Source organism: Rattus norvegicus, chromosome 2 (genome assembly GCF_036323735.1).
Source record: "Rattus norvegicus strain BN/NHsdMcwi chromosome 2, GRCr8, whole genome shotgun sequence".
Lineage (NCBI taxonomy): Eukaryota > Metazoa > Chordata > Mammalia > Rodentia > Muridae > Rattus > Rattus norvegicus.
Window position 1 is genome coordinate 129,004,216 of NC_086020.1, and position 72,089 is coordinate 129,076,304.

A 72,089-nucleotide genomic window follows, 5' to 3' on the forward strand; every position below is an offset into this window, starting at 1 on the left:
TTATTTATTTATTAATATTTATATAAATATATTTCCCCATCTTTATTAAATTGGGTGTTTCTTATTTACATTTCAATTGTTATTTCCTTTCCAGGTTTCCAGGCCAACATCCCCCTAGCCCCTCACCCTCCCCTTCTACATGGGTGTTCCTCTCCCCATCCTTCCACCATTACCACCCTCCCCCTAACAATCCCGTTCACTGGGGGTTCAGTCTTGGCAGGACCAAGGGCTTCCCCTTCCACCGGTGGCCTTACTAGGCTATTCATTGCTACCTATGCAGTTGGAGCCCAGGGTCAGTCCATGTATAGTCTTTAGGTAGTGGCTTAGGCCCTGGAACCTCTTGTTGGTTAGCATTGTTGGTCATATGGGGTCTCTAGCCTCTTCAAGCTCTTTCAGTTCTTTCTCTGATTCCTTCCACGGGGGACCTATTCTCAGTTCAGTTTTTTTGCTGCTGGCATTCGCCTATGTATTTGCCATATTCCGGCTGTGTCTCTCAGGAGAGATCTACATTGGGTTCGTTTCAGCCTGCACTTCTTTGCTTCATCCGTATTATCTAGTTTGGTGGCTGTATATGTATGTGCCACATGTGGGGCAGGCTCTGTATGGGCATTCCTTTAGTCTCTGTTCTAAACTTTGCCTCCCTATTCCCTCCCAAGGATATTCTTGTTCCCCTTTTATAATAGCCAAGAGGTCAAATGAACACAGATACCCTTCAACAGAGGAATGGATACAGAAAATGTGCTCTATCTATACAATGTAGTACTACTCAGCTGTCAAAAACAATGACTTCATAAAATTCATAGGCAAATTGATGGAACGAGAAAACATTATCCTGAGTGAGGTAGCACAATCCTCCCCCCCCAAAAAAAACACATTTCATGCACTAACTGATAAGTGGATATTAGCCCAAAAGTTCAGATTACTCAAGATACTATCCATAGACCACATGAAGCTCAAGAAGAAGTACGGCCAAAGTGCAGAAGCATCACTACTTACAAGAGGGAACAAAAATATCTATAGGAAGAGATATGGAGATAAAGTTTGGAACAGAGACTGAAGGAATGGCCACAGAGACTGCCCCACCTGGGGATTCAGCCCCTATACATATAGCCACCAAACTCAGACAATATTGCTGATGCCAAGAAATGCATGCTGACAAGAGCCTGGTATAGCTTTTTCCTGAGAGGCTATGCCAGAGCATGACAAATACAAAGGCAGATACACACAGTCAACCATTGAACCTAGAATGGTGTCCCCATTATAGGAGTCAGAGAAAGGATTTAAGGAGCCGAAGGTGGTTGCAACCCCATAAGAACAACTGTACCAATCAACCAGAGCTTTCAGGGACTAAACCTCTACCCAAAGAATACACATGGAGAAACCCATGGCTCTAGCTGCATATGTAGCTGAGGATGGTCTTGTTGGTCACAAATGGGAGAAAAAGCCCTTCGTCCTGCCAAGGCTGGACACCCCACCCACAGTGTGGGGGAATGTCGGAAGAGGGAGCTCAGAAGAGTTGGGTGATTGGGGAGAGAGAATACCCTCATAGAAGAAGGGGTGGAGGAATGGATAAGGAGATTATGGATGGGAAATTTGGAAAGGGAAGTGAAACGTAAATAAAAAAATATCCAATAAAAAAAGAGGGTGGGATCACGCACAAAGAAAACCTTCCTTTTTTTTGGATCACCTGCAAGAATGGTAAAAGATTGTTTTGTTTTGTTGATTATATTGTGGCTTTTGTGGTTTGTTTGTTTGCCTGTTAGTTTGTTTCAAAGCACAGTTAAGTTGTCATTTTGAGTTACAACCTTGTGGGTATTAGGGCCAAATTTTGGAATCCTTTAAGACCAGGAGGAGTCCCAGTATTGGGCCTGGGAGTAGCAGGGAAGACATTCATTCCCTTTGAGTAAGAATGGAAGTAATAGGCAACCCAGTAAGGAGTCTGACAATATCCACTGGATAAGAGTAGAGGTTATTAATATTATCACTTTTGACATCTCAAGGATAAATCAATACCTAATAACAAGCAGCCACGCTAAATTTACCAGGTTTTCACATGGTTATCTAGAGGCTGGCCTAGTACCCAAGCTCTGGGGCCACAATCCAAGGGAGAATAGTCTAAGTTTAGGATTTTCCAGCAGCACACAAGAAAAACTGAGAGAAAGGCTGTCTCTGAAGAGAGTGTCAGAGAGAGAGAGGTGGATGGGGAGAAGGAGAGAGAGAAAGAGAGAGAGAGAGAGAGAGAGAGAGAGAGAGAGAGGAGGAGTGAGTGGGAAGAAGAGAGAGGAAGAAAGAAGAAAGGGGTCAGGGAATGTGAAGGGGTTCAGAAAGAGTAAGAGAATGTGAGAGATCTGTGTGGAATTTTCAAAATAGGAATTTTGATTATATGTAGCTTCAAGCATTAAAATACAAAGGCATAAATTATTAGGAATATTAGCAGGTAAAAAATAAACTACCATTTCAAAATCTCTTTAGATAAAAATGAGATGTGCCTGCCTCATGTTTGTAACTAACCCATTAATTATGTTATGGAAATTTCAAATGACATCCTGCTGTTTTGACAATCTAGACCTCAATAATGGCTGGTCTTCTGAGAGCTGCCAAGATATAATAAGTAATGATAGAAGGGAATATAAAAACATTTTTTCATGACTTTGGAATTGAAATGTATTAAATCTTGTTTCTTTTTTGTATTTCAGACATTGACATGATAGAGTTGATTTGTAAATGAAATTAGTTCACTTAAAATAAGTAAAGTGGAATGGATTTAATCGCTACTATTTTATTTAATAACTTAACCTGAAAATGTCATCTCCAAGTACAAACGATGTGAATAGAGTTTAGCATATATATACTTGTTTTTATTGTAATTTGGATGTGTGTTTTCCATGTGTAAGTTCAGGTATTCACAAGTCACAACATCAATTTGAAGGTCAGAGGGCAATCTAAATTGTTGATTCTCACCTGCCACTTTATATAAGACAGTATCTCTTTCTCATTCAAGTTATGAATGAGTCCCAAAATGTATCAATGTATATTGTATTCTTTTGTTTAATTCTGCTTTCCCTTCTGGGTTGTTCATTCCAGTAACAGTAATTAAAATATCTTAGTTGTTGAGGCATCTCTTGGGGACTGAGTTACACATCTCTGCTTTTTGATTGCTTGTACTTTACTGAAATGATCTTCAGCAAACACATCATTTTCATGATGAGAATTGAAGACTTCACTTATGTGTGGGTATGAGGTCAAGTGAATATAGATTACTTTTATGGCTTATTAATTGTTTACTCAGTCACTTTATAATCTCTTCCAATAACCATGAAATTACTACTACATGTTAGTTTTTAACTAACATGCATGGTCATCCAATCATTCAGCAGGTCCTAATCAGAAATCTTGATTATCACCAAACTATGTGTGTCACTCCTGCAGTCTTAGGATTATATTGCTGTGCTTGCTATTGGTCTGCTTCATAGACATCTTACTAGGTAGAGCAGTTGGTTGACTCCCTCCTTTGAAAGACTGTTCTTGTGTACTAAATTGTATTTCCTATGAATTTCTACATTGAAACGTCAACAACAAGTACCTCAAAATGTGACTAATTTAGCACAAAACCCTTTTGAAATATTTTAAAGAAAATATTCATTATGGTTGACCTGGCTATTCTTGAATTCATGACTACATTTTTATCATCACATTCTCAAATTCTACAATTACAAAATGAGTTACTATAGCCATCTATAAAGAGTGCATTTTCAGAAACTATAAAGATATTTTATTATAGTTTGTATTCTGACAATGCATGCTGGATAAAGAAATAAACACTTTTATAGTTAGGTGAAAGTGAAAAACCCTGATCAAGTCTCCACGGGTTCAGAATGGCCACTATAAATATATAGAAGCTCATTTTGGTGTGCAAATCTGGGAATTGGGCAAGTGCGTATATTTATGACTTTATATTAAGCCATAAAATTACCTTATATTCTAAGCTGATTGTAATACATTATTCAATTATTGCTCCCATTTTATTTTTTTTCCATTTTATTTTTTATTGGATATTTTACTTATTAGCATTTCAAATATTATCCCCTTTGCTGGTTTCCCCTCCCGAAATCCCCATCCCATCCCCCCTCTACTTACTTCAATGATCATGCTCCCCTATCCAGCAGCCCACTCCATATCCCCATCCTAGCATTCCCCTACACTAGGACATCAAGCCTTCACAGGACTAAGGGCCTCTCTTCTCATTGATGCCCCACAAGACCACCCTCTGCTATACATATGACTGGAGCCATGGGTCCCTCTATGTGTACTCTTTTCTTGGGTTGGTTGTTTAGTCCCTGGGAGCTCTGGGGTGTCTGGTTGGCTGATGACTGATTTTGTGTCAGTGTTGGAATCCCACAAGTTTGTTTTAACATGTGCATGTGTATTCCTCAGTGGATGGTATAAGAAACCAGACTGAACATGCCATGAGGAATGAGACAATGAATAGAATTTCTACATGCCCCCTGTATGTATGTATATATATATATATATATATATATATATATATATATATATATATATATATTAAGAAATTATGATAGGCTAGCATAATGGTAGAATTAGATTATTTTCTAAAGTTTATGACCTCACATTATTTTCTAAAGTAACTGGCTAGTTTTTCTGCATCAAATATAATTTCCTTCTGTATACTGGGACATAATTTGAATTAGACAGCTTTTGATTACTATCAAAATATGAATGACACTTATTACACATTTCCAAATATGATGCCCTTTTGATCATTTTTATTTATAGGTTTCTGAAGAGAAATTTTAATCCAGAAATTTGACCCTGGCAAGTGATCATCCAAAAACCTTCTAGGACTGTGTGGTACAGCTGGAATGAAACATCTTTTGTCCCTCTGGCTGGAATAGAGCATATTTTGGTATATATCTTTAATAGCAAACAAGTAATGTAAAGTTAATTTTTAGAAGGAAGCGTTCTTTCTTAAATGTTACATCTGACTGAGGGTTACAAAGAGTGATGAACCAAAGAACAATTTGACAGAATGAATCAGAGTTAGGAGACATCTAACCCTCAAAAGAAGAGTGAAATGTAAGTCAATTCAGCTCAATTCAACCAGTTGGCAGTCAGTGCAATGATTGCAGTATAGTGGTGCTGAGTTCATTTATAACTTAATTCACTTAAGTGTAGGTCAGCAGAGGTAGTTGATGCCAGAATATAAGAAGGAGCCAGAAAGTTTTAAAAAATGCCAGACTAAGTTTGGGTCTAAGAAGAGAAATTCAATAAGAGGCATAGAAAAGCCAGTTTGAATCAGTCAGTTTGGAAAGGATTTTGGGCCAGTACAGCATGTTTGAAACATCCAGGAAGGGTTCAGAAGGAGCTAGAAAGAGTAAGGTTATTCTGTAGCAACACTCTGAGACATTTGCATCAGTTAAACAAAACTGACTTTATAGGTTTCAATAGTTCATTATGACTATAAATTGTTTACCTTTTTGGCACTTTATTTAGTATTTTCTAGAACCATGATGGTGAACTAAAGAAAGATATCTAGGTGAGATACAGCTCAAATCAACAATGTGTTTCCTAAATATTTCAGCAAAAGTTCCTCAACTTCAACCTCTGAATGACAACCAGCTGTTACGTCATTAGCCTACATTGTTTTGAGAATCACTTAAATCATTGGAACTAACTATTCACACTGAGGTTTCTCATGAGTGGTAATTGAGTTTTTGTTAGGCTATGTCATTATTTTAAAACTTAAAATATAATAACCTTTAAAAATATTCAGTCTTTAGTCATCCAGAGATTTTTTTTTTAATATTTTTCTTCCAATAATTTATTTTTATTCACTTTACATCCAGATCATTGCCTCCTCCCTCCTCTCTGTCCACACATCACAAATCCCTACGTGCCATTGCCATGTTCTTTTCTGGGCACATGAGGGGAACCCCTCCACTTGGGTACCACCCTACCCCAAGAAATCAAGTCCCAGCAGGACAAAGCACATCCTCTCCCACTTTTCCCAACAAAGTAGTCCAAGTAAGGGCAATGGGATCCAATGGCAAGGAATAGAGACCAAGTCAACACCCCTTTTCAACTTCTAAGAGAGCACAAAGGAAGAACAAGTTACTCATTTGCTATACGTGCAATGGGTCTAGGCCCAGTGCCTGCAGTTTCCCTTGATGATGGCCTGCCTGGTTCTATGAGCTACATTGTCTCAGGTTAGTTGATTCTGTAGGTTTTCTTATGGTGTCCTTGAAGCCCTTGGCTTGCTCAATTCTATACCACATTCTTCCACAAGATTCCCAGTGTTCTGTTTGGTGATTGTCTGCTGTTAATACCAATTAGCCAGCACACAAGGCCACATTTTATTTACTCCTAACCCACGATCACTTCTTCCTGCTCATCTTCTATTTTCTACTGTAATGCTTCTCCTCTGATTCAAAGTCTTGGAAACCTACACCCCACCTATGACCCTTCTGTCCAGCTATTGACTGACTGAATCTTTATTCACCAATCAGAATTAACTTGGGGGCATGGTCACAGGGGCTATGTAAAGAGTTCAGGTCTTCAGGGCTGCACTTAACATTACAACATAAACAAAAGATGAAACCTTGACACCTACTCAGTTTCTTCTTTCCATCCGCCTCTTATAACTATATAGTTATATAGTTTTTCCAAATGAGTGAGATTGGCACATCAATCCTTGGTACATTCTTATTACCCACTTACTTTGGGTCTGTGGATTACAGCATGGTTATCTTGCACTTTATGGCTAATGTCCACTTAAGAGTGCTTACCGTATATCTTTGTGCCTCTGGGTTACCTCACTCAGAATGATACAATAAAGTTCAATCATTTTCCTGCAAAATTGAAAATATCTGTGTTTTTAATAGCTGAGCAGTATCCTACTGTGTTGTATACCAATTTTTTAAATCCATTCTTCAATTGTGGGACATCAACATTATTTCCAATATCTGGCTATTATGAATAAGGCTGCTATAAATATAGTTTAGCAAGTGTCCATGTGATATACTGGGGAACGTTTTTTATATTCACAGCAATGGTATAAGAGGTTGAACTATTCCTAGTTCCACCAAATTTATTTCCAAAGTAGTTGTATAATTTTGTAATCCCACCAACAATGGAGAAGTGTTCCCTTATTCCACATCCTCACCGGCATATGCTGTCACTGCATTCCTGATCTTAGCCATTCTAAAACATGTAAAATGGAATCTCAGATTCTTTTAATTTGCATTTCCCTGATGACTAAGGAGATTGAACTTTTCATTAAGTGTGTCTTAGCCATTGGATATTCTACTGTTGAGAATCCTGTTTAGTTCTGTACCTGACTTTTAAGTTGGGTTATTTAGTTTACTGTTGTCTAATTTCTTGAATTATATACATACATATATGTATGTATGTGTATATGTATGTATTGAATATAAGCCCTCGGTTGGCTGTAGAGTTGGTGAAGATCTATTCTTGGTCTATACACTGCTGTTTTGACCTATTAACTGTTTGCTTTGCCTTGCAGAAGCTACTCAGTTTCATGAGGTACTATTTATTGTTAAAATTAGAGCCCGAACCACTTGTTTTCTGTTCAGGAAGTTGTCTTCTGTACCAATATGTACAAAACTATTTCCCACTTTTGTCTAACAAAATTTAGACTCAGTGAGCTGAATTTTATGTTGATGTCTTTGATTCGCTTGTACTTGAGTCTTGTTCAGGGTGATGAATGTGGACCTATTTGCATTCTTACACTTTTAGACAGCAGGTTAGAGAAACACCATATTTTGAAAATGCTTTATTTTCATTGTATGGCTTTGCCTCTTTTGTAGAAACTAAGTGTTCTTAGTTGTATGAGTTTATACTAGGGTAATTAAATTGATTCTATTGATCAACATGTATGGTTCTGTAGCCATACCATGTAATTTTTGTTATTATTGCTCTGATTCAGGGATGGTGATATCTCAAGAAATTCTGTTATTGTTCGGGATTGAGTTAGTTATCCTAGGGATTTTTGTTTTTCCATATAAAGTTGAGAACTGCTTTTTCAATGTCTGTAAAGTATGATGTTGAAATGTTGATGAGAATTGAATCTGTAAATTACTTTTTGTAAGATTGCCATTTTTCTTATGTTATTCCTAACAATTCCTGAGCATGGAAGATCTTTCTGTCTTCTAACATCTTCTTCAATTTCTTTTTTCAGAAACTTGTAAATCTTGCTATACAGGTTTTCACTTACTTAATTGGAGTTACACCAATGTATTTTAAATTATTTGTGGCTATATTATTATATTCTTTGCTGTTTCTGTAATTGATTTCTCAGACATTTTATAAGATTTTATGTAGGAGGGCTAGTGATATTTGAGTTAATTTCATATTTTTAGCCACTTTGATGCAGTTGTTATCAGCTGTAGAACTTCTCTAGTAGAACTTTGGGTTTGCTTATCTGTACTATTTTATCATCTATAAATAGAAATATTTTGACTTCTTCTTTTCCACTTTGTATCCTGTCAACTTCCTTTTGTTGTGTTTTTTTCCCCTCTGGCTAGAACTAAGTACTACATTCCATAAATAGGAAGGGAATGTATAGCCCTGTCTTTTCCTTAATTTAGTGCAATTTTCTGTCCATTTAATTTTGTTTTGTCTATTCACTTGCTGTTTAGTGCTTTTATTATGTTTAGGTATTCATTTTGTATACTTGTTCATTTCAAAACTTTTAGCATAAAAGGGTGATGGAATTTTGCCAAAGATTGTTTTCACCATGTACTGCGATAATCATGTGATTCTTTTTTTTTCAGTATTTTTTATAGTGTGGATTATGTTGATGGATTTTTCATAGTTAGCCATCCTTGCATTCCTAGAATAAAGCCTAATTGATTATGATAGATGGTGTGTTTAATGTGTTGTTGGATTAAGTTTGAGAGATTTTTTTGTGTTTGTTTGTTTTTTTGTAGTTTTTAGTATTTTTGTGTCAATGATCATTAGAGAAATTGTTCTGAGGATCTCTTTCTTTCATGAGGCTTTATGTAGTTTAGGTGAATATGGCCTCATAGAATGAGTTTGGCAGTGTTCCTTCTGCTTCTATTTTGTGGAAGAATTTGAGGAATACTGGCATTAGATCTTTGAAAGGCTAGTAGAATTTTGCAATAAACCATCTGACCCTGGCCATATTTTTTTTTTTTGGGTTGGGGATCTTTTGATGACTGCTTATATTTCATTAGGGCTAATAGTATTGTGTAAATAGTTTATCTGATCTTGATTAAACTTTGGTAAATTACATCTGTCTAGAAAAGCATCCATTTTATTTAGATTTTCCACTTTGTAGAGTACAGGCTTTTGAAGTATGACCTTACAATACTTTAAATTTCCTCATTGTATATTGTTATGTTTCCATTTAATGTCTGATTTTATTTATTGGATAATGTTTCTCTATGTTTTAATTAGTTTAGATATGGATTTGTATTTCTTTTGGATTTTCTCAAAGAACCAGTTCTTGAATTTGTTGATTCTTTATATTGTCTTCTTTCTTTCTTTCTTTTTTTATTATTAACTTGAGTATTTCTTATTTACATTTCGAGTGTTATTCCCTTTCCTGGTTTCCAGGCAAACATCCCCCTAATCCCTCCCCCTCCCCTTCTTTTTGGGTGTTCCCCTTCCCATCCTCCCCCCGTTGCCGCCCTCCCCCAACAATCACGTTCACTGGGGGTTCAGTCTTAGCAGGACCAAGGGCTTCCCCTTCCACTGGTGCTCTTACTAGGATATTCATTGCTACCTATGAGGTCAGAGTCCAGGGTCAGTCCATGTATAGTCTTTAGGTAGTGGTTTAGTCCCTGGAAGTTCTGGTTGCTTGGCATTGTTGTTCATAAGGGGTCTCGAGCCCCTTCGAGCTCTTCCAGTTCTTTCTCTGATTCCTTCAATGGGTCCTATTCTCAGTTCAGTGGTTTGCTGCTGGCATTCGCCTCTGTATTTGCTGTATTCTGGCTGTGTCTCTCAGGAGAGATCTACATCCGGTTCCTGTCAGCCTGCCCTTCTTTGCTTCATCCGTCTTGTCTAATTGGATGGCTGTATATGTATGGGCCACATGTGGGGCAGGCTCTGAATGGGTGTTACTTCAGTCTCTGTTTTAATCTTTGCCTCTCTATTCCCTGCCAAGGGTATTCTTGTTCCCCTTTTAAAGAAGGATTGACTGATTTCACGGATTTTGATTATTCTATGCTCTTTACTCTTCTTGGGTATTTTTTATTCTTTTGTTCCTAAAGCTTTCATATGTAATATTAATTGCTATTATGGGAACTCTCTAATTTCCTTATGGAGACACTTAGTGCTATGATCTTTGCTCATAGCAGTGCTTCAACTGTCTCCTACATGTTTGGGTATTTCATACCTTCATTTTTAAATTTAGAAAGTCTTTAATTTCTTCCTATTTTTCCATCTGCCATGATCTAGAAATTATGGCGAAGAGAGTAGTTGTCCAGTTTCCATGGATTGTAGGCTTTCTGTTGCTTCTGTTCTTGAAGCCTAGCTTTAATTCATGGAAGTCTGATAAGATAGAGGGAAGTATTTCAATTTTCTTGTATCTGCTGAGGCTTCCTTTGTGATTTATTATATTCTTATTTTTGGAGTAGGTTGCATGAGGTGCTGAAAAGGTATAGTCTTTTGTATTTGGGTAAAATGTACTGTAGGTATCTGTTAGTTCCATTTCATTCAGAACCTCTGTTAGTTTCATTATTTCTCTGTATTTTTGATCTATGGCGATAGAGAATTTTTGCTGGCATTTATAGCCTCCCTTGGCATCTGTGGCTTTTAGAGCCTGCAAGGTATCTGTCCAGGATCTTCTAGCTTTTAGTGTTTCTTTTGAGAAATCATGCATAATTCTAATAGGTCTGCCTTTATATGTTACTTGATCATTTTTCCTTGCATCTTTTAATTTTCTTTCTTTGTAATATAGATTTAGTGTTTTGATTATTATGTGACTGGAGAATTTTATATTCAGGGTCAATCTAATTGATGTTCTATAAGCTTCTTCTATGTTTATAAGTATCCATTTATTTAGTTTAGGAAAGCTTTCTTCTATGTTTTGTCAAGTGTATATTCTGGGCCTTGGAACAGGGACTCTTCACCACCTTCTATTACCGTGATCCTTAGGTTAAGTTTTATCACAGTATTCCAGATTTCCTGAGTGATTTTTGTCAAGCATGTTTTAGATTTGACATTCAGATGCTGATTTTTTCGTCTGATGTATTAATTTCATTTATGGTATCTTCTGTGCCTGAGGTTCTGTTTTCTATCTCCCATACTCTGTTGGTGATGGCAACCTCTGCTATTCCTGTTCTCTTAGCTAAATTTTCTATCTCCAAGTTGTTTTAGGGTTTATCTTTGTTGGTTTGTTTTGTTTTTGTTTTTTATTTTCTTCTATTTCAGTTTTCAGGTCGTGAACAGTTTCATTTATTTCCTTCACCTATTTGAATTTATTTTCCTGTATTTCTTTAAAGGATGCATTTATTTTCTCTTTAAATGCTTCTGTCAGCTTTATCAGATTGGATTTAAGCCATTTTCCTGTGTTTCAGTTCTGTTAGGATATCCAGGGCTTGCTGAGGTAGGATACCTATGCTCAGAATGTGTCATGATTTCCTGGCTTTTATAAATTGTGTTCTTTAACCTGTATGTTCCAGTTTTGCAATTATCATTAAGATAGGTAGACAGGTGGCAGGATTATGAAGCTGTTTGTGTGGGAGAGCAGCACGCTGATCAGGGCAGCTGGGAGACCCAGAGGATTCAGTGGGTAGGGGAATAGGTGCAGGACGGAATCTCAGCTATGTTCTTCTGTGGAATATTGTCAATTCTAGTGGCATAACATACATGCATATATGTGTATGTATATTTTTAAGTATTTTATAATCATATCTTTTATTTTATAATTGTCTATATTTATAATTATAATTTTATAACTTCTGTAAAGTTAAATAATACATATCTTGCAAATTACACACAAAAAGCTTTACCTTATTGGTCCTTCTAGTGGGGGGGCTCCCCTTCATTTTTAAAGGAGAAAGGTTGAATTATATTTTGGTTGGAACACATGAGAACACATGTAGCAAAATCTCTTGGCGCAATTCTTGCACTCATTTTAGCTGGTGATGGTTAGGAAGGACTGTAAAATGACTGACAGCTGAAAAAGGAGAACAAATGAAGCTAAATCAACATGGTTGCTACTCAACAGCAAAACAGAAATCAAACCATAAACATAGGACATGGTTGACTGCTGATTTCTCTGATGAAGGCATTGGCTGCATTGCAAACTCTAATGGCAGATGTACCTGAACAAAGATTACATAGCAGGGAACAGTTTTCAAAAAGCCACAAGAACATAACTTACTTTTTCCTTTCAAGTATACTAAATCACAGAGTTTGTTTTCCTTCACCCATTCTAATCTAGTAGGGCTCCAGTCATTGGAAAATTATGCCTACATTGCACAGGAAAACAAGTGGCATATAAAACTTTATTATACCTACTCGGTACACACAAACAATCCACTAGAAAATAGAGTTGGAACAAGGGTTAAATATCAGCAATAAATGAAAAGTAAAATAAGAAACCATAGGCAAATATAGCCTGGAATGGACAGAGAAGTAAAATGACTTCATAAATAAAATACATATTCAGTCCCACAAAAACAAGCATGCACTTTATGTAAGTACCACTAAATGTAGAATATTCTGAAAAAAATGTGAGTTTATCAAACAGAAAATGAATGTCTGTGTCACAGGTAATTCTTGTTAAGGAAAACAGAAGGGAATAGAATTCTGTACGAGCATGTTTATGAGGTATACTCTGAATTACAAAAATGAGTAAGTTCACTAACATCACAAAAATTAATGAGTCGTTTATTAGATTTGCTGGTGGTGGTGGTGGTGGTAGTGGTGTGTGTGTGTGTGTGTGTGTGTGTGTGTGTGTGTGTGCAAAGTGGAATATGAGTATACTTATTATTGTGTATGCATTTAAGTAACAGTATTTCGGACTGCATATGTATGTATTTGTATGTGAGCATATGACTGAGTGTGACTGAGTATGATTGCATGTTTGCATGTACACATTTCTCCCTCTCTCTCTCTCTCTCTCTCTCTCTCTCTCTGTGTGTGTGTGTGTGTGTGTGTGTGTGTGTGTGTGAATGTGGTATTTAAAATAGAAAGTAGTAATATGAACACAAAGTCGGTACTATTCTTTTTTAATTCTAAGAGAAAGAAATGTTGCTAGAAAGACAATGAAAATTGTGAAAGGCAAAGGATCCATGAATATGCAGTAAGACTGTGTACTTGTAAGATTGCTAGAAAGTACACTTCTAATACTTTAACAATGTGACTACCTGAACATGGGTTGTACTAGCACGGCAGCTTTAGATATCATTTTAGTTAGGGTTTTCTTGCTGCAAAGAGACAGTAAAAGCATGGTAGTTCTCATAAAAGAATATATTTAACTGGGGCCAGCTTACACTTTCTGAGGTTCAGTTCATTGTCATCATGGTGGGAAGCATGATAGCATCTAGGGAACCATGTTGCCAGATGATCTGAGAGTTCTACATATTGATCCAAAGGCAACCAGGAGGAGACTGTCTTCTGCAGATCGCCAGGAGTAGCTAGAACCTAGGACCTCAAAGCTTACCGCCACAGTGACTTCCTCCAACATTGACATACTTCCTAATAGAGTCACTTCCCATGGGCCAAGCAAATCAAACCACCACAAAGCATGTTAGAGCATGTTAAAGTTAGGAATGGCCTGAAACACACACACACACACACACACACACACACACACACACACACACACACACACACCAATTCCAAAAATAAAAACCAGAAAAACATAAACCAACCAACCAACCGAATATCATCATCATCATCAACAACAATAACAACAGCAACAACAACAACAGATTTGTAATTCCCTTGGGAAGAATGTATCAATTGGTTATCCAATATTTATATTCTGAAGACAAATATATACCATTTAGAGACTGAGGAAGTCCTAGGAATATACTCATATGCATTTATGAACAATGAATTGAGAACAAGGCCACAAATCTGATAATGAGCAAAGAGGGATAAAGAAAGGGAATGGAGAAGGAAAGGTGAAAGTGGAAATGATTTAATTAAATTATAATCTCAAAAATAAATGACTTAATTTATAGAAAACATGTTGCATGTTGTTTCTGAAGGTAAAAATGTGAACAAATTAACAGCAAAACCAAATCCAAATAGTTAGGAATCCAGTCCCATTGAGTGTTGTATGGAAATCATTTCATAACATATTTAAAAAACCTTGAGCATGAATAAATGAAAATAAAAAATGATAAGTATTAATACATTCTTGAGAGGGAAATGTTCAGACGTCAAGTTCCACAGTTTGAACTATTCCTGCTAGTATGACAGCCAGTACTTAAAGGGTGATCTGGACAGAACAATCAGGCGATTACTGCCAGACTTTTAGTTACAGAAATAAATCTTAGGAGACTGATATGGAGAAAGCATTGTAATCTGATTCTATCTGAGTGAGCTCATGTGAAGAATGACTGCAGCAAGTCTCAGTTCCTTGTATGTTATAGTTATAAACTATAAGAAAATAAGGTTGTCAGGTCACAGACACTGAGTGACTGATACAGTAAGAAGTGAAACTGAAGGTAAACAGGAGAATTCCAAAGGACACAGAAACCAGACAACTCAAAAGGTATAATAGGTTTTACAATCTTGTTATCTCCAAACAAGGATGCACATAGAATATGAACTTGCATCTTACCTGGTCTGTTATGGTATAATAATTTGATTTGACACGGCCAGACTTCAACAAATATACATTATTGTAATCATCCTTAAATTATTTGCAGTAAGTTCTGCTGATATTTAATTAAAATCCAAATATATTAATTTTTTCAATAATTTAATGTTTACATAATTAAATTTTGCATTAACAAAAATAATCATGTGACATGCTTGAGATTGAACATTCTATTGATACAAATATTGATATTTCTTTAATGCAAAAAAGAAGATTCTTAAAAATTAACATTCCTTGAACCAGGTATGGGCATCCCAGGCCCCTCCTGCCCTTCTCCTCTCTCTCTGCCTCTCTCTTTCTTCCTGCGCTGCTCTTCCCTGGCTTCTTCCCTATACCCACCCCAACTCCAGGACTGACCTGGTACCTTGTCATCTGCTGAAGATGAGAGAAACTGAGAAAAAATGAAAACAAAATAAAAAAATTGTATGGCAGTTTTTACTTTTTATCACTGGTTTTAAACTTCACAATTAAATGGTAACAAACCAAAAAAATTAACATTTAAAATTAAAATAACCATCAAAAACTGGACAAAGTTGTGGCATCAACTTGTTTGGACCATTATCTTGAAGTTCTGTCCTATTATTTCTATTTACATATATAAACTATATCTTCTAAAAATGAATATTATATATTATCATGGAGTATACCTTGCAATGGTCAATCAGCAAATGTCAAAAGCTATACCCATAAGGTCTTACTAACATGACTGCTCAAATGTGAGCTATAAAATACTATGTAAATTGATAAAGAAAAATGCAAATTTGAGCACACAGTATAAAAATAGAGGTAATAAATGAAATCTTAATCATAGATATATCAAATATAAACTATCAAATGCTAAAGTAAGAAAGATTAATAAAAGAGAAATTAGAAGTACTATGATTGGTGGATTAATGTCTTCCAAATGCCCATGTGGTAAGGCTTCGTCATCAAGCAGAAATGCTGTCCAGAACTAGCACAATATTTATGATGAAGGGCATGGTGAATGGAAGGTTGGTAACTTGAAATTTGTTAATGAAGCAATGTTGGGGGCCCCAATAAATACTCCCTTCTCTCTTTCTGGCTCTCTACTTTCCTTCCTCTATTCTTTCTCTATATATAACTTTTGTTTTTGAGATTATAATGTAATTATATCATTTTCTCTTTTTCTTTTTTATCTCCACCCCAGACTCGTAATACACACACACACACACACACACACACACACACACACACTGAACACACACAAGCTTTTCTTCTTTTCCTTTTAAGTTAGAATCTTTTTATTTAGACTTTCTCAAAATCAAGCCACTGTGATATCATTCTGTTTTAGCCTCCTACATGCTAAGATTATAAGCTTCAGTCAATACAGCCTGCTTTAAGTTCTCTATGATTCAGATCCCTGCCAGTATTTGTTTAATAAATTTATTTTATTGAAAGGCCACATTAATTGCTTATAATTAATTTGTTAATATAATAGTGATTGATTATGGGATGAAATTTATATACATATCAGTCAGAAATTAATATTTTCTTATTTGACATTAATTTGACTTATTTGACTCTAAAACCAAAAATAGATATGTTTTGTGTGATTTTTTTTCATACTGGTACAGTGTACAAATCCTGTAACCTTCATATGAGGCACTAATACATATTTCCACATAAGTGAGCCTGGATAAACCAATGTGGCTTTTTGTTGTTTTTTATGTTTGATTTGTTTGTTTTTTGCTTTTTAATCTTGTTTATTTATTTTTTTGGTGCTACATAGAGGAACATGTATGGCAACTGTACCACCTGAGAAAATGTTCCATTATCTGCGACTACCGTCAAACCTTGAACAGAGGCATGACATGGTATATTGTTCCCAACAGCAAATGAAAACCGTAAGCTTCCTGTATATTTGTGGAATGTTTGGTTCCTATGAGACCTCCTAACAATTTTTTGAACACCTATAAACCTATGGGGAAGTCTCAGGACTTAAGAGAACCTCTCCTATAGCAACTGTTGTCTACATATCCTTGTAGAGGAACAGAGCCTTAGGAATTCCTCACCTCACTGATGGAGACTTAATGATATCAGTCTAGAGCAGGTCCACATGTAATGACAGATGCCTACAATTTAACAGCTACAGCAACACTATTCTGGTATAAAACTATAATGCAAAATAAAATAATTTTTTCATAGGTATTTAAGTACAAATATATTCAATTATTATCAAAATATACTTTAAACAAATAAGATTAACAATTAATGATATTAAAAGGTATTCATTACAGTAATTTAAGTTTAGTGTATTGCTTATATTTTTGGTTGTCCACAATATTTGAGAATTAAAAGAAAAATAACATACATACAGGAAGCATCAAGAATGCTTTGATGAAAATAAATTATGTATTTCAGATACAAACACTCAATAAAATGATGAATGTCAACTTTTTATTTTAAAAAATATCTCAATGATGCTACAAGGAAAAATATGCCCTAAGAAAAACCTAGCATTGTGTATAATGTGGTACATTCAATCACTTTCATAGTACTCAAGGATGATGGGATATTTTATATTTTGTCATTAAGAAGATTCTAGAAGCACCAACCAAAATCATTATTGCTTCATGGATGCCATTTTCATACAAAATTCTTTAGAAGTGAACTTAAATCTTTAGAATAATAAAATTTATATAGTGGATGATTAAAAATAGACAAAATAATAATATTGTATACATAAAGCTTATAGATAGTAAAAACATTTAATGAAATATAATAACCTCTTCACTATTATACCAAAAGCAAAATAACATTAATAAAATAAGTATTCTCATAGTACATTATGAAGAGTTTATTTATTGTAATTTAAATTCATGGTTTCATCCCGCAAATGTCATAAATATTACAAGTCTTGATTAAAAGTGAGATGAATGTATTGTTTATAGCAAACAAAAATGATGTTAATAGCTGAACAACAATGTCTTCTCAATTTCATCCTGGAAGATTTTGCCTGGCTATAAGACCAGGATAAAGAATTTCCATTGGGGTGCTGACTAAACTGCACATTTTATGTTTTGTATATTTAAGAAAAGAATGTCTCAGCCTACAGCAGAATCTGGAGCTTTCCTGTCTTCAGTAGAAAGGGGATCCCAACCATCACATGGAGTTTTAGTTAGGGTTTTACTGCTGCTAACAGATACCATGACCAATGCAAGTCTTATAAAGTACAACACTTAATTGGTGCTGGCTTACAAGTTCAGAGGTTCACTCTGATATCAACAAGGTGTTAGTATGGCAGCATCCAGGCAGCCATGAGCTGAGAGTTCCATATCTTTATCTGAAGGCTACTAGCAAAATGACTAACAAATGACTTCAAATCAGCTATGATGACAGTTTTAAAGTCCACACTCACAATGACACACGTATTCCAACTGTGGGGAGCGGGTGTATTGGCAGTCCCAAGATGGCACCCAGGACTGCAGCTAAGTCTCATGACCAGCACCTGACTTCCTCACACACCTGAAATTAGCCACGTTCATTGTGATAGCTACGCAGGCACACCATGACGCAAGATCAGGCCATGTGACGTGGACCTATGAACTGAGATTATGCGGTCTGGACTGAGGAGGCAGAGTTGAGGGTGGATATAAGGGAATGTGCTCAGGGGAGAGGAAGAGAGAAGAAAAGAAAAGAAAGATTCCTGGTGGCTTGCTGTAAGGTTCCTGAATAAACCGCTTTGAGAAGAACGCTGTGTCATCACTCTTTTCTGCAGGTCAGAGACAGAAGCGACATCCAACCAAAGCCAGACCTTCTAATAGTGTCACTTTCTGGCTGAGCATATACAAACCACAACACGGCTTCGCTACTGCTAGTTCAACAACCATTCTTACTCTCTATTTTCAGATCCATTGCTAACTACATACTTAAAACATATGCATCATAATTGGGCATGATGTAAATTTCTCACTTTCTATGTGCAGAGACAGATATTTTTTGGGGGAATGCGACTTCTAGAAGAAAGGGTAGATAATAATTTCCAGTAGGGTCTTAAAATTTGTCACTTATGAAAAGTAAAAAGCAGATATTAAATAATCATGAAAAAAGAAATTGAGGCCCTGTTAGTCCACTGATATGTACACACATGTTCTATCATGTCTCCATTATTCTTAGAACTACACAGTGCAACTCTACTTTTTAAGTATTGAGTTAAAGATATCTCTAATTACTGATACAATATTATCTTAATAATAATTTCAAATTTTTATGAGCATTATTAGTTCTGGGAGATGCTGATTCTATTCCCAGTTTTATTATATTTTTGTCCTATTGGTTAAAGTATAGTCAATATAAAGAATGATGAAATATCTCCATTTTAAAAGTAGAATTTTAAAGAAGATGAGAATTGAGAGAAATGAAAGGCAAAAGTCAAATTCAATATGTTTTTGATTGTTATCAATAGGATAACTAATCAATACCCACTTATTTTATTTGCAACATTATTTTTCTATTCCATATTTTGTTCACTTAACATAATAAGATCTTATTTCATTCTTTAGTATGTGTATTTATGGAGTCCCCTTACTTTGCATTAGTATTAATCATTAAATATTTTGGTAGTAGCATGCCATGGCATAATATCATACTTGCTGTGCAATTACAGGGTATTAATTTTTATAATTGTTTGCCTGTCTACAAATACACTAATTGTTCCTTCTAACTCAGGAACAGAACCAGCTGAAAATGTTCCCAATACCTTTAATAAAAATAATCTAAACTTGAATTGCTTTGCATTCAGCTGATTAAATAAAGGGCTGATATTCAAAAGACTGACTCGGAAGTATTCTTCCCTTGGTGAACATAGGGATGATTAACAACACAGAGTACCACAGGGGAAAAAAATCACACATCCTAAATACTTGCGCTCAGTTGCCATGCCACCTTCCAGAGGCTTGACTCTTCCTTGCCAGTTGGTGAGAAGATGTTGTTTGATTATTTACATAGGTTTTGAAAAGTAACTATATTTTAATTTATTTTGCGACGTACACAGTAATGGGTTGGATTGCTGAACAGGGACCTCATTACATTTAGTATTAAAAAATATGTGAGAAGTTGATGGTGTTTATGATAGAAGTGGAATAACCCATCTGGACAAATAATCTACTTCACTGGCAGCAGCATAGGGTCACAACTTGATCTTTTTGCCCACAGAGACATGGGATCTAACCCAAATTAAAGCTAAAGACATTCAGATGAGCATTTATATTCACATTCACAATACCTTCCACAAGAATGTTGACTTGTATATAACATAATATAATTATACAATTAGCAAAGGAACACTCATTCTCCCTGCTACTATAGTTTTTAGCAGTTAGTTACACTATCTAAAAATATGGAATGCAAGGCATCTTCATGAAGGTAAGTGCTGTACAGGCCTCTGAGAAAGATCAAAGCTATCACAGACTCAACTTTAGTTGGATGTCCTTAGATCAAAAGGGTTTAATTGCTAATTACAAGTTTACAAATCACAATTATTCTAAATCCTATACTCCAAGGTTGGCATAGTAAACCATATTCCAATAAATAATGAAATAAAACAAATTTTATCTCAATCTTACTCCAGTGAATATGTATTGTTCATTTTCTAAGTTAGTGTAAGGAGTACCAGTGTTGTTGAAGAACATATAGTTGATTTGTTGCAAGAACTGCCATTTCTCTTTGCAAGTGAATTGTGATAGTATAAAAAGTATGTTAGAAATATTGACAGAAGACAGAATAACTAGAGCTTGGTAACCCAAAGAATACAGAGAGATGGAGAGATGAAGAATACTCAGTGAAGATGGAAGATGGACTCACATCTAGGCCATTGATTATGGGCTCATCCTGTTTGGGAATTGTAACAGATTTCAGGGACTGAAGCAGGGTCTTTAGATGTTGGGGCTGGGAAATGTACCCCCATGATGCTCATGGTAGAAGGAGACGTCCATTGATACATTGCAAGAACAGAACAAGTTTTCTAATGAGTAGTCACAACTGAAATAGCATGATTTTCTGAAGTTAAAGAAGTATTGAAATAATAAAAAGAACACAAATAAGACTTGGGAAGAAAATAAAGCGTTATATTTGATTTCACTATTTTAATTAAGTGGATCTGACAAAGAGAATCAGAGGCCATGTTATCTTTGATTTTCTTACTTGTCCCTTCTTTCTATTTAAAAGTTATTTTTAAAAAGAAGTACTACATTTGTTCTTTGAGAGCTGAATCTCTAATTATATTATTTTACTTGGATTCATTTTTCTAGAATTTTACTTAGAATGCTATTGCAGGAAAAATGTGATTATTAGTCAAAGATTAGTATCAAGACTGAGTGTTAAGAAAACTAAAAACCCATGATTAAAGATGTATTTGTAAAGAGATGAATGGTGAAGCATTCAAAGGCATGGAAATAAATTGTATATGTAATATACAATTATTATGGCAACTCATTGGTGATTAATGAAAATGAGATTGACATTATAATTCATTTTTGGGTCAATATTCTAAAATAATTAATACAAATAGAGTGCAATGTTAATGTTGGTATTTATTTAATACAACATAAATCATCCCATGTGTTTTCATATACAGCAGAGTGATAGAATTTTGTTGGAAAAGTATATTTGATTTCTTACTGCATTTAAATATTGAATAACACAATAACTTTCTCATAGAAAGTGTGGAGTTTTTATTTAAAAACCACTGAATGAAAAAATACTCTCAAACTTGGGACATATAAAGGATATGTACTATATAACAACACAAATATTGTTATAATCTATAAAAGTTGAAAATACATTACAATGAACAATGTTAATGTAGAAACTACTCTATTAAAAAAAAACACTATCTGCATCTGTCTCAGTCAGCTGCTGGTAGAACCTTTCAGGGAACAGCCATGCTAGAGTCCTGTCTACAAGCATAAAATAGTATCAGTAATACAATCAGGGCTTGAGTCCCATCCCTGGAGTGGATCCCAAGTGGTGTTGGTCACTGTTTGACCATTTCTTCAGTTATTGTTCCTTTTTGTCCATGCATTTCTTTTAGACAGGAATAATACTGGGTCAGAAAACTTGAAGGTGTCCCCATCCCTCCACTGGGAGAGCTAATTACTAGAGGTGGTTTCTTCAGGTTCAATCTCCCCACTATTGGGTACTTTGGCTAAGCTCCTCCTCCACCCCCCTAATTCTGGGAGACGCTCAAATCTCAGATACCTAGAACTTTCTAGAAATTTTCCCCAAACTGACACTCTACCCCCATCAGAATATTTTCATTCATTCTCCTGGCCCTCTGGGTTTCTCTCCTATCTTCCTTTCTACCTGATCCTGCCTTCCTTATTCCCCTTCCTCTTCCCCATGACACTCAGGTTACTCCTACCCTCTGCAGTCAGTGGTTATTTTGTTCTTCCTTCTAAGTGGGATTGAAGCATACTGACCTGGGTCTTCCTTCTTGTTTAACTTCTTAGGGTTTGTGGGGTTTATCAGGGGCATTCTCTACTATTTGGCTAATAACTATTTGGAATGACAATACATATAATGCATATTCTTTTGGATCTGGGTTACCTCACTCAGGATTACATTTTTACTTCCATCCATTTGTGTGCAAAATTCATTATACCCTCATTTTTAATAGCTGAATAGTATCCCACAATGTAAATTAAGTACATTTATTTCGTATTGGATATTGTATTTATTTATGTTTCTTTTTATTGGATTTTTACTAACATTTTGAATGTAATACATTTTTTGGTTGAGGGACATCTTGGATGCTTCCAGTTTCTGGCTATTATGAATAATGCTGCCATGGTGGACTGAAGTTGGGGATCCCTATGGAAGAGTTAAGGGAAAGATTGAAGGAGCTGAAGGAAATAGCAATCCCATAAGAAAACCAACGGTTTCAACTAACCTGGACCACTGGGAGCTCCCAGAGACTAAGCCACCAAATAATGAATCTATGCAGGCTGGTCCAAGGCCCCTGGCATGTTGGTCTCAGTGAAAGAGGATGCATCTAATTCTATAGAGACTTGATGCCCCAAAGGAGGGGAACACCCATGGCTGGTGTAGGGGTAAGCACCTTCTCATTGACAAAGCCAAGAAGAGATGGGGTAAAGAATTTTGTGAAGAGCAGGAAGGGTGGCAAGATTTGGGATATAAATAAATAAAACAATTAGAAAATAATAATAAAATAGAAAATAAGAATTACAGCACAAACAGGAAAATATATTGCTGCCGTATGTACAAATGATTATACATTTGAGAATACAAAATGCTTAACTGAAAACTAGGAAGACAAACATTACAATAACAATTATAAAACAATGTGTTCTCATGTAGTTCTCTACAGAGCTATATCATACTACTTGGGAAACAATTAGCTCTTGTATTCCTTCAATTATTTAAACTACACAAAACCTATTTTAGAACCTTCCTAGAATAGTTTTACAAATATATTTACTTTGGTGTATAATACTGAAGAGAGTCATTTTTCTGAATTGTATATTATTAGCTCACTGAGAACAGACACTTATTCAAGTACAATGTGGGTAATGCTAGAAAAGTTATTGGATTATTTTGAAGACATATTTTGAGACATAGGTATTGTTTTTACCACGGCAGTCTGCTTGGTGCACATATGGACAAACATAAGTATGAAAATTGATAAAACTATTTAAATATAATAAGTAGTAAACATGATATTTTCATGATATTAAATTCCTAATAGTGAAGTTGAGCATATTACAAGGTTATAAAATCAGATGCCTTATTTTTAATTCAGAGATGAGTTTCAGTAAAAATAAAAAGACAGTAGAACCAGTTCCCATGCATACCCGGGCCATTACAAGTTCTGGCTTAAACAGGCCATTGGAATTAGTGCTAATTCATCTCAGATTAGTGTCTCTCCCAGCAGCTCTCTGCTAGTCACAAATGAACTCTCTGGATCCAGCCACCTGGTAAAATTAAAACTGAACAAACTGTAACCTAACAATCACATTTACATGTTAAATTCTTAATCCACAATACATCCATACAAAAAACTTACAACCAGTTGATAAGGATACAAACCGCCCACCTAGATAAGATACAGTTTGCCCATCTAGACAGCACAAAATTCTGTACACATCCATTCCTTAAGAATAGTCATAAGGACCTGTAATATGTGCAGAGAGGAATCTTAACATCCACAGCCATGTTCTCTTAGCTGCCCCCTCCTGGCTCTGGTCTCCTCTGTCTCTCTAAAACTTTTCTCCTGCCCATCCTTTCTTGTCTTTCAATGACAGGTCTTGTTCTAGCCTGTGCCTGCCTTCACCTGCATAATGACATCAACCTATACAGAAATGTGATAAAAATCAGGATATTCATAAGTATGGACTCCAAACAGTATGATGAGGTCATAATAGTGACTACCATCACTCTCTACATTGAAATAGAATTCAGCGAGTACCATCAAGTATTTATGCCTGGATCAAATCCTATCGGTTACTAAACAGTATTGTCAGTATTAGTATAATAATAAGTATTTATTCTCTAGACAAAAACTACTGATAAATTTATTTTTTCAAAATACAATTTTACTTAACACTAATATATCACAATGCAATGTAAAACTATTGAATCAGGCCCTGCCCATAGAAAAATGAAAATAAAAATAAAGTTGTATATGAGAATATGAGAGTGTTTTATGTTTCTATATTAATAAAATTTTTATTTTAATCTAAATTAAATCACAATGTGTCCTTTGATTGAAGGACAAATTCTTCCTTTTTTGTATTCAAGAAAAAAAAATTCTCCACTCTTGATGTCAGCAGTTTTTAAATAGACCATTACTTTGGAATGATGATTGACTTTTGATTCTTTCAAGAATAAAACTGTAAAATCTTGTAATAATATGCAAAGTATACTTTAGGAATATCATTGGTATAGTTTAACTACAGAATGCCATTATTTTAATTGAATTACTGCCTGTGGCTAAATGACTAAAAGCATAATAACTTTTCATTTAATTAATTACTGAAGAAATCCTTAGCCTAGACTAAAAGTATCCATCATGACAATTACCTTCAGGGTCTAATATATGAGATCAGAGCTTAGGTCTTGGGAAATGAGTTTGTACATAATAGGCATTTACACTAATCTCGTTTTGTAAACTTCATCTCTAAGGTTCTCTTTACAATCACTCCAAGTAGAATGTTTCTTTAAAATGCAATTATACCTGTAATTTATCATCATGTTCGTACAGAGGAAAGAAATATTGATGCTTCCTATGAAGCTAATAGAGAGAGGTAAGGAGAAAGATGAAAGGAAAGAAGCAGATGGAGAGGAAAAGGAAAGGAGAGAGGGAAAAGGGGAGGGAAGGAGGAAGGGAGGGAGATGGGGAGAAGGACAGAACGAGAGAGGGATAGAGTAATAACACAAGCCTATAGTTATACATCTTAATATTTCCAAGTGGGCAATAAATTGGCCTTGAAAATTCCAAGTACTGAATACCAACTAGAATAAAATTTTACCAAATGCTTTGAAAATGGGATAGATCTGCATCAAGCATAATTTATGTTCAGTTGCTAGTTTCCAAATACATCAGTGTTACATATATTTGGACAAAGTGATTTACAAGTAGGAGTATGTTCTTCACTGACCCTGGGATCTTGCACTGGTTCACACTCTTCTTACTGAAGAGAAGCTGTGTAATTTCTCTGCTATTCTTTGCATTACTTACCGGTGACAGAATATCTTCTTAAAAGTTTTCTTTTTTGTACTTCTGACACTCAGCATTTGTGAATCACAAATAAAACTTCTTTGTAGTCAAGATGTGTGTGTGTGTGCATGCGCATGCGTGCATGTGTGTGTTTGCACGTGTGTGCATATGTGTGTGTGCGTGCATGTGTGTGTGTGTGTGTGAGTGTGTGTAATGAGATATAGAAAACAAGTAAAATAATTAGAAAACTGGAAATAAATTACAGGTATTTTGTTGCAAAATTAATAACATAATGTATTTACTACTACATGAATCTATATTATAGTGATTGGTGATAAAATAGTGAAGCTGATATTTTATTTAAATTACAATCAATAACTTAAAAATTATAATCATTCACACAGCACAGCAAAGGCCATATTTACCTAACAAACTATTTTAATTAGATTATTCAAGTAAACATACTATTTAATGATTTTTGTTATGGTATTTTCCCATTTACTTTAAACATGACTTTTATTTTTAAATTACATCAAACAATTCTACATTTTTCATCAGGAAACATGTTTATGGCTTTTGGTAACTGCCTATACTCATATCAATATCACAAAGATGTCATTCTTGCACACACACATATAGATATGTATTTACACGTAAAGGTATATTTTAATGGATTTATTTTTTGTTATTTTTAAATTGTGGGGCAGGATTCAACTAAGGATTTCTCTGTGTAGCCCTGACTGACCTAGAACTCACTCTCCAAATCAGGGTGGCCTTAAACTTAGAGATCAGTGAGTACTCTTCTCTCAAGTGCTAGGATTTAAGGCATGCACCACTACCACATGGTTGATGTTACTGGGCAATAGTTTTTGGTTCTTTTTTTTTTTTTTTTTGAGCTGGGGATCGAACCCAGGGCCTTGTGCTTCCTAGGCTAGCGCTCTACCACTGAGCTAAATCCCCAACCCCTACTGGGCAATATTTTGATAACACTTAGCATAAGTGTTGTGTTTTATAAAAGGATAGAGGAGAGAAGGAATATCTTTGGTGGATGTGTAGTCAGGTGTGGGGAAAGAGGGTACCTACACAGGCCCCTGCTGAGGGACCCCTTACCCCTGAGGGACCAGCCAGAGGAAGGTGTAGTACAGAATAGAGTTTATTCAGGACATGGGAAGGGAGCTGACAGTGTAGTGGCAGTAGAGAAAAAGAGAGAGAGAGAGAGAGAGAGAGAGAGAGAGAGAGAGAGAGAGAGAGAGAGAGAGAGAGAGAGAGAGAAAGTACTTGGAGAGAGAGGGGGAAGGGGAATGGGGACAGGGAGGAAGGTGCCTGAGTACTGAGCAAGAGTGAGAGCCAGAGAGAGAGAGAGGGGAAGGGCCAAGCATCCCTTTTTTTTTAAGTAGTCACTATTTAAGCTTTTAATCATTATTAATACTCCCTTTTTAAAGACATTGGCCTTTACATAAGTTGAAAATTAAGATAAATCAGGTCAAGAGCTTGGTAATCTATAAGAAAATGTTAACACCATTCTCATGCATATATGAACTGACACGTTTATGAAAACTTTGCCTCTATTCAGAAGCTTGTAGATTTTTCTTTCTTGACTAATTGGCATATCAAGATTTTGAAGTTATAGAATATTGCAGGACAAGAAGTGGGGGCTCTCTTGAGTTAGTTTTTCTTGCTTTTAGTAGTTATTTCTTATCTACTTCTGCATCTAACCTAGTATCTTTATGTCTTCTGGATAGGACTCTTAGAATGGGAATTAATCTTGACAGACTATTTTGGAAAGCTACTAATTCTGTAAAAAGATTTTCTGACCTTGTGAAAAAAAATTTGAATTCTTGGTAGATATCCCCCAGTCTCTCTTTTGTCCCCTATGTTGGTAAGGCCACTATTTTTTTTATTTTACTTTGACATAGCATCCCTTTTTATGGTCAGTCAGGCTATTGCCAGGTAATTGTTGGACAGAGCTTAGACCAAATGCTAGAGTTGAGTATAGGCAGATACCAACAACAAAAGATAATGGTAGACAATAGAGTGATACTGGAATTGCATCCTGTGGAAAAACCACCTAACCATGGCAGTATTTAGGACTGACTTTCAAAATGTGTCTTATATAACAATAAATAATGATGAAAAGAGTTTTTATTGTATTTCTTGTACACAGATCCTCTTACCTTGAGAGAACCCCTAGATGTGTTTTTGTTTTGTTTTTCTCCGAGTGATATACAAGTCACTGACACCTTTTAGCGGCATGTGAGTAGACTGGGATAGAATATTTGTGGTCAATCACAATGCATATGCAATTAAGAAAACACAAAAATCTTCTTCAAGTTTCATTTTTTTTCATTTGTGTTATGGCTTCTATGGACCACCCTGAGGAATTCTTTCTAAGTATCTCTAGATTTCTATATTGTTCCTCTCAAATCTTTTCTCAACCATGGAAGTGGTGACTTTTTGAGGCTAGGAGTTATATTTTCATGTCTTTCTTCAAAGTAGCCCTTTTAAAGAACTCACATGTGACATCAGAGCTGTGGAGGCATCTACATTTATGTCCCAAACCCCATCTTCTTCTTATGCCCAGAGGCTAATCTGGAAGATGTCCTCTTAAGGAAGATTTTACAAAATTGCAGAAACCTCCTTGCTGATTTACAGACAAACCTCTCAGCTTCCACCGTTGTTGCTCTTTCTAGTATAAAATGTGTCTTTTCGGTAACATTAGTGATTTGTTCAACTACCTATTTGAAGTTTTTTGACTACGTATCATAACCATCTGAGAATGGATGTTAAATCTATTATTAATGCACAGAGATTATACATAGGATGCCAACACTTCTTGTTTGCTGATTCCTTGCTCTTTATAGTCATAGCCTATCTTTTATTTATTTATAAAATACTGTTTTTCTCTTGCATCCCCCACCCAAATCTCATAGAGGTAGAGTTTCCATAAGATTTGTTCATGATGGGTACCACCCCTGCAGTCTTTGAAACAGAAGCACGTGAAAATGTAAAATAACCAATTCACATTTTAAGAATTACTTAATTTATTTAAGTATTCTTCTAACTATAATTTTTCTCATATACTTTTAAAATTATTGTTGAAATCCTAGTAGTGCTAAAATGTATGCCATTATTCAATATGAAGAATAAAAAATACTTTGACCGAAAAGAGTTCTAGAATTTCAGTTTCAAATAAAAAGGTCAGAAAACACCCCAAAATCTTAAACATGAGGGGACCGTTTTCCCTATCACAGATTATAGGTTGTGGTAAACAGGCTAATTTGCTGAATGAAATCATATCATTTGGTTTTCATGTGGCAGGCACAATTTTGAAAGTTCTTCCTAATCATGGTGACTCAAGACTGACATTTTTGATGTTTCAAGGTCAGTATGGGCTATATAATTTTGGTTTGTAGTAATTATAATATCTGTATTTTAGTCTTTTTTTTTTTTTTGGTTTTTTTTTTTTCGGAGCTGGGGACCGAACCCAGGGCCTTGCGCATTCTAGGCAAGCGCTCTACCACTGAGCTAAATCCTCAACCCAATATCTGTATTTTAATTTATAGTTCTAGACTTTGTATGTACAATTTCATACAATCATTCTTCCCTTTGCTCAGTATCACCAATGTACACTTCTGTAAAAAAAGGCCTGTATCAAAGTTACCACTTTCTCATGTTTGCTTATATTCTAAAATATTGTGATATTTATTTATATCATAAATCATTATGAATAAAATCTTCTATGAATAGCACATTATAAATTAACAATATATAAATATAAAATATAAACCTACATGAGCATATGCAAAATAAATTGAAATCATGTAACCAAACATAAAAAGATGCAGTGCTACTGTGTTGTAAAACAACAATGTACTTTTTTACATACATTTACAAAACATGTTATTCTTGTGGCACACAGCATATTGTATTTCAGAATTCATCACCAAATACATAGATCATGTAAGAGCCAACCTGTATATAGAAAGCGAGATGGAGAGTTTAATATTCTACACCTGAAGCACAGGAGACAGTCTTGAAAGTTTCTTGCAGTGAATATGTTCCACTTCATGGACCGCTGATCTATGCTGGAGGCATCTGAGGAAAATACACAATAGCCCATTTCGTGGATCAATAGCACACAACAGAGTAGCGGGTATGAAATAGACGTATAAATCTAATAATTATTTATTGAAGAAATATGTTTTAGCCTGATCATGCAATATAATCTAAAAAATATTTATATAAGTAAAACATTTTTTCAAGTAAGGATTATCACTGGGAACTTAGTAAAGACACTAAAACTTAAAACTTAAAAACTTAGTTTATAAAGATAAACCTTGAGTCTGATGTCTTGTGAAGTTTGTATGTGTACCTGTAGGCATGTGTCCATGTGTGATATTCTGCCTAAAATCTAACCTTCTGACTGTTAGATAGATATAATAAATTTTATAAAAAGAAAATAATTACTAAGCCATAGAAGCAAATCAGTTCACTATAAATATTTACTAGACATCTTCTATTTTTGAATGTCTTATTGGGAATTTCTTTCAAATATTGAAAATATATTTATTCATTTTCAAAATCTCTTCTGTGAATTTATGTATTCTTCACAGTACATAATTAGTTTTTTTTCTTCAAACTTGCAACCACTTTCAACTGAAAGATGTAATCTTCACTGGCAGTTGAAGTCTTTTATTTATTGAACAGTGGGACAGGCTGACATCAATGCAGTTTCCTGCCAATATACTTTCCTGCAGATATTAAAACTGGCATGGGCATGGATGGAAATGAACCCCAACATGGTGCACTCTACGTGGTTTGCCAAGTTCCTCAGAAGCCACTAATCACTACCTGACATTGATTCAATGGAAAGTAAAGTCAGAACACCAAATTGTTTTCCATGTCATCCCCTATTGACTGGCTGCCAGACGTTAAACACCAGATGTCTTTATTGACCTAGGCTGCAATGGGAGTTGAGAATCTTTCATGGACAGTTTCCTAAAATCATTTATCTCAGATAACCATGCATATATTAAACCATCTGTAAGAGTAATTACTCAACTTTTGTTTATATGTACATGAAAACTGACATATTCATATAGAGTGTCCACATGGATGCAAAATAACAATCTAAGCCATTCATGACTCTCTTTAAACTATATGATAAATGTAAATTAAAGATGAAGTTGTAGGGCTGGAAAGACTAGGGCTTAGTCTTTTCAGTGTTTTTTTTCCTAAACATGAATACCCAGATCTTTTGCACTAGTATGATCATGTGTGATGTTTCAACTTCCACATACATGAGCAAGCACATATGCAAACATATACAGCTATAGAGAAAACAGAAAACAATAAAAAACTTTTAAAAAGCCATAAGACTGTGAACATGATAAATGTGTCAATGTGAAATGTTTCTTTTCCTATGTTCCATACTACAAAAACAAGTGTATTGCTTATTTTCTGTTGGTCTGATAAAATTCTATGACCAAAATCAACTTAAGCTAGAAAAAGTATATTTTGGCTGAACATCTCAATGGATTAATTCCATCATAGTATGAAAAAGCCTATTGTAGCATCACAAACAAGAAGCTGACTGATGACATTTTTCCCACACACAAGAGGCAGAGATAAAACACAGGAATTAGAGCAGTTATAGCCCTCCCACCTCAAGAGACCCTTTGGCTACATTTGCTAGCTTGCTATCACCTCCTACAGGAAAGCCAGCCAGCAGTGGAGAATGACCTGTTCAAATATATGAACCAATGGAGAGCATTTCTCATGGAAACCATCAAATAATTATTCACAAATATACATATGTATGTATGCATATTCAGAATAGCTATCTACATTATGAAATACTGTTATGACATGTAAGTTTATTCTTCAAGTAGAGATCTTCAAGATCCATAATATTTGAAAATCGCAGATTAGTTTAATTAGACTGTATTTCCATTTCCAGGTAACCCAAAGGATTTCTAATGCTATCACTAATTACATATGAGATATCTGGACTTATAGAGTAACACATCAAAGCACATAGCCTGGGTTTTCTACTCTCATATCCTCCTTTTGCTCCCTTTCTGTTGCTTCAGCCAGGTCATCCCCAAAGCTATGTTGGCAGTGGACTTTTCAAAGTACTAGGATTACAGGCGTGTGCCACCATACTTGTAAGTTTTATTTTAAAATAGCTTTCAGGTATAAATAACTCAATTTCCCTTGGCCAAAATGTATAGCCTTTAATGTTTGATGGCATACATTAAAGACAACAAGTCTACCAAACGCAAAGTTTGCATTTTGTTAATTGATACAAAAATGTAAAGTGAAATTTCCTGGATGAGTCTAAGAAAATACAAGAGAGCTTGAAGCTACCTTGTTTTCTTCACACACTGTATTGGTTTTGAAGGCTAAGTACTTTATTCTGTTTTTGTTTGTTTTTATTTTTATTTGTTTTTGAGTCACAGTTGCTCTCAGTATGTTGTCCCCCAGCATATATAATATCCCCCAGGCCAGCCTTGAACAAACCATGGTCCTCCTGCCTCATTCTCCCGAGGGCTTTCGTTACAAGGACGAGCTACATACATGACAGAAAGCAGCATATGCTTCACTGTTACAAAGCCCACAGCAGCTGTGTTGAGCACATAGAATGTTCCAGAGGGGTAAGGAGGGAGGAAAGAGGGAATGTCCAATGATGAACGAGATGCCTACACTACTCTGTCTCTGGGTTCGCGATTACATTTTAGAGTCATTTATTATATTTTTTAACCTGTTCATTTTACTTCCAGATCATTGCCCTCCTCCTGATCACCCCATCCCAAAATCCATCCCAATATTTTCCCCTCCCCTTTGCCTCTGAGAAGGTAGAGGCCACCCTGTCCATTCTTCCACTCGTATATTACCACCCTGGCACATCAAGTCTCTGCAAGGCTAGGTTCACCCTCTCCCCCTGAGGTCGGACAAGGCAGCCCAGGAAGAACATATCACACAGCTAGGCAACAGCTTGAGGGACAGCCTCTGCTACAATTATTCGGCACTCACATGAAGACCAAACTGTTACATATGTGCAGAGAGACCTAGGGCCAACCCTGTACATTCTTTGGTTGGTGGTTTAGTCTCTGAGAATCACAAGGGTCTAGGTTAGTGGACTCTGTCTTCATGAGGAGTTTTTATCCCCTCCATGACCCACAATCCTTCCTTCTATTCTTCCATAAGAATCCCCAAGCTCCATCAATTGTTGTTGTGGGTCTCTTCATCCCTCCGAGTCAACTGCTAGTTGGATCCTATCAGGAGTCAGGGTTCCTAGGCTGCTAGCATAACAGCATATCATTAATAGTATTAGGAATTGGTGTGTGCCAATGGGATGGGTCTCTAATTGGGTCAGTTATTGTTTGGCCATTCCCTCAGTATCTGCTTTATTTCACTTACATTTCTTGTAGACAAGAAAAATTTTGGGTCAAGTCACTTGTGGGTGAGTTGGCATTCTTGTGCCTCCCTTAGGGTTTCTGCCTTGCTACAGGAGGTGGCCCCTTAACGTTTAGATCCCTTCTTATTGCAATAGAAGAATGCAACTAATTTTATCTCCGAACTTTTCTGGATAGGCAGTTTAGGGGCAGAAGTAAAGCTGTACACTAGATTTACAAAGGTACCCTCAGATACTTATTAGCCTCGTATTTACAGTGTTTTAAAATGTTACGGATAAACTACAAAATCTGAATTCCACATTCTATTAAAATTGTAAAAAACATATTTTGTAGATAAAAATAGGCAATTCCATGAAACATTTCACTTCAAAGTGAAAATTATCCTTCATAGAGAAAGTACAGATACTTTCTGAGGGCAATATTTTATCCAGTGCCAAACATATATTGTCTCTGATACATACTCGTCTTTATTTTTTTAAATGCTGGCAGTCTTTAAATGTGATAGTTTCTATAAAAAATAAAATCATTATAGAAAAATTCATAAGTATATTTTGTACTGTAACAATCAAGGCAAATGTGGGTATCAGTCATTGACTGGCATCTTCTTGGGTTTTACAGTTTTGCTTACATGGTCTGTTTATAGTTTTGTCACTGTATGCATCTGCATGCATCTGCATGATAGACCACAATATTGAAGGGATTGTCTTCTATCATGATCATGCCCTTTTCTTGCCATAAGACCAACTGGGCTCTTGAGATTCAAACTCCAGCCCCCATGCTTACTTATTCACCACAAGTTGAGTGCGGTACATAAACAGCTCTCTTTAAAAGCCCATAAATCAGGCCCCAATTGCAACCTGACCTAGTGATTCATGAGAATGATAGAATTTTACTGTAGCACATTCAGAGTCACTTTGCCAACATGGTAGAGTTGGGCAAATTATACTGTGAGTCTAAAACACAGTTTTTATCACAGGCCACTTAAGCATCTGATGTATTTAAATATGTCCTGTGCTTTCAACTAATCAGATAATGGTTCAAGGAATTCAATACAACCATGTGATGAAAAAATATGAGCAAGGTTGTTGCATTCAGGTAACAGTCATTTTGGGAAACTAGTTTGAAAAAAAATCTTATGTAAGCAAGATAACTTTTTAAAAAATAGCATAGAAATTATGGTGGTTAGTTTTTATTTTCAATAAATGCAGCATAAAGTCACCTGGAAAGATGGGAAATCAACTGAGGAATTTCCCAGTTTATAATTTCTGTCTTGCATTGATTTTGATCATGGTATTTATCACAGAAACAGAAAGTGCATTAGAACACAAATCAAGAGAATAATTTTATCCTCCATCATTAATCATAGTGAGTTGTAATTATGATATTTAAATTTCTTTTATTCCTATTGTTAATATAAATGATATGATTATATATATATCTAATTTTGCTATATATTATGAATAAGTTAAACAATGGAATTCTTCATTCCCTCCAAGCATCTCGTGTCCAATGAGAATGACACGAGAGACAGTAATGAAAACATTACAAGTTACCATGCATCCTCCAAACATCCCAAGCCTGGACTCCAACACAAGGTCCTCTTTTCTGTGTGGATTGAGGTCAGAAAGTTACCTTCTAGACAATGGGAAATAAACAATAGCCAGACTAGTAAATGTCAAAAAAGAACTTAGAAGCTAATGATTTTCTTAAAACTAGAGGTCAGAGAAAGCAGCAGACATTTAAAGTATAAATCCTATCCGGATTTGTACATGTTGTTTAGAGAAGGGTGTAGAAAATTCCTTTTTGAAAAGTTCAAAAGCAAAAATAAACACTAACATCTCTTTTATTTGATGCTTTAAAGAATTTACAGGAACATATACTTAGTGTTTGCCATACAGTACTGACACGTTATATTTTTTCTTGAACAGTCTTGATACGTGTATAGTACTTCTTCTGAATATTTATTAGGGATATTATTTATGTAAGCTCATTAGATATTGCACACATTCATAACTTTATAAGGTGGATAAGTATGTAATTTCTGAAAATCATGAATCATCCTAGTAATTTCTGAAAACATGAATAATCAAACATGTAGTAACTTCCATAATATCAACTTTAAAAACCAAGGGACTCTTGAATCACTCTTGGTTTTCTATTACTCTACTGTCCTCTCCCTTCTTCTAATCTCCACTGTCCTTACCTCTTCCCTTCCTCCCCCTCTCCTCCTCCCTTCATTCAATCCCAATAATGTAAGCTTACCACTAACACTACATGAAGTATGCATACTTAGTACTTAAGCCATAGAGGCATTTTAGTTTTAATCAAAATTTCAATGATTTTTATTGTTGGTTTTAACTCTCCATTTATTCATGTACTTACTTTGCTTGTAGAAAATGCAATAGCAAATATTTTCAGGGACAAATAATTATATCCAGCAATACTAGTCATTTGTGTGTTAGAACTTATATTAGAAGCAAAAAGTGTGACATGGTTTTTGAAGACAGTTTTCATTTTGGCTACTGTAGCCTACAGTTCAGTGGGGAGGAAAAAATTCTATTATTTCTAAGTCCATCTCCGAACACAGTGCCCCTGTGTTAGGTGTGTCATCATCCTTGGCAATTGTGCCATGTGTGCAGTGGACTGTAGAGCTTGATGTGAGTTTTCACCTGGCTTACTTGATTGAGAATTTACCTCGATTCCTTCTTCTAAACTCAATTTGAGCACACTTGACACAGTCTATGATTGTACACAGACCTCTTGGACAGTGCAACCATTTGTATCCTTTCTAAAACTTCTTCACTGTAGCCTGTTATTGTCTTCCCCACCTGACTGACTGCATATTGCCACTGCTGTGTGCTGTGCTCTCTGGGAGTTAGACTGTAGTTCTATATAAGTGATTCTCAGTTTCTTTGTATGTTTTATTGCATACTTCATTTATGATCTTATTATGTTCGTTGTAATACCTTCCAATGTGGGCAGGAGTAGCCAAGGCAATAATATTTAATCCAAGTTTAAATTCACAGGAACACATTTTATTTGCCTCATGTTGGTAACACAGTTAAATAAAATATAACTTCATGAAATGTATTGAAACATATATTTTAAAGTCTATATTTGGTAGATTTGTGAATGTAATAGCCAATCCCTTATCACAGTCTGTTACACTAACTTTAGTCTATGAGTATACAAACTCAGATGTTCTCAAAATAGCAAATTTAAAACAAATACTTGCAATAAAGTATAATAAAATTATCCTACTATATTGCAACCTGAGTACTGATTTTCTGTAGCTATTCCTCCATTGTATTTATCTCCTTTCTAAACACACACACACACACACACACACACACACACACACACACACACACATTTATAAAACTGCTCTTCTGCTTTCCTTTTTCCCTTGGAAGCAGATATTTATTTTTTTTACTACTTTTCTTTGCTCTCTTCATTATTTTATTACACTTTTCAATAATTATTTAAAAATATTTTGTCTTATTGAAGGTTTCATTGTTTTGCCTCCATATTCCTGATCCCTCTCTGGTAAAGGAGTTATAAGAAAGTTATTATTTGCATTGCTAGTATGAATGTCCAGTTTGACTAAATTTTTTAAAATCCATTTGACGTTATTTAAAAGCTCTGACCCTCTGGTAAAGTGAAGTGTCAGCATGAAATTTAACCATTTATGAATTGGGAAAATGTCTAAATGAGTATAATATTATCTATTGTGATAAATTTTCTTAAAGTTGTACCTAGTGGAATTAAATATAAATTATGTATTTACAGTAATTGCCACAAAGTAATTTTCTAATAATTGAATTTTGTTGCATGTGTAATTATTAGAGTTACTTTTTATTTTCTCATGCAATGGTTTTAGTAAAAATAAGTTCATTCTTACAGATCAATTAATTGTTCATATATGGCTCTGGTTGTTACATTTGTAAGTAGAGTTGATTTAGCCATTCAGTAAATAAAAGCCTATTCAATAAATTTATTCAATTCAATATTCTACTACACAGTCTAAAGTATATAAAGAATTATGTATGATTCAAATGGAGAAGAATTTTGACCCAGCAACATGGCTGCTCTGAGAAGTGATAACATACACCTTCTATGTCTATGTGATCCAGCTGAAATGCAGATATAGTCTGAATTACAATATGATCTGGCTGGAATATAGGTATGAAATCAGTATACATCTCTAATCCCCCAAAATGAAAGTAATCTTAGACTATAGGAAAAGGGCAGTAATGTTTAAAAATGACATCTGTTGTAAAAATATAAAAATAAAAATATTGTGGTCTTTTTACCCTGCTGGGTCCGGCACCTCAGTGCCCCAAGATATCTGCTTGGCAGAAACAGATCTCAACTCCGTGGTGGCCCAGACCAGTTGCCCCACACTCCATTACATTACTTAAATCTACACCTTAAAGAATGCACAACACAATAATCTTTGACCCAATTGGTAAGATATAATTGCCCACTTAAACATACAAAACCCGGTACCATCCATCCCTTGAGAACATTAATAACAACCTGTAAATACACAGAGCAGAATCTTAACATCACCTGCCATGGCTTCTCCCCTCTCTCTCTGTCTCCTGTCTCCCTTCTCTTCCAGTCTCCTCCTCTTCCTTCAAACTTCTCTCCCACCCATCCTTCTCTCCTCCAATGACAGGCCTCCTTCTATCCTGTACCTGCCCCTCACCTGTACGGAGAAGGTTCTGGTGAAGTCACCTGATTCCTGAGTAAGTGACAGAGCAGCTGTCCTTGGGGCAGTGGAATTAGCATCAAAATACAGATAACTCCAGGGCAAACCACAACAAACATCTAATTAAGGAGCAGACAAAGTGATGAATCAGAGAAAGATTTGACAGAATAAGCCATATAGGGGATACACCCAACTCTCAACAGGGCAGGAAACACAGGATTCAGGATATCAGCACACAGTGAAAAGAGGAAGGAAGTTTTACTAGGACAGTTTATAGAGTCAGGGCACAGGTGAAGACAGAACAAGCCAGAGAATGAGAAAGAGCAAGACAATTAGAATAGGTTGGCAGATTTACATTGAAGCCAAGCAGAGCAAGGTTCAGTCAGCTGTGACAAGGCAGTTTTGAATCAGTTAGCTTGGAGAGCAGTTTGGGCTAAAACATCTGAATTTTGCTTGCCAGATTGAGATAAAAAAGATCAAGAAAGGACACATTTTTTTTCATTTTTTTTTCTTTCTTTTTTTTTTTTTTTGTAGTAAGGTTTTGAGATGACAATTACATCGGGTGAATAAAAGTTAATTTTATCTTCGAATATCAATGGTGCGGAGACAGGACATTCTGGCGTAAAGTGTTAACTCTTGCCTATGATCAGCAGAAGACACTTTGAAAAGATATGGAGGGATGGCACATTAGAGGACTTTCTGTCAAAAGAATATTGTATTTTTGTTCCTGTAGAAAGAATATCTTATGTGTTGTATGGATACATTGCCTGTAAATTACAAAGCTTATGACCTCTGGTTGAGGCAGGCAATAGAGCTGGAACATCCAGAAGAGAGAAGGGATTTTAGGGTAGAGTCAGGCAGGAGAGATTCCCTGGGATAATAAGAGAAAATTAAAACTGGATACCTGAGCTTGGGTCACCAGCCACAGGGCAAAATGTAGTCTAAATAAATGGAATAATTTAAGTTCTATTTAGTCATAGAGAGTTTAGTTACATGGCCAAAGTATTTGTAAATATATTTTGAGTTTGAGTCTTATTTCTGGGAGAATGGGGCTGCTTTGTCTGTAAATTACTCATGTGCTTTATAGGATTTATGTCTAATCATTAGTGCTGGTATAAATTTATAAAATTTTTAAAGGTAGAAACTTAGTGGGAAAAATGTCAAGTCATTACGGGTATGACTATAAAGGGCAAATTGGGGTGATAATTCCTTTCTCTTGCTCTATTTTAAGTTCCTATCAACTATCAACTGCATGTCTGCAAATTAGCAAAACCCCAACTGGAAACTCTAGATAAGAAGCATGGTGTTCTTTCACAGTCAGTTATCAAAAAAAAAAAAAAAAAATTGAACTGAGTTCTATAAAGCAACAAAAACAAAAAATTACAAAAGCAAAACCAACTAAAACAAAACATTTGCTCTTAATACATTGAACATCACAGGCATTTTGCCATAACAACAAAATTCTGAATGATATACTCAATAACATGAGTTTCCTGATCATAGTTGATGATAAAATTGGAGAGCATCGAATTCATTTTTATGTAGAATGTAAAAATGCGGAATTGTTTTGAAAGGAAAATTATACGAATTTAAGGTTTAAAAATATAAAATTAAAAGAGTAAGCCCCAAAAGCCACAAACTCAGGAGTAACAGGCCATAAAGATAAAGAAAAGAAATACAAGAGAACTACTTTGCTTATCACCTGGTGTGAGTAACTGCTCTTTGTTCTGCCCCTGTGATGTTTATTTAAGCCCCTACTTGTGCTTTCCAGCCATTGCTTCCTACAGAGAGCACTCCAAGAAACCAGAGGCCCAAGCCTAACCAGAGGTGTTTCAAATACAGATGCTTCATCAATTTTGACAAATTTTTAAAAATAATGAGGACCTGAAGACCCTACCCTTCTCCTGATTTAGTAGCTCTGTTCCAGGAACCAGGGGGCCATAAAACCTTCTGGCACCCCCTTATCTCCTAGAGCCATAAAACAATCCTGTTACTTGTGGTGCCTTCTCCTTTGACATCCCCCATCCCCTGGGCTCACAGCCTCTGCCTTTAAATGCTCTTTCTCCCAGCCTCTCAGGGTGGACACCTCTGTCTCCTGCGCAGGATACATGTCAGCCCAGAGATCTCTGTAATAGATCTCCGTAATAAACCTCGCCTTTGCTTATTACATCCAAAATGGTCTCTCTGTGTCTGGGGTCCGCGATTTCCCAAGACTTGAGTAAGGGTCTCTCTGCATGGGATCTTTCAGTTTATAGAATGTGTATTATCACATTAACAGGATATTCCCATGGTAGCAAAGCATATATGAAAATATAAACACTATGGCAGTGCTAACGAAATGATAAAAGGAATGATGGGTGAACTCTGAACTAACCACTTTAGGAGATACTCACATAATATTCTGACAAACATATGCACATTCTGTGCAGACTGGGAGATTTCATGCAACTTTGATTTTGATCTAATTCCCAGAAAGGGGGCATCAAGGCTCTGGTAATGTCATTTTAGCCATTTTTTAATTAAAGAGGAACAGAAAATAAATATGTATAGTTTTTACAGTACATGTTTTGGCCAGAATCGAGGTACTCAGTTCATAGTGCAGCTAAGATATATGGGTCCACACATTTGAAGTGGGTAATATACATCAGCAATATCCATGCTGGCAGGATGTACTTGTGAGAGTCTTGCAGCTGATACTAAGATTTCAAAGGAAAACCCCAAAGGATATATCATTAGGCAAAAATGATGTGGTCATGCCAGTATGCTCTGTGTGTGTGTGTGTGTGTGTGTGTGTGTGTGTGTGTGTGTGTGTGTGTGTGTGAAGGTCCTGGTAATTATAGATAGCAAGATTTGGGAGAAAGGTTAAAAGAAGCAAGAGATATGATACCCAAAGTTTGGTCATATCAGTGAAAGACATTGTAGTCTTAGTACAGAATCTGTGAAAGAACTTTGGAACTCAAGTCCTGTTATCATGTGGCCCAGATACTAGATGTAGAATTGCATCTTTTAAGTTTGTTTTATGACCCTCATAGGTAGCAATGAATAGATTAGTAAGAGCACCAGTGGAAGGGGAAGCCCTTGGTCCTGCTAAGACTGGACACCCTGGTGAACCTGATTGTTGGGGGGAGGGTGGCAATGGGGGGAGGGTGGGAAGGGGAAGCCAGTATAGAAGGGGAACACTCCACTGTTGCTAATAGATGTGGAAATTTGCGAAATTCAGAAAATCATTTTGATGGTTTCTTAGAAAACTGGGAGTAGTTCTACCTCAAGAACCAGGCATATACCCCAAAGATGACGCACCAACCCACAAAGACACTTGCCCAAATATTTTTATAGAAGCTTCATTGGTAATAGCCAGAAACTGGAAACCACCTGTTGTCCTTCTACTAAAATCCACAGACACAAAGAAGCTAATTCCCAAGTAAGTCCCAAGAAGGATGTTTGAATTTCACTGAAAAGGTCTAATAAATTAGCCATTGGGTGGTTGTAGGTTAGGAAATGGAGCAGGGGCAGGAAAAGAGTGGGGAACAGGATGGATAAACTGTGGGGAGGACCAACAGAGAACAAACTGAGAGAGAGAACTGATATTGGGTTGGGGGGGGTCAGCTTTGAGACAATCCAGAATCCTAAGACAAGGGAAAATTTCAAGAACTAATTAAGGTGACTCTAGCTAATTTTCTTAGCAACAGAGGATATGGACCTGAAATGACCAGCTCCTGTAACTAGATGAGACATCCAGTGAAGTGATGTGAACACCAACCCACTCAAAAAATATTTGACCCAAATTTTGTCCCACATACAAAATGTGCAGGGATAAAAATGGGGCAGAAAGTGAGGGAATGGCCAACCAATGACTGACATATAAGTTCCATCCTATATGAGAGGGCAAACTGCTTACAGTATTAATCACATTCTGGTATACTTGCCGACAGGAGCTTAGCATAACTGTCATCTGAGAGGCTTTAACCAACAGTCCATAGAAACAGGTGCAGAGACCCACAGGCAAATGTTATGTGGAGACCAGGGAGTCTTGTGGAAGAGAGAGACAAAGAATTGAAGGATCCACAAGAAAAACAATAGAATCAAGTAACCTAGGCCCATAGGGACTCATAGAGCCTGAACTGGTTTCACCTATGTAACAACTGTACACCTTGGTGTCTAGGTGGGTGCTCAAACAACTGGAATACAGGCTGTCTCTAACTCTGTTGCTTGCCTTTGGATCCATTTCACTTAACTAAGCTGCTTTGTCTAGGTTCAATAGGAGAATCTGCACCTAGTCCTACTGCATCTTAATATGTCAAGTTAGGTTTATATCCATGGGAGTGGGAGGAGAGGACGTGAGAAGAGACTTGGAGTAGAAGCTGCGATCAGGATGTAAAATTAATAAGTTCATTAATTAATAAAAGGTAATGGTGTATCGGGAAAGAAAATTAGGTTAAGGACGGGGTCTTAACAAATTTAGGCATACTAAAGAGTGAAGAATTCCAAAACAATGTTAAAAAAAAGCATTGTCAGGAGCCAGCATTAAATGCCAGTAAGTTTAAGGAAAATTTAACTCAGGAAAGCAAGCAATTCTATATTTTCCCCCTTTTTATTAGTTCTTTAAGACCTTCATACTTTGTGTTTTCATCATATTCTCCACCCTCCTCAAAAGCTTCAGATCTTCATCTTCATTGCCATCCACATTTTATCCCCTCTTTCTTTTTAGCCCATCAAGTACATTTTGTCCTGCCCATATATTCTTGGATCTGCCATCCATTGCCGTGTGATAGACCTCTATTTTCTACACTCTTAAAATGGATTCTTCCCTTTCTAGCAGCTATTCATTTAAGATATCTCCTGAGACAGGGGTTGCACTTCTTTTTTTTTTTTTTATTATTATTAACTTGAGTATTTCTTATATACATTTCGAGTGTTATTCCCTTTCCCGGGGGTTGCACTTCTTATCCACATTCCTCCTACATGTTAAGATTTTGAGCGTTTGAGCTTACATGGTCTTGTGTGTGTTGTCTCAACCATTAGGTTTCATATGCACAACTCCCCCGTTGTATGTAACTGTGGCAGATATCTTTTTTAAAGCATGATGAAATTTAAATCTAGCCAAGGAAATAGTATTTAAATAAAAGCTGGTATTTCCTGTTGAGTTTTGTAACAGCCCCTCATCGAGCGCTGTGAGGTCTTATAACTATGATATTCATTGACATCACCTGAAGATAGCCTCTGGGGAAGGACTCTGGTTACTGTGTTTCAGATTCTTGGTTACAGTCATTGGAAAGAGAACATGTTATGGTGTAAGGGGACTGGGAAAGCTGTAAAGAAATAGTAAAAGAACACAACTGTGTCAGTTCACTCTTAACACTCTTTTCTTTTTATTTATTTATTTATTTATTTTTTAACTTGAGTATTTCTTATTTACATTTCGAGTGTTATTCCCTTTCCCGGTTTCCAGGCCAACATCCCCCTAATCCCCTCCCCCCCTTCTTCATGGCTGTTCCTTGATTGTGCAGGAAACCAGTATATTTGAACACAAGTCATTCAAATCTCACAGAAAAATAACTAATTGAAGCAACAATTTATTGAAATGACCTCTGTATACTGACTAAAACTCACTAAACATCACATAGATTGATATACAGAATCTAATTTTAAGTATGTTCTCAATTTTCTAGCACTGTGTTTAAAGTATTTAAAGGAAATATATGTAAATTGCATTGCCCTACTTAATTAAAAAAATGAAAAAGTGAGGGCAGTGAAGTTCTTATTTCAGGTAACATGGTTGATAGCTCTTGTGTTTAAATGTAAAATTTACTAAAAGTCTTCATTTGTTGAAGGCCTCATCCCAGATTATCAATGTACAGAGGGGAGGTCATTGGTAAGTTATTGTCTTATGAGGATAACTAACAAGTATTTCTTCTATATAAGTCATGAATGTACAGAAACGATTTCTCAGCAAGCTGTCACCCATAAGTTGAAGTTCAAGTTTCCTGCTAGTTAGGTTTCTTTGAGACAGAGTTAGGACTAATTGCTACCTCATAATCTGTTTGCATCGTCCTGCTATGTCGTAGAGTATTGGAATGTGCAACACACTTGAATCTCATATAAACTCTTGGTTAAGGTGGTTAAGATGATTACATTTGTAATCACAGAATGGAGTTTATTTGTTTACCATTCATGGATATATCTTCCAAAATTTATTTTTCTATTCAAGAGATGGTGATTGCTTAATTCCAACAATATGTATTTTTTGACTGCTCATTTATACCATAGGCTTTCTGACATCTAAAATTTATAATTTATCTTATTTTTTATTGATCTTAAGATAGAAATTAGTGAGATTATTTATTCAGAGGACTTCAAAATATCATTAGAATGAAGAAGTAGGAATTTCAGAAGGATGAGAGATTTTTCTCCTAAGAAAATTTTCTGTGGTTTTGCCTTGTAACCCTGAGTATTTCTTTGCATGTTGAAAAATGGTCTTAAAATAGACAGAAACAGAAAGGGGGATACTCCAAATAGTTTAAGTGAGCAACAGTCACCAAAATATAAAATAATAAAGAAACAAAAACAGTAGCAGACATAGTGTACTTTTGGGTAATATATGATAATATACAAACTAGAAAACACAAAATTCATTAAATTAACCACATCGGCAAATACACAATGCAATGTGATTTCTTTTTTAAGATTGTTGGGTTGACAGTAAAGAAATTGTAGCAGGCAAACAATAACCTGAGCATGAAAATAAATACATTAGGTATACTGAACGTTTCTCACTATGACAGCATTGTTCCAAACACTGAACAGGGGCAATGCTAGAAGTAAACTTAAGTTTTGCACTTGACAGGCAGTATAAAAGTAAGTATGTTCTTTAGTCTGTATGTCTAGTGCAAAATATAGGTCCTAGTAGATTTATAAAACTACATCATCATTTTTGTGCATACATATAATATATAAATCTATATACTTTGCATAAAATGTACAGAGCTTGAGAAAAGAGCAAAATAGCTCTGTGAATGACAAAGGGAATTGAGGTTCAATAAAGAATATACTTATGTGAGGTCAAACCTGTTTCCTGCATGTGATTCAATGCTGTGAACTGTGTGCAATGCTGTTTACTATCTGGATCTACACAGTATCTTTTGAATTGCCATTTATTATGAACTCTTAATGTAGAGAGCAGTAAAATAACAACTCTTTTTTTCTTTCCATTTCTTCAATCCAGAACCCTCATTAGACTAGTACACTTGAATCCCTCTCACGCTCACAAAAGTAAAATAGGTAGGCTTTGATTGTTACATGCTCATGTATATGTATGTATAAATATTTTTAAAAAATCACCTGAGACCACTTTTGTTGTTTGTGTATTTATGGTTTCAGTCTTAAGCACACTGTACGGGATAATCAGTAAGGAAGCTTGATCCTGGGAGAGGTTAATTCCACTTCTCCCAGCAGTCATAAGTTCTTTTTGTAGGGTTTGAACCCCAAGACATTTTCTGCCTTGCACATTTGCATGTTCATTGATACTTGCAATGTTTTAGTCTTGTTTATGTAGCCAATTTAACAATATCTTAATGTATTCTCTAGCACATTTATATTTGTACTAAATTTCCCTGTCGAAATTCATTCTACTTTTAAGAAGGCTCACATTTCCATATAGACAACAATAGTTTGCTGCTTTCTCTGCCCTAAGACATTCTTGTTTGTTCTCGTCTTGCTATGTACAAAAATCTGCAAAATTAAATATTTAAGAATAAAATTTATTTCACTGCTCCAACACTGGAATGATTGACATGATTTCCCATTTATCCTTTAATAAAAACATAAAGTATGTTGCTTCTGGCATCTACATGAATAGTGAAAATAGACTATGTAGCTAGATTAACACACTGAGTGTTTTCCTGCTGCCTTTAAGATATGTTTTTAAATCAGTCATTCAACAGCCCAATTCTCAACTTTTATCTGTGTTAAGTTGTCCATATGCATTGAGTTACCTGATGACTAAAGTTGTACACTGCAGTCTCTATGGAAAACAGTTACTGCATTGGTCAGCACACACTGAATATTCAACATGCTGTCATAGCAACAACAAAGGGCATCTTCAAAATCCATTAATCTATTCTTAGAAACTATTGTAGTGTCTTCGCATTACTGTCTACAGTTGGTCTTAGATAAATCTCTTCCATCTTATATTCTTCTCAGACTTCACTTCCTGCCTGGTGTCTTCTCTGCCCACTACCTAATTAATGTCTTACTCATCTTTCATTTAAGTGACGTGATTCTCTATTTTAAATCCATTGATTATATATATATATACATATATATGTATATTTATGTTATAAAATGTAAGAACATATTCATTAGAACACGTATTTATTTTAAGACCATATTGTACCCAGAACAATTTTCCATTTCAGTGGTAAATGTTTTAAAAATAGGCTTATAGAAATTCTCTTTAATAAATCATATCTGTGAATCATAAGTACATCACACAAATTTGAACAAAATTTAGATCATAAGTTGAATAATAATACAAGGGAGATATTTTAATCACCTGGTGTCAAATGATGAAAATGAGCACATGGCGATATGAAGGGATGTTAGAGATTAAGTTGCATACACAAATATGTAAATATCACAAACATTATAAAGTTAATGGAACAAAAGTATTTTGGGAATGAAAAATAAAGGAGGATTATAATATACAGATTCACGAAACCATTTCCGAAATTCATAATATTTTCACCATGTTGCATGGAAGCCTATAAATATGTCAGTGGAAAACTTGAGGAATTTATCTAATATCAAGATTCAAGGTATTCTTTAACAATATCAAGAACAAAATTGTATGCAGAGCTAAACTGATGAGAAGAGACCCAGCATCCATAATGATAATGTTTTCACATGCTTTAATTTACATCAGATTTGAGCTGTGAAATGGCATGGGAAATTAAACAGGAAACAGTCTTCTGTCTTTACAAACTGTGAGGTAAGTAGAATTTTTATTTAAAAGCATTTCTTTTTTATATGAGTAAAACTTTTATTTGCCTGGTATAATTGTTGTCTCTGAAGGCTTACTGGTTCTGTCTGATAATTTAGCCTTAATTTTGGAATATTCTAACCACTGTGCAATCTTTATGGTCCAGGAATTGCTTCACAAAACATATGAACATTTATTTCAGTCAGACAAGGATAGTTTATTAGGTATATACCCCAGGACTGTTTGATCAGTGCCATGGTACAGGTTTAGAAACTGAATCATGACACTGAGTTAAGATTCTGCAGCGTTTTTGAGTCCCAATTCTATAAACATCTGTGCCAAGTTATTCTACCAACCAGGATTTAGGGATAGGTGGATTTCCTTAGGAGTATATCTTCGTTGTACATTCATTCGGCTTCCATTGGCTGGGGTATTCAACTGTGGAAGGGGACTTTCCTTGTCTAATATTCATGTCTTAACTTGTCTATCAGGGAGGAACTTGTCTAATATTCATGTCTTAACTTGCCAACCAGGATGTCATTTACCTACATACATGTCTCTTTCTACCAAGTATGATGTCAATTCTCAGGGAGTCTTGGGAACTTAAACTTTATTTGATCATAACTAAATATGGAAGTCTTATTCCAAATAGTTTGTTATATTTGCACAGGTGTCTCTCTTACATTGGAATGCAACGCAGGGGCAACTTACACCAAAAGGTGCCGGAAATGTTTTGGTGTAATTAGGTGGTGTCCAAGCTTATTGTGGGTAATGATACAAAACAGTTCTACTGACTCTCATAGTGATTGGTTGTCTTAGGACACAGAACATAATTGAATATATAATCAATCTTGGAATGAAAATGTTACCTAGAGACAGTAGAAAGTTTCCTTATATGGGCAGTCTAGTCAAGTTACAGTTACATAAATCTTACCATTTTCTCTAGGTCTTAATGTTATCTAGGTCCCAGCAGAATCTAGGCCTAGACTATTCCAGCCACTGAGTGTTGCTGCAGAATACGACACATTTCTGAACTTTAGCAAGCTTGTCAACTCAGCTGCTCTGAATCAAACTCCTCTCTGAGATAACTGATTGAATCTGTCTTCTTGTTCTTGTCCTTTCTTGAATTTCTCTACTTGGCCTGAAACTAACTCTGGCAATCTGCTCTAATCTTCTGGTTTCTCATTCTCTGGATTGCTCTGTCTTCTTCTATGTCTAGTTTGTTTTCTCTCTGCAACCTGTATCTGTATACCTAGGAAAATGGCCTCTTGTCCCTTTCTCTTTGTGATGGTTTCTCTTACATTGACTCATTTTCTCTATCTTACAATAGTGGGGCATATCCTAGGACGTCAACTTTTGATCCGATTCATCATGTTGTCTGCTACATCACTTTCAGACATGAGTGCTTCCCTCTGCAAACTAATTTTAGCTTCATTGTTTGGGATTAAAGGTGTGTGTTAAGGGCACGTCTATATTCCACTAAAGGAATTGAAATTGTGTGCTAAGGGCTGATCCACAACACAACTAGAAATAGGGATGATTCTGTAAATAAAACATTCTTAGGGTTCACAGTGTGATCAAATATCCTGCAATATTCTTACTTGGATAATAGTAGACAGAAAAGCTGTATATAGATAGAGGGCTTTTTAAATGCAAAAAGTAGAAAATTTTTAGAAACATCAGTGGGTTCCTCTTTCCTGGGGTAATCTACAGAGAAGCATGTATAAACATTTCTATCATGTCAATTTACACCTGTGCATGTGTATATATATGTACTCATTCTGGAAATGCCAGGAGAATACATACTCACTTCAATATATGTAACTAAGAACTAAAATAATAACTATTCTATTTTTCCTACTATATTACTGTTTAAATGAATACATTTTTTATTTGGCATTCTTAAAAAGGATTGAAGTTGTATGCATATTGTCAGGGAATAGCCACTCAAGAAGATCTATTAATATTTTAAAACTTAACCAAGCACAATTAATTTGTTCTATTTATGTTAATTCACCTGCAGCAAATTGTAAGATAGATAGATCATCATAGACATATTTATCTCAAGATGGTCACAATTAAAATATAGTTATGTGAAATGAAACAAAATAGTCTTGGACAAAATTAATATCTCAAAGTCACTAAGACAATATCTTTTAGTGTTGCTAATGTCTTCTATCAAAATATCCATGTGATAGTTATTATATTTCATATTATTGTTCTCATTATTTTTTATGTTCAAAATAACAGACAGTTCTGCAAGTGTTGAGGAAATAAATTCATTGTTTCTAGGTCATTAAGAATGTCACAAGATCATTTGTTTTTATAGTATTTGAGGAAAATTTTTAAAAATTTAAATACCAGAACATGGAAACTGTCTCAGTGAGTAAAGTTTTTGTTACATGAATGGGGTTAACTGAGGCTGGATCTGCCACATCCACTAATGGTAGCATGCTGCTGCAATCTCAGAGCTTCAGTGACAAAATAGGTAGTCGAGACAAAAGAATTCTGAGGAACTTGTTCTCAGGGTAGCCTGGCATAATAACTAACAAAGAGGGACCCTATTTCAAGAAAAATGAAAGGCAAGACCAAAGCTAGGGGTTGTCCTCTGACTTTTAGATTTGTCCCACAGCATAATACACCTGCACTCACATAGACATAAAGCATTTTATGTTAACATACACATCCTACATATACATAGACATAGACCAAAATATACATGTAAAATGCCCATTTTTTAAAAAATTCATTTGCTTTATTAAAGCCTTGAGAAAAAATGCATAGCATATGAAAAATACCCTACAAATCAAAAATAATAGTGAACCCTTTTCAGCTTTCCTTGTGTATGTATCTATGTATATGTACATTTTTCACTGTATCTTGAGGAACTATATTTCTTAGTATAGAGAGAAGTATGTTATCTACAAATAATGACATCAAAAACTGTAATGTCATCTACAACCCAAATTGAAAGAACAACTGCTCAACCATGTAAATGTATATGTGTGTTTTTAAAATATAAATTAAAAAACCGAGTATCAATATTTTATTTTCAAAATTTATTTTCAATTATAAAAGTTTTGAGTCTTCTTTCCTTTGCAAGAATACCTAAAAGGAGTGATATGCTCTTAAATGAAGAGTTATATATAGGTAATCGGCTGGTTTTCATAGCACATGACTTTAATCCCAGCACTTGGAGACCAAGGCAGGAAGATCTGAGTTTAAGGCTAGCAAGATCTCTTTAGAACGTTTCAAGACAGCAAGGGTTACACAGAGAAATGTTGTCTTGAAAAATCAAAATAAAATTAATAATTATAGAAAATACATCTTCAATAGTCCAGTACATTTCAGTCATTATTTGTTTAAAAAAAAACAAAACCTTTGATTTCGTATGGTCTGAATATGTAGCACAGTGGTAGAGCATTTGCCTCAAGTTCTTATGAATCTGTGTTTGATCCCTAGAGGCACAGAACATGGAGCTGGTATTAAGTGATATCACCTGGGCTCTAGCATGGCTCAACCCTTGAGAATTCTGACTGCTCTTCCATAGGACTAGAATGTGGTTCCTGGTACCCAAGCAGTAGCTAAGAACTTTCTGACACTACTTTCAGGAAATCAGGTGCCCACTATGGGTAACCATGGATATTGTAAAAGGAAGGTGCATATGCACGCATGCAAAAGAAACACTCATGCACAGCAAACAAATATGACCATGTCTCAAAGAGACCTTACTAAAACTAAGAAATAGTCTGTTCCATTACACAACTACCTGTTGTGATAGATTTCCTTCAGAGGAATTATTAGCCTGGTACTCAGGTCTCTAAGTCACCCACATAAGTTTTCCTGGTTTTCAGAACAAATTAGAAAACAAATAGGCAATAGAGTGTGGGTGTGTTTTTAGTTCACTATGTTTAACATGTGTGTTGGGGTGGTGGTGATAATGTCCTCCTCATTGTGCCCATGGGCATATTCCTATTTACAGAATGCCAGGAGCAAGACTAGAGCATCTGTAGCAATAACAGTGATGATGGCTCGTGGTCTTTCCTTGGGAAGAAGGAGGCCCAGGCTCCAGGGTGCCTCTCCTCTTTCATATGGAAAGTGTTTATCACTTAGTGAAAATGGAGTCTTAAAGATTCTCCCATGTTTTGAAATATAAAAGTTTCAGGGATTAATTTATTTATTTATAAGTGTTGTTATTTTTGTCTTTTTTTCTCCTGTCTTCTTTAGCTGAGCTATATGTTTCTCCCTTGAACTATTCTCTTTAGTAGTTGGAGAGTATCTTCTTCCTTTTTCTAGTATATCCCTGTAGGATTATAGTAGTATCATCAGGTAATTAAAAGTAATGTGCTATGTTTTTACTATATATTAAAACGTTAACAGCTTTTGTGTACCTTCTTAACCTTTTGATTCTCTTTATCTTCAAGTTTTATTCTCCCTGTTTCTGTCTCTGTCTCTCTCGTCTCTCTCTCTCTCTCTGTCTTTGTCTCTTCAATAGGATTAAAGCATGAGCATCCATATCTGGTGTCTATAGTATGGTTTCTACTCCTTGTTAACAGTTGGTAATACTGTATTCCATGTGGCAAGTCTAAAGGGGTTTTAATTAGTTATTTTTTTTTAAATTTTAAAGCTTTTGGCAATATACTCAAAGCCCCCCAGTCAGTCTCTCTCTCTCTCTCTCTCTCTCTCTCTCTCTCTCTCTCTCTGTGTGTGTGTGTGTGTGTGTGTGTGTGTGTGTGTGTGTGTGTGTGTGTTTGTGTGCTGTGGTGCATTTTCATGTGTGCACTGAAAAATACTTCTTCCATGTATGGCTTTTATCATTGTATCCAATCTCCTTGAAAAACTCACTTAAAGTCTATTGACAAGGCATGTAAAACATCATATACCCTAAAATCCTTTTATGTTTTGTATTCCACATGCATTTCCAATTGTATCCTCACTGAAAGAAAAGTCTACTCCTGGTATAAGGCTAAGCTCCTGTCATCCATCAATGAGATTGGCAAGTCAACTTCCTAAACCACAGACTTTACTCTTTCAAGTTTTCTAATGATCTTAAATATAAAAGCAACAAAGTAGCACTAGTAAAGCAAAATAGTTTTGTGGTAACTTGTCAGAATCCTCTGATCATTTTTTTTCATATCCTAACAGGTCATCTTTCATTGACTTTAAATAATGCTTTCAGGTTAGTTCACAAGCTAAGGATCTGATAGATTATCAAACCTCTTTATTGATTAACAAGGTTATTATGGTAGATGGAGCCTAGAGTGGTCCATATGCCATGCATCGGAGACTGCAGGACATCATGTTAGTACCATATGACCAGAGACATATCACTGTAAGACCTTCATAGGAAACGCCTCTGCCTAGCAAAGATAATTAGTCCCCTTACTGAGCAAGCTGTGTGCCTTCCCTTGGGAGCATCACCTTCTTAATGAGGATGAAAATGCCTTTATCTCAGCTCTGCTGCTTTAGCCATTGAGAGAAGGGATGCAGATTCTATGAGCTGTGCAAATGTTCACACATCTATGGGATTCTCAAGAAGTCTAATCAATGTAGAGACAATATTTTGTCACTTACATGCCTGAAATTTTGAAGTTTAAGTAATATTTCTCACTTCCTTTTTTCCAATCCTGTGTGTCTAAAAGAATAGTCATTTTTACCTCAAAGAAGAGTGTTTTACTGTGAAGTGTTCTGTTCTAGGATTTTTATTGCATTTATTTTCTACTCATTTATTTGAAATTACAGATATATGGAATACTCATTGATTTATATCAAAATATTACAATTGACTGAACCTACGAGGCAAGCTTTAAAGTTTCCCAGACTTTTATGAACTTTAAAATTAATTTACACCTCTTACTGTGTGATAGACATGTTCACTAATAATACAGTGTAAATGCTATATAATGCATGGATTGACTGGCTAGTGAGAGCCTGTCTTTATTTTTTTCAATTTGTTTTTCTAATAAGTAAATTATATGAAAGAACCCATTACACAGTATGAGGTAATTAATTTCCTTTATTATTGAGACTATAATTTACTAAATGCTTTATCGTTCCTGTGGACAACAGTTTTCTATAAGATACTTACTTGTATCTTATTTGTCAGCCTGTATATTTGAAATTAAGAACTGTTTAAGAACCATGAAGATAAAAGCTTTTTTTTTAATGTTTGTAGCTTTTTAGTTTTAGGAAAATCATTACCAACAGAACCTTATATTCGGTAGAAAAAATGTATCTATTATGTAAACGCACACACAGAGAAAGAGGGAGAGAGAGAGAGAGAGAGAGAGAGAGACAGACAGACAGACAGACAGACAGACAGACAGATAGACACAGAGATAGAGGGACAGAGAAAAAATGGAAAAGTGTTTGATAACATCTATTAATATTCAAGAGTATAAGAAAATTCTTCAGAATGTCTGAAGACAAACATATTTGTGTTACTATTTTTTTACCTGAAACTCAGAAGAATGTGATGTAGAAATAGGACATATGGACATATTCAAACATAAAATCTCAATATGATTATGAATTTGTGACTTAAAATTATGGCAGAGTTAGAATTTGCTTTAAAATACATCCAAATAATGAAAATACAGACACACACACACACACACACACACACACATATATATATATATATATATATATATATATATATATATATATATATGTGCACGTGTATCTGTATCTGTATATGTGTGTGTGTGCGCACAGGTACATACATATATGTGTATTAGCGTATAAAATGTGTGCTTATTTTGTACATTATGGATATATAATAAAATGTAATGATGTACAATATTTTGTATAATTTTGAAATATTGATAAAATGTTCTAAAATGTTAAGCAAAATAATGACTTCATTTTGAGGTTGGGCAAAGCTTGCTCCTCTTCTAGCTCTCACAGAGAAGTGAAGAATATTCTTTAAACTAAGGAGAAAATGTTTCAAGGGCAATGCTGTTAGATGAAAAACATTGACACTCTAATTTAGAAATCATCGTAAGTAGTTTTCAGGACCTTATTTTGAGTAACAGATACAGGAATTTACTGGAAAAACAGGGTTTAGTAAACTTTAATCTTAAAACTTTGTAACTAGATACATTTAAGCCAGAAAAATTTGTTGATTACTGTCTAGTTTGTGATAATTAGGGTTGTTTTTCTCTACCTCCACACCATAGTCTTATATTCTGTTGTGTTTCCTTGAAAATTGCCCAAGACTATGGAGAAAAACATGTGGTCTTCAACTGAGACAACAAGAAGGTTTGTTTTTAAAGCCTAAGTCACTTTCCTGTTAGAACTTTAATTGGAAGCCTTGTACAAAGCTAGAGGGTAACAGGAAATGAAAATAAATTCTCTAATTACAAACTGGGGAACCGTAGAATTAAAAGACATTAGCGAAAGTGGCTGAAGCAGTAGGCAAATACACACTTCTATTTAGAAATGTTGTAGTGTCAAATTAATGATAACCTTAATTTTGTAACTTAATTTGTACTTGCTATATTAATACATAAAGGAGAGATAGAATCGAAATAAATTGGAGTAAAATTACTTTATGAAATTCTTCTATCAAATAATGATTTTGACTTCATGAGAAACTAGCTTAAACATTTCACGATTAATAAAATAGCGAAAGCAAATATTTGTAAAGTAGAAATTAACATTATAATGCTTCTCATACCAATATAAAGCCTCCTCAATTTCATTTCATGAATGCTTTGTTATTCAGCTTAGTAATTTTCACCTGATTTTAATTATATATGTATATATTTACATATATATATATTTTGAATCTATGTATCTTCATTTCTTATGAGATATTTTTCATAAATCTGCTCTTGAAATTAGAAAATAAAAATTTAAGGGAAATTGCATATGATCTTTTGTTTAACTACAATATTGGTATGTTCTGTAATAAGAAGTGGTTCTACTGACCACCTGTGATGTGGATTTGTCAACTCTGTATATATGAATTAACTGTAAAGAGTGCCATAGTTTGTATATTTTATAGTCCTCCAATGTAAACATGTTCCCACATAAACGAAATATTCATTGTCCAATATCAATAGTGTAATTTCTGTTACTAGAAAAACCAACAAAATCCTTTTGGTGACTTTTTAAAATATGATGTATAGAAAGAACATCACGTTAGGAATGCAAAAATTATCCGGAATAATAAATAATTGTACAAAACAAAAATTTTATTCTGAAACAAATTAATATTCTAAAATAAATGTAAGTTAGCGCTAGAATACCTAGCATTTGGGGGCTCCTAATTTAATTTCTACAACTTTGTCTTTGTTAAATACCTCATGTGAGTAATTACATTTTCCCAGTGTGAATGCAGAAAGATGAAGTTTTGTTATCTGGTTGAAAGTAACTGAGATCTAATTGTTTCCAGGGAAGCCAAGATGTTACCTACTGGAAATCTGCTGTGTAACCTAAACTTGATACCCTGGTATCTAATACAGTGAAGACACTGAGAAAAGGGATATTATGAGAAATTTGATTATGAGAAATCAAAGTATTTCTAGTACAAAAGTAAATTACAACTTCTAGGACACACAGTGTCTCATAAATGACCAAGATTCAACACAGTGGCTCCCAAAGCAAAAAGGCTTGAGTATGAGAAAGTACCTCGTAAGGAAGAGAGGGTTTAGAGGATAAGGATCTAAGAGGGGTGGGAGCATCACCAATCAGGAACGATAGTATACAAACACAATATTGACAAATAATGCATTTAAAGCAAACCAAAAAGAGAAAGAAAATATCTTGTTGGTTGCATATAAGAATCAATTTTGAAATTTTTGAAGATTCGGCACTAAGATTTAGATAGTTTTAGTGCCATTTACTGGTATCTGAACTAGAAGAGGTGATCCTGAGTGTTTAACGGAAGGAAAAAGTATTGTGAATAATTCTATGACTATTTAGTTGATAAAAGGCATGGGCAATTTATAGGACAATATGTACACAGACACATGGGAAAGGGTAGATTGCATAATCACACTTTATTAAGTAAAATAAAAGCAATTATACTAACTAAAAGGAAAATATATGTGTTATATATGATTAGTTTATCAGTGAGTTTTATTAAATAATGGCAATTTTTAAAAAATTGTTTCTTAATGCAAAATTAAAATAAGCACTTTCTAAATTGTTGTGTGTTGCTGTATTTTCTTAATCCTAAAAGCAGTCACAATTATTAGATGAAATGAAATCACAGGCATTTCTCTAGTTAACATAGGTGTAAGATTTTCTCTTTTACCCTAAATTTCCCTTTTTCATTGAAAAATAATTATTTTCATACAATACATTCTCATCCCACCTCTTTCCCTAACTTCATCTCGTTTTTACTCACTTTTTGCCCTTTCAACTCCATGGTTTTTACTCTTTTTAGATAGAGGCAAACAAGCAAACATTGTATCTGTCAGTCCTGTTGTATCTAAAAGACACTATTGCCCTGGGGGCATCATACTCTAAGGTTCTTACAGTCCTTCCACCTCCTTTCTTTATAGCTCCCTGAGTATTACAAATAAGAGATTGCTGAAGACATCCCATTTAAGATTGAGTACCAAGGTCTCTCATTCTCTACCCATGGTCTACCTGTGGATCTCTGCTTCATTTCCTATTTACAGAGTGGGAAGGTTTTCTGATGATGTTTGAGGAAAAGCTGACCTATGACTAAAATGTCCTTTCAGTCATTCCTAAATTCTCTTTGAATATCAATAATACTTGGTTTTCCTCCAGGCACATGTTCTATATAAATTCAAGTTCATGGTCATCTGAACAGTACCAGGCATGGGTTTCATTTCATGGCGTGGTTTTTAAATACAACAAGAGAACATTGGGTTACTTCTAAAATGTTTATGACACTATTGTAGCAGCATATAATTCAGGCTTTTTTTTTTTGTAGTTGTCTCTTTTTTTCTTTCCATTTTCCTTGAGTATTTCTTATTTACATTTCAAATGTTACTCCCTTTTCAAGTTTCCTGTCCATTAGTCCCTAACCACTGCTCCTCCCCTTCTATATAGATATTCCCCTCCCCATCCACACCTCAAAAATGTGTAGCCCAGGCTGGCTCGAACTCATGATCCTCCTGCCTCTGCCTCCTTCAGCAAATTCTACCAGAGTGTGCAAACACAACCTGCTATAATCAGTCTTGTCTCCTTTCTAGATCGCAGAGGTTGCAGCTAGTCTGATTACCTTTCTCCTCTGGTACTATGCAGAACAAGTTCCAGTACTTTTGTCACTCGTCAGCAGAGGTGAAAGCTCTAATTAGGCATCAAATCCTCAACTTTTCTGTCTTCAATGAGATTATATCTTCAAGGTCCTTAAGAAAATATTAAATCAAATTCTACTCTATATCACAGCAGTCCTGTGAGCACTTATCATGCCATGTGCTTTCAGGCTACTCTACCGTTTGAAAATGTACCAATACAGATCATGAGACTATCATAATTTTAAAAAATGCACATGATCATGTTGATTGCCCCAGAAAAATAATTCAACAAAGTATACCGCCCATTCTTAACTTGAGAAAGACATATTTGCAAATACTACAAGTTACAGCAGATCATATGATGAAAAATGGGTGATTTCTTCAGTCAGCTCTGAAACAAGACAATAAAGTGTTCTCCTAATAAAGCACAATACTCTTCAGGGTCACTAAGCTCATTTTTTAAACAACAATGCAAACAGATTGTAATTAATAAAATGACTTCTCTTATGAATAATATAGATGTTAATGTAGGAAATTCTGAAGAAAAACAAAGACTCATAAGCATAAAATTTATAAAGAAGGGTTTGAAGACGTATTTCTCTACAAAAGGATAGTTTTCCCATATAAAGGAGTAATGTGAGTAATATTGAACAGACTAAGTATGTTAGATTTAGGGAGATATTTGCATGTAAATCTAAATAAGTACATGGAACAAATGAGTGTAAAAAACCAAGGAGGAGTATATAGAAGGCTTTGGAGGTAGGAAAGAAAAGAGAGAAATGAAACAGAACTGAGAGGAGATAGAGGAGGGGAAATCATTATGAAATTATGTTTCTATGAATTTTCAATTAAATATACTATAAATATAATTTTCTTTATAGTTTATAGATGCTCACTATCAAACAAAATGAAGATGATAAAATTTGTAGCTCAGCATATCTCTAAGGTTTCACTAAAATGTTTCTTTTTTAGTTAATGCAGAAATTCACATCTTGTTAAAGGGCAGGGTATGGGTCAGACAAAATAGGAAATATATGTAAATATATATAAACACACATATGCATATATGTGTATATATGTATGTATATATATGAATATATACTGATATATATACTGATATATATACACATATACACATGTATATATATATACATATGTACATTCATATACATCTTGTAAACATATGCATATACATGTGTATACAGATATACATATATCACTACTAACAAGCTCCCTAGTCCTAGGCACAGTGAACTTGGAGAAGAGGAAACAGAGACTGTGAGAGGTAGAAGGTGGGGAGTCTTGGAGCAAAGGAATTGTCTTTAGACTTTATAGCTCATTGCACTCATGAACTCACAAAAGCTGTGTTTGCCTGAGCAAGAGCTGCACATAGTCAAGGCTGTCAGCTGTCTAGCATGGGTTTGGGATGGAATCTGAACCTGCCCCACTATCTGAGGATATAAGATAGGTTGGAAGCCTTTCAAAGTGTGGGTCTTGGAATGTTGGTCAATCTTTATTAGACAGTTTCACATCATGAGTATGTTGAGAATACATATTGGAGTTAGTTCTCTAATAGATTGCAATATTAGAAATTAGCACATTCAAAATGAAATATTCTATGTGTAAGTATAAGCTCTATTCTTATCATAAGTATTGAAAATTATAAAATAGTGATAAAAATTAGAAACCTTCTATGACCTTTAGAAGATGTATGGTCAGGGCATTGTCATTTACAAAGTTCACAATCAAAATTCTCACACTCACAGTTTAAAATATCTTATGAGTTTTTAATGACAATAATGAATTGAGTACAATGAGTGAATTGGAGGGGGTTTACTCATAATTATCTAGAGTCTACATGGCTAGTGGAGAGATTTCTTTATTAAGGTTGAAATAGTTAATTCTATTAAAACAATGTCTCTCATCCTGATCTATATGATTCATTTTAATCTGAAATAAATTTAAGTAATTAAAAATTGAATACTAAAAACAGGTAAATGATCAATATAAGTTGGAATTGTTTAAAAAGGTCCATACAGTTTTATAAAGAGAATGACTCATCAATAAAAAAGAATGTCCACAATAAATAAAATCTTATGGAAAATAATAAAAAGAAAAAGAAAAAAATCAAAGAAAATTATCAGATGCTATATTTGTCAGTGTTTGTGGCTGTGATGAAATGCAATGTAACTTGGACAAGAAAGTGCTTCTTATGGCTTTTGTTTGCTGAAAGAAAGTCCACAGTGTCAAGAAAGGCATAGCAGCAGACAGTCCAAGCAGAAAGCAGAGAGATCATTACTCAGCCATCAAAAAGAAATTGTAAGCATAGTAAAGCTATAAAATTAAAGCCCACCCCATAACATGCTTCATCCAGCATACCTCCTCATCTAATGGTTCCATAACCTCCTCAATCACCTCACAGTGAGAATTCCTGAACACATGACACACACACACACACACACACACACACACACACACACACACACAGAGTGAGAGAGAGAGACATGCACACAGACACAAACACACACATATCTTAAAAAGATTTGTGGCATGCAAAGAAAAATGTGAAATAAATTATATTTTATATAATTATTTTATATAAGGCAGACAGTCCTTTTTCATTGATGTAATTCCCCAGCCTGTTGTTGTATTTGTTTCTTTGAGTCAGAGTTTCATTGTGTTGCTCACACTAGCCTAGCTCTTCCTTGGTATCCATAGCATATTCTGAACCTATAGTCCTCTGATCTCACTCTTGGAAAGCTAATTGGAAAGTTTTTTGCCTCAGCCTGACTGCATATTTAACTTTTAAGAGAGTTTACTAGGATCTCGAGATAAATATGCTAAATATGCGCTGGAACCATCGGTTCCTCCATGTGAACTCCTTGGTTGGTGATTTAGTTCCTGGGAGCACTGAGGGATTGAGTTAGTTGATATTGTTGTTTTTCCTATTGGTCACAATCCCCTTCAGCTCATGCATTCTTTTCCCTAACTCCCCCAATGGGTCACTGGGCTCATTCCAATGGTTGTCTGTGAGTATCTGTATCTATATTGGTCAGATGCTGGTAGAACCTCTCAGGGGACAGCTATACCAGGTTCCTGTCTGCAAGCACTTCTTAGCATCAGCAATCATGTCTGAGTTTTGTATCTGCAGCTGGATGGATCCCTAGGTGGGATAGTCTATGAATAGTCTTTCCTTCAGTCTGTGCTCCATTTTTTGTCCCTGCATTTCATTTAGACAGCAACAATTCTGCATTAAAAATTGTGAGATGATTAGGTGGCCCCATTTCTCAAATGGAGTCTTGCCTATCTACTGGAGGTGGTGTCTACAGGATCTATCTCCCCTTTGTTGAGTATTTCAGCTAATGTCATCTCAGTTGGTCCAGGGAACTTCTCACTTTTCTCACTTCTGGTACTTTCTAAGGGTCCACACCAGGTACCCCAACACATACTGCTACATATTCCTACTTATTTTCCTGACCCTCTGCTTCAGTATAGGGGATGCTAAAACAGTGAAGCAGGTGTGGGTGGGTGAGTAGTTGGAGGAGGTGCACCTCTTAAAGACAAAGCAGAAGCATTATAGGATAGGGGGTTTGTAGAGGGGAGACTGAAAAGTAGGACAATGTTTGAAAGGAAAAAAATGAGAGAGGGAGAGAGAGAGAGAGAGAGAGAGAGAGAGAGAGAGAGAGAGAGAGAGAGAGAGGGAGAGGGAGAGAGAGAGAGAGAGAGAGAGAGAGAGAGAGAGAGAGAGAGAGAGAGGGAGAGAGAGAGACAGTTGTGGAGAGGGAAAGATAGAGAATTACCAAGACCGAGCAAAGAAAATTGTGCATTTTGCTTTCAGAATCATGAAATTACTTTTGCCTAATTAATGGCCCCTCCTGCTATTCCCTGCTAATGTGTGCTATTTTTCTTAAAATTACTGGCCCTGATCTGCTTGGGACAAACAGGTGATGCACAGCAAGTTGGCCTGACTCCCAACCACATTATTCTTGTGTCACTCTATGGTGTATCATAGTCCTCTCTGAGTATTCATGTGAAATGTTCCCAGCATTTCTCTTCATTGTGATATTGTCTCCTTGTAGTGAGCTTAGAGGCTTGCTGTGAAAAGCATCAGTGTGTTTTCTCCTTCCAAAGGGAATGCAAACTTCTCTGACATCCAGGCTTAGTGTGCATCATTAGCCCACGAACCACATTCTAAGGGAATTTGGAATGCTCCCTCTTGCTTTAAAAATGGGTATGATTTGAATATGCTTAAAAAAACCTCTCAAACACAAATTGTCTCATGTTTTTAATTGATTAGTGACACAATCCAAAGGAAAAAAATTCATTAAAGCCGGTGAATTTATTTATTAAGTGTAGCAAAGTCAATAGGTGAAACTAAAACTTCTTTGATATTTTTTCACTTACTATATACTGAAGAGTATACTTATGTGTTATGCACAGTATTTTAGTGTGTGAAATTAGTTTTAATATAAAAACTTGAATAAATAATACTTGACTGAAAAAAATCATTTTCATCGCTTCAGGATTAATTATTTATTCACTAAATGAATACAGAAAAATATCTCTGGCACACACAGATTTAGTTTTAAGATATATAACAGCTAGTATTGAGAAAAATTCTCTATAATTATAGAACTCAAATTTTACAAAGGTGAGACACACAAGTCATCATTTTTCAGATTAATAAATGACTTTTTATTTAAAACTGATGATGTATATACCATAAACTTAGCAGGGAGACAGATGAGAATATTTTGGTATCATTTTCTAACTATATTTTAATTTTATAATATGTTTATGTTTATTCTGTTTTTATATACATGCACATATGAATGCAGGTACTCACAGAGTTCAGAAGAGTATATTGGTTCCCATGGAGGCTGCAATTAGAGCCAGTTCTGAGTAACCTGAGATAAGAACCTGTAACCAACCTCAAATAGTGTGCAAGAACAGCCTTTGCTTTTAATCACTGAGCCATCTCTCCAGTCACAAGACTATACTTAACAACTTAAAAAGAACTTAAGAGAAAGGAGGAATATGAAAAATGTAAAAAAAAACTTAAATGAGAGAGATTAATGTCATATCTGAAGTGAAAGTAACCCATAAAGAGAGGGCCATGAAAAGGTTTAGAGACAGATGAATACTTACTGCAGTTGAGGGCAAACAGGAAGTCTGTGATTGGAAAAGACATTTAGGAGACAAAGGAAGACAGTGGGACAACAGAGTGCATGACTGAAGAGATTTGAACTGACAGCAGATTAAGGGTGAGGCTTTGACTGGCTGATGATTTATTGATAGTCCTGAGATGAAGAGTGCCCTCACCTCAGAGAGGAATTAAAGAGCACCTTCTTTGGTTGGAAATAAAGTATCTATGGCAAGGACAGAAATAGCCGTGCTAGTTGTAATGCCTTGCAACAAGACAAACATGATAGTGATGTATTTGTTGATAAAAGGTGCTATAGCAACTAGGGTTGGAACAAAGCATATCTCTTCAACTGAATCTCTTGAGATTTTATGTTGATGCTACGTGGTATATTGCAGAAAAAAATCTATATTTTGTATTAAAATCTTGCTTCATTTTAAGCAAAAATATAGACAATATTTACTTAAATTATGTTGAGGCACTCACAGAGTGAAGAAGACACTATTGGCCAGGCTAAGTTGAGATATCCATAAATATATACTTTTGAGTTAATAATTTGATATACCAGTTTAGGTATTGTAAGAAATATGGGCACACAACTTGAATATATTAAACTCATAAATTGCATGAGAGCCAGGAAGAGATGATGCAGGGAACATTCAATGTTTAAAAGAAAATCATATTCTGATGTCTGAGTTAATTCATCATAGAGCTAGTAACGATGATACAGTCAGGTGAAGTCAAAAGTAGTGACCTTTCTTGTAAGGTACATGAGAAATATAACAGATATTAATAACCAAAGTAGACAAGTATTCTTGCTACCTGCAGAAAATCAAGATAAAATTTCATCTTTGCTTTTAGCCAAGTTTAGAGATATAGTCCAATGGGTTAGTTTCCAAGATTTAGATGTCAAATGTTTTAAAAGTATATCTTAGCTGATATAACCTTGTTATTTAATTTGCAATGGTTTCATTGACATGTAAGTGAATTAGATAATGTTGAATTATTTGATATATTAGAATATAAAAATCATGTAGTCGAGCTGGAGGCTGAACCTTGCTGATCATGGCCCACATCTCCCTGCTCCCAAACTCCATGGAAGAGAGAGCACATCACCCAGACAGGTGGGCACTCCTGAGACTGCAGGGCAGGAGAGACCACAAGTACTGCCCACCCTTGCCCACATCCCTTGGCCAATAGTAAACTGTACAGAGCCTCTGGGAACAGGAAGATATGGGCACTCAATCTGCAGGTGCCCTGAGGTCCAGACTGCGCCCGGATCTGAAGGGGCCTGGTTAAACAGCTCCCTGCACCTAAATCCCGTGGGAGGGAGAGCTAGAGCTTCAGAGGGGCAGACATGCCTGGGAAGCCAAAGGAGACTACTCTCTGCCCACAATTCTGACTCTAGAGGAAAACGCCTATCACCATCTAGGCCCCCTAGGCACAGGAACCCGGGGGAAGGCAGAGCAGGCCCTTCTAGTTGCTGCCCTCACAGAGAGCTGAAACCCAGACCCAAGGAGTGACTTCGGGCACAAGACCAGAGGTAAGAACAACTTTTCTGCTCCAAGCGATATGCCTGGTGGACTCAGGACACAAGCCCACAGGAACAGCTGAAGAATAGTAGACAGGAAAGATTACACTCCCGAAAGCAGAACACTCTGTTCCCACAAATGGCTGGAAGAAGACAGGAAAACAGGTCTACAGCACTCCTGACACACAGTCCTGTAGGATGGTCTAACCACTGTCAGAAATAGCAGAACAAGATAACACCAGAGACAACCTGTTAGCAAGAGGCAAGCACAGGAAACCAAGCAACAGAAACCAAGACTACATGGCATCATCAGAGCCCAATTCTCCCACCAAAGCAAACAATGAATATCCAAACAAACCAGAAAAGCAAGATCTAGATTTTAAATCACATTTGATCATGATGATGGAGGACTTAAAGACATACAGAACTCCATTAGAGAAATACAGGAAAACACAAATACACCAGTAGAAGCCTATAGAGAGGAAACACAAAAATCCCTGAAAGAATTACAAGAAAACACAATGAAACAGGTGAAGGAATTAATAATGGAAATAGAAGCAATAAAGAAAGCACAAAGGAAGACAATCCTGAATGTAGAAAACCAAAGGAAGAAACAAGGAGCCATAGATAAGAGCAGCACCAAAAGAATACAAGATATAGAAGAGAGAATCTCAAGAGCAGAAGATTCCACAGAAAACATCGACACAACTGTCAAAGATAATGTAAAGCGGAAAAAGCTACTGGTCCAGAACATAGAGGAAATCCAGGACAAAATGAGAGGAATAATCCTAAGGATAATAGATATAGAAGAGAGTGAAGACTCCCAACTCAAAGGACCAGTAAATATCTTCAACAAAATCATAGAAGAAAACTTCCCTAACCTAAAGAAAGAGATGTCCATAAACCTACAAGAAGCCTACAGAACTCCAATAGATTTTACCAGTAAAGAAACACCTCCTGTCACATAATACTCAAAACACCAAATGCACAAAACAAGAAAAATATTAAAAGCAGTGAGGGAAAAAGTTCAAGTAACATGTAAAGACAGACCTATCAGAATTACACCAGACTTCTCACCAGAGACGATGAAAGCCAGAAAATCCTGGACAGATGTCATACAGACCCTAAGAGAACACAAATGCCAGCCCAGGTTACTGTGTCTAGCAAAACTAGCAATTAACATAGATGGAGAAAGGAAGATATTCCATGACAAAAGTAAATTCACACAATATCTTTCTATAAATCCAGCTTTAATAAGGATAATAAATTCTAAAGCTCAACAAAAGGAGGCAAGCTACACTCTAGAAAATGCAAAAAACTAATCGTTTTGCAACAAAACAAAGAAAAGACAAGGACACAACCATAATCTCACATCTAAACACGAATGTAACAGAATATAAACCACCAATCAAAGAGTGCACATGGAGTGGAGGGATCCATGGCACCAGCTGCATATATATCAGAGGATGGCCTTGTATCAATGGGAGAAGAGGCCCTAGGTCCTGTGAAGGTTCGATGTCCCAGTATAGGGGAATGCCTGAGTGGGGAGGCAGGAGGGATTTGGTTGGTAGGTGGGCGGGCACCCTCATGTAAGTAGTGGGAGAAGGGATTGAATGGGAGGTTTCTGGAGGAGAAACCAGGAAGGAGATAACATTTGAAATGTAAATAAAATATATCCGATAAAAGAAAAGATTTTTTAAAGCCAACTTTCTAAGGAAAAACAAAATGAATTTCATTGCTTCTGATTCTGCTTATTTTAGAGAAAGCTGAAAGATATGAATGCATAGAGAGGAGATCCTCCAGCTGATAATGACTTCTGGAGTCTGGTTAATATTTTTTATGATATCGGGTATTTTCTTTTTATCATGGTAACTTTTATCCACTTATAAATTTTGAGTTCTGTTTAACAAAGAAGTATTTGTATGAAGTTGAATCTCCATCTATAACTCTTGCAAGCACAGACATTTTTAAGGGGTCAAATAATTTGAAAATTAGTTTAAAATTATTTTCTTAAGAAAAAGCAGCTAGAGTGAATGGTTTCATAAATGAAATGCCATTTATCTACTGATCTGAAGGCTTTGGGTCCTCCAAATTGTCCTCTAGTATATCAATTTAAATATGCATCATATTTAAAGTGGTATTTCCTAATATTCATCTCTTGAGTTGAAGTGGACAGGTTACATAAACTGCTGCAAAGCTTACTTTATATATGCATTTACTGTGGCAAGTGAATCTTGGGAAATAAGGATAGCATAAGAATTTTAAAATTAAAAGATAGTGCTGTCTGAGCATCATGCGCCTCATACTTTCAAATAGTAAAATTAGAATTCAATAGTGCTAGACAACAAAACAGAGAACCATTAGCATTAATATCGAGAATAGTTTACCTACAGTGAAATGTTTCTCCCAAGAAAATCAACATACTGCACTACAATCCTTTATTCCTTCTTTCTCCATTCATCCTTCCCTTTCTTCCTCTCATTCATCTTCCACTCATTCCTCTCTCCCTTCCTATCACATCCTTTCTGCTTCTCTTCCTTTGTTTTCCCATAATTCATCTTTATTGATAAAATGTAGACACCATATAACAGTATGAGTCTGACCCGTCAGAAGAGCTATCTATTCTTACCAAGTCATGCAAATTATGATAGTGTATAGTTCATGTGAAGCTTTGGTCATTATTTGTACACTTTAGGTAACTGAATACTATACTACCATATTCCAAGCCTTTCAACTTGCAATCAAAAAGTTTACATTGGAATTGATAACAACCTTTATTTTTTAAAAAAATAATTATAGATCAATATAATTTTCCATTTCACATATTAATCTTACTTTGTAAATTAGTAAGACATTGGCAGTCAATGAACAATTCAACTCCTCAGCTTCCATCAGGAATGTCACTTTCCTGTATTTTGTATAAAAATATATTATTTCTATAAGTGATTATATTTTTGTGTTGTTTCCTTCATATTTGTTTTAAACCTTATATATTGCAAAAATCCCCCATATAACAAAATATAGAAAACAGATAAATCTTATTTAGGCCACATGTTCAGTTATGTAAAATGAGTAAACCTGTTAATGAGCCAGAGAAATAGGAGAGGAGGGACAAACAAAAGGAAAGAGATAGAGAGAGAAAAAAATGAGAGAATCATATATAAAAATTATAAATGTATATATATATATAAATAACTTTCAAAGTTATGGTGGCAGATCTTTAAAACCATTGTCAAACTATTTGACTAACATTTTGTGTGCTCTTTGCTCATTTGCAGTATGATATATAGGTCACACAAAATTTTGACTTAGATAAAACGAAGACTATTGTGATGACAAGCTTATGGTACTACATATGACTAACACCTGTAAGAGGTAACATTTAATTTCTATGCAATAGAACATGTGTTATATTCTCTTCTGTGGTGGATGCTTTCAGAGGATTGTACATCTCTGTTGTTTCTTAGCCTCGTTTACTCATTTTCTTGGAATTTGGGAATTGTCTTTAGTGTACCATAAACATTATCATAACAATATGCAATAAACCAACATGTGTTTCATGATTCCTACTTGTGGCCTGGAATGAGACCAAAGGCTTTGTCTGCTAATTTTCTCATTTGACATTTTTTTCCTCATCACATTATTACCTCAAAAATATGTAACATTTACAGCCTTACTTAAAAGAAAATGTTCATTAATTCTGAATAAATGACATATATATTTTTTTTCTCAAGATTTACAAAGCCATGCCTTTTATCAAGAGTTCTTCATTTTTCCCTACCAAATTAACTTTAATGGCTGACAACATTGTATTACAGATGCCCTTTAAAGAAAGCAGGGGGACAATAGAGCAGAATTCAGCTAGATTCATCCTTTAGCCTTGATGTTAATGCATGTTTAATAAAGGTTAGGTTGCAAACATAAGCCCAGCATATTAATGGAAAAACTGTTCACAAGGCAAGATCGTCTACCCAACAGACACATGTAAGCATAGATTATGGAGGGAACCTAAAAAAATCTTTAACATATATGTCACTTTCCAACCAGTTTAAGTTTCTGATTTTCTAACATTATTTTCTGATAACAGAACATGGTGAAGCAACAAGTGTATGCCCCATTTAATGGTAGGGTATAAAGAAAGCCTCAGGAATTAGTGAAAAGGACAAAACCTTTTAAATCAAGAAGCAATTGCCATAATTGTGTATCACTCTGGCCCTAAGTCCTGTATACAATCTTGCAATGTTCTCCTCAGAAAGAGAGCAGCAACTGAAGTTTTAGTGATATTTCATAGAATCAGGGCCTTCTACAAGTTTGATTGATTTTATCAATCTCTATGGCAGTATTCACTTTTTTTTTTTTTTTTGGTTCTTTTTTTCCGGAGCTGGGGACCGAACCCAGGGCCTTGCGCTTCCTAGGTAAGCGCTCTACCACTGAGCTAAATCCCCAGCCCCAGTATTCACTTTTAAATGATGTGGCTTTTGTTGTTGTTTTGTGTATGTTGTGTGGGTGGGTATATTTGTGTGTTTTCTTTTTTCCATTCAAATTTCATGTGTGCACATTCCTCCTAACTCAAATTGACTTTAAAATTTTAGAAATTTTCTAATCAACTACTTATCCTATTATCATAATTTATTTGTTGGGTAATTTGTATATCTAGTGAGCACTATTTCAATAGCTGACTAAGGCACATGAAAATATATGTCAGTGGATGTGATTTATGTGTCTGTCAATTAATGCTCAGAAAAATAGTAATTGATTATTTATCAAAGTTCTTTACTTTTGTATGCTAAAATGTCATTTTGTAGTTTGGAAATCTTTCTTTTCCCATGCGATATGCCTTCCATAAGAGGAATGGGTTACTTTCCTTATATTTATGATACAATATTAAATTATTCCTGAACTTGCATATGGCCAAAAGTTAGACGTTTTTGTATAAGAAGTGAATAATATATATGGATATATAATCATATAATCTATAAACATAATATGTTTTGTTACATATTTTGCATATATTTATATATAATATATATAAATATATTAAAATAGTGTTAATAGATTATAATTATATATTATACAATCAATATATACAAAAATTTTAATCTATAATCATAAATTAATAAAAAATAAATATTTTTATTTATATTGCAAAATTGAGGAAAATCAAAGCTGAAAATCAAGGCAGGGACCTGGAGGCAGGAACTGAAGAAAAATATCACAAATAACATTCTCTGTTGGCCTGCTTTCTCCAACATGCCCAGGTACTTTTCTTCCATTAACCAGAGACACCACTTCGAAGTTCCCTTGGCACAAGTAGGCTGGATATTGCAAATGAATCATAAACTAAAAAGAATGTCTTACAGAAATGCCCAGCAAAGATGGTACTAGAAATTCTCCAAAGAGATTTTCAAAGAGAGTCTTCCCAAATGACTGTAGGTCAAGTTGACAAAAACTGTTCAATACATCTGAACTATGAAACTATTTTAAATAAAGATTGTACTTATATGTACAATAGAGAAAGATAAAGTAAGTTTATGATAAAATATGTAGATAAACAGTTTGATACATTACTCTTGGTCTTACCTTTTAATGTTTTCTAAATTGCAAGAGAACACCCATATCTCTCTTTAAGAAAAGAAAATCAATTAAATTTAATGTTAGTATTTTGAGAGTCAGAAAGAAGATTTAATTATTTCTTTTTCTCTATATTAGGATTATGTGGCTGTTTTCTATTTCAAGTAAAAATATGAATTCTCAACATTGGATGTTATACATTATTGGCTCTATGTAATATTCTGTAAAAAGTAAAATCTAGAGAGAGACAAATTACTGTGCTCCATTTTGTATTGATAATTTCAGCTCAGGACAACAATTATTAACATTTACTGTTGACTCTTCCTAGGTCTGATCTTGTGATTACACTTCCTCCATATATATATATATATGTATATGTATATATATATATATATTATAAAGAAGGAGAAAAAAGAGGAGAAGGAAAAGGAAGAGGAAGAAGAAAAAACAAGTACAATGTGTATTGCCCTTATACTCATGGGAGACTGAAATATGGTCATACTACCAATGGTTACCTCCTTAAATATCAGTAGCTTTCAATTATAAAAATAATAAACAGGCTGAGAAAAAATTGAGAAACAACTCCCTTCACGATAGTCACAGATAATATATAATATCGTTTTATAGCTCTACCCAAAAAAGTGAAGGATATTTATGATAAGAACTTCAAGTTTCTCAAAAAAGAAGTCAAAGATCTCACAAAATGGAGACAACTCCCAGGCTCATGGATTAGCAGAATTAACATAGTAAAAATGGCCATCCTACACAGATTCAATGCAATCCCTATCAAAATCCCAACACAATTCTTCAAAAACATGGAAAGAGAAATTTTTAAATTCAGGTGGAAAGGCAAAAACCCAGAACAGTGAAAACAATTCTTAACAATAAAATAATGGCTTGGTGAATCACCATCCCTGACCTCAAGCTCTACTATAGAGCAATAGTGATAAAATCTGCAAAGGATTGGTACAGAGGCAGACAGGCTGATGAATGGGATAGAATTGAAGACCTTGAAATAAAATTACACACTTATGCTCACTTGATCTTTGAAAAAAAAAGCCAAAAATATACAATCGAAAAAAGAAAGCATCTTCAACAAATGGCACTGGACTAACTGGCTGTTTGTATGTAGAAAAATGAAAATAGACCCATATTTGTCACAAACTCAAGTCCAAGTGGATCAAAGACCTCAACATAAAGACAGATACACTGAATCTAATAGAAAAGAAAATGGAAAAGAGCCTTGAATTCATTGATACAGAGGGAAATTTCATAAACAAAACTCCAATAGCTCATGCTCTAAGATAAAGAATTGATAAATGAAACCTCATGAAACTGAAACGCCTCTGTAAGGCAAAGGACATAGCCAATAAGACAAATTGGAATCCTACAGATTGGAAAGAAAAAAACTTCATTGACCCCACACCAGATAGAGGGCTATATCCAAAATATATAAAGAACTCAAGAAGTTAACCACTCAAAATCCGAACAACCCAATCAAGAAATGGAGTTTAGAAATAAAGCAAGAATTCACAGCAGAGGAATCTTGAATGACTGAGAAGCACCTAAAGAAATGTTCAAAGTCCTTAATGATCAGAGAAATGCAAATCAAAACAAATTCTGAGATTCCACCTTACCCTAGTCAGAATGGCTAAGATCAAAACTTCAGGTCATAACACAGGTTGGAAAGGATGTGGAGGAAAAGGAATACTCCTCCATTGCTGGGCAGATTGCAAACTAGTACAACGACTCTGGAATCAATTTGAAGGTTCCTCAGAAAATTGAAAATATACCTACAGAAAGACCCAGAAATACCACTTTGGGGAATATACCCCAAGGATGCAACAGGGGCACATGTTCCACTATGTTCACAACTGCCTAATTAGTGATAGCCAGAAGCTGGAAACAACCCAGATGTCCTACAATAGAAGAATGGATACGAAAATATGGTTCATTTTACACAATTGAATACTCTTCAGTTATTTAGAATATGGACATCCTGAGTTTTTCAGGCAAATGAATGGAACTTGAAAATTTCATCCTGAGTGAGGCAACTCAGACCCAAGAGGACATGCACAGTATGTTCACACTAAAAAGTGGACATTAGCTGAAAAAAAAAAAAAAAACACCCTACTGAATACCCAAGTTACAGTCCACAGAATTCAGAAAGGTCAACAAGCTGAAGGGCCCAAGTGAGTACATGTCGGTCCCAGTTGGGAGGGAGAAGAAAGCAACAACAAAGGGGTAGGGAGGAAGGGACAAGGGAGGGAAAGGGCATGGGGAGGGGCGAGGGGAACATGATATGGTATTGGGTAGAGGAAAAAGACTGAAGATATGACAGCCAGCAGAAAGAATGGCAACAGGAGACCTCAGGAGGAAGGAGGTTGGGAGGGTGTTCTAGAATGTACTAGGTACCTGGGAGGTGAGAGACTCTCAGGATTCAAAGAGAGAGACCCTAGGTGACATGCCTTACAGGTAGGAAAGGGAACTTATTGTATCTACCTCCAGCAGAAAGACAGAGCATCAAGTGGGGGATGGGGTTGCTTTCCCACAGTCAAAACTCTGACCCACAATTCTTCTTGTCTGAAAGAAATTTAGGGATGGAAATGGAGAAGAGCCTGAGAAAAAGAAGATCCAGCAACAATTCCAAAGAGAGTTCCAGCTCAAGGAGAGGCCCCAAGACCTGATACACTTATTGAGGCTTTTGGGGTGTTCACAAACAGGGACCTACCATGTCTGCTTTCCAAAAGACCCAACAAGCAGCTGAAGGAGTCAGATGCAGATATGCGCACCCAAACAAGGAACAGAAGTTGTTGACCCCTCTGGCTGAATTAGGGAAAAGCTGGAGGAAGCTGAGGAGGAGGGCATCCCTGTAGGATGACCAGCAGTCTCAATTAACCTGGACCCCAGTGACCTCTAGGACTCTGGATCACCAACCAGGCAGCATACAGCAGCTGAGATGAGGTCTCCAACA